Source organism: Telopea speciosissima, chromosome 9 (assembly GCF_018873765.1).
Source record: "Telopea speciosissima isolate NSW1024214 ecotype Mountain lineage chromosome 9, Tspe_v1, whole genome shotgun sequence".
In the NCBI taxonomy this organism is placed as follows: Eukaryota; Viridiplantae; Streptophyta; class Magnoliopsida; order Proteales; family Proteaceae; genus Telopea; species Telopea speciosissima.
In genome coordinates, this window is record NC_057924.1 from 46,638,311 (window position 1) to 46,710,399 (window position 72,089).

General features: G+C 40.2%; 2 protein-coding genes and 1 long non-coding RNA gene across 4 annotated transcripts; all 3 read left to right on the forward strand.

The window, feature by feature from the left end:
- Positions 1 to 36,497: 36,497 nt before the first annotated feature.
- On the forward strand, positions 36,498 to 38,753 carry LOC122638967. The gene is made up of 5 exons (XM_043831814.1): positions 36,498 to 36,687; positions 36,807 to 37,018; positions 37,607 to 37,693; positions 37,769 to 38,593; positions 38,643 to 38,753. Exons 1-5 carry the CDS (start codon positions 36,591 to 36,593, stop codon positions 38,751 to 38,753), a joined length of 1,332 nt encoding a protein of 443 aa, XP_043687749.1. The 5' UTR covers positions 36,498 to 36,590.
- A 114-nt stretch (positions 38,754 to 38,867) lies between these two features.
- LOC122638573 lies at positions 38,868 to 45,175 on the forward strand. Of its 2 annotated transcripts, none has more exons than XR_006329481.1 (4): positions 38,868 to 38,961; positions 44,039 to 44,108; positions 44,438 to 44,598; positions 45,006 to 45,175. It is a non-coding gene; the product is annotated as an uncharacterized LOC122638573 (long non-coding RNA). The 2 variants fall into 2 exon arrangements; XR_006329482.1 differs by lacking the exon at positions 45,006 to 45,175 and adding an exon at positions 44,868 to 44,888.
- Positions 45,176 to 69,838: 24,663 nt separating this feature from the next.
- Positions 69,839 to 72,033, forward strand: LOC122638968. The gene is made up of 2 exons (XM_043831815.1): positions 69,839 to 69,883; positions 71,224 to 72,033. The coding sequence occupies exons 1-2, from the start codon at positions 69,839 to 69,841 to the stop codon at positions 72,031 to 72,033; spliced, it is 855 nt and encodes a 284-aa protein (XP_043687750.1).
- Positions 72,034 to 72,089: the final 56 nt, after the last annotated feature.

Genomic DNA, 72,089 nt, shown 5'->3' on the forward strand with positions numbered 1-72,089 from the left:
AGTTAGAATATTTTCCCAATAATATGGATACATGGGACCCACAAATCAGTCCACATATGTGTGTGTCGGCTTGAAAAAAATCAATTCTTATAATTTAACCCACTAACTATTATAATAATCCATTAACTAACTATATATAGATAAAACCCTAATTCCTATTCATTTCTCTACAAACCTAACGATTGAAGCAGAGAAGAGAAGAAGAAAAAAAAGAAGAGACGAAGAAGAAGAAAAGAGAAGAGAACCTAGGGTTCTATATAGGTAAGATCATCTCACATTCCATCTCTCCTTTCTAATTCCTCTTTACTCCTACTCTCTTGCTAGATTATACCTTATAGTCCAAATTCTTTGATGTTTTGGGTGAAATCCGTAGTGGAATATATCCTACCATCTATGTAAAACCTAATCAAGACCAAAGCCCCAATTCCTAACCTTTTTCTATACAAAAAATTCATGAATTGAATTTTGAAATAAAGTTTACTCTGTTTCAGTTCATGTTTCTTATGAAATTGAGTTTTAGATCATTGAATTGGAACCCAAAACCCATATGCATGTTCAAATCCTAAACCCTAACCCTATGTTAGCCTTATTACTAACCTATTCACATCTCTGACGTTTCAATTAAAGCATTAGATTCTTGATTCAGCCATATGTGGTTGTTATATCAATTAAAATCAAAGAATTACACATATGACTGTACCCACCTTCAAAACCCCCAATTTCTTTTGTAAATTGATCATTATATGGTTCCAATTCATGGTAATGATCATGTGAATATCATCCCATGATCAATTGGGTGTAATTCAACCAAAACCCCCCATCAAAACCCTTGATTTTTGGCCCTGCCATGTTGCTGCAAAATCTCTGGTGGATGTTCTGGTCGATTACTTCATCCTCCAGAGAATGTAGTCTCAGTCATATTGATCACTACTATCTCAGGATGATGACCTGGTCGACTGTATCATCATCCTGAGTCGCTGTCAAACTTGGACATGAGTCTTGGACCTTACCCAACCTAACTTCATCCTCCAGAGAATGCAGTCTCAGTCATATTGATCATTGCTATCTCAGGATGATGACCTGGTCGACTGTATCATCATCCTGAGTCGCTGTCAAACTTGGACATGAGTCTTGGACCTTACCCAACCTAACTATAAAGCAACCCTAGGACCCCACAAGTACTTAGACACTTTCTAACACTTGTGTATGATTAAATAATCATAGGACTTAGCTTTTTGACCGTTGAATCGTACCGGCAATCGACTGGAAGAAAAACCCGACTTCACAACTGCAATCATAACAAAGTAAGTGGGGATAGACTTTGATTTATTTTGAGAATGTTTATTTCATTTAGAATGTTTGTTAGAAATCATGCATATGAATGAATGTTGTCTTTATTCGGAAATGATTTTTTGGCTGATGGTTATGGTTTATGGATATGGAAATGTGGAGTGATGTTGATACAATGGTTTGGAATGTGAATCTTTGTGTTAGAATAGATGCCGTAGTCGGCTTGAAAACTAGAGGTATGGTGTACCGTAGTATGGGATGCAGGAGCACTGTACACCTCATACTATGCCATTTAGATTGCATATGACTAGAAATGTCACTCCTTGGTGCTACACCCTTACCAACAGGGGTTTACGTGTTGGATAGTCCTCCCTGGGGAAACCGGAGTTACCAACGGAGGTACTGGCAACTGCGATTTTCGACTGAGGACGGGAACTGTGGTAGAGGACTAAATCTTGGGGGTTTACTGGGTAAACCGGCATTACCAATGGAGGTACTGGGACCGGCGATGTCCGATTGAGGATAGGGATCGGTAGGCTCATAGCGCAACTCGGGTTTGACATTGCCAACGGAGGGGATGCTACCTAGGTTGTTGTTGTAGCACAAGCTTAGAGAGTTAGACATTTTTGATAGGTGGAATTAAGATTAAAATTGAATCCATGCATCTAGAATTTTGTTTTGTGTGTGCATGTGCTTGTGTGTGGTTTATTCTTTACTTGCTGGGCTCGGTGGAGCTCACCCCTGTGAAATATTTTTTTTTAGATTACGTTGCAGGTGGATGTGATGGTAGCAGGAAGGATTACTTCGAGGGGGAGGCTGATGACTACTATGAACATGCTAGTGTAGACCCAGAGGGTTGTGACCTCAATCATGCGGATGATTAGGATGTCTTTGGAGGACAAGGACTGATGACGTGGTGTTATCTTTATGTTTTCTTGTGCTAAACACCATCATTTTTTGTGGAGGAGTTTTCACTGTTTACATTTTAGAATAGTTGTGTGTGGACCCGATAGTCGTGAACTTGGGAATATCGAGCTGTTGAAACTTTTAATGTAAATAATATATATAGGACTTGTAAATATTTACTTTCCATTCACTCTGATCAAGGAAACACTTGTTATCTCGATATTGTGTTGTGCTTGTGACGTGTAAATACTGCATTTGGATCCTGGCGGTCTTTGAATACTTCGGGTATTCGGGTCATCCATCGAATCCTCATGGGTTCGGGGTGTGACAAAATGGTATCAAAGCATGATGCTCTATTTACACTCATAAGCGACGGAAGTGAGACTAATAAGGTCTAGAGCAAAAGAAATTTAAAAAAAAAAAATCAAATAGCATAAATATAAATGGGGGTAGAAGAACACCATAAAAGACTAGCTAGGTACAAAAGCTGACAATATATCATAATCCAAGATCATAAGCTTTTACATTTGGATTTTCTTGCACATAATAAAAGAAAAAAGAAAATACAAGTAAAAGACATGAGAATAAAACACAAACATAAACTGAGAAGTCCTAAAATCCTAAAACCTAGATCTAGTCTTGAGCTGGATCTTGCGGAGGTTGATGCATATACTAGATATAACTTTGAAGTGTGCATCCCAAAAGTCCAATTTCCGTTCAATGGTACCCACTCTACCACCCAGATCTGAAAAGCCTTGTTGCTTCATGGTGGTTATCTCCCCCAGCTTGGTCCCCATGTTGTCAAAACAAGTCATCATCTCCTACCAATCAGAATCTCTAGTTGACGGGTGTGGTCCCGGTGATGATGAGGCCCAGTATAGCCTCCAGCGGTAGTATCAAATCTCAACACTCTAGCATCCATAGGCTCATCCTCCATGTCACTCCATGGGAGTTCATACATCTTCATCCTCTTGAGGGAAACTTTGTTAATTGACTCTAATCCCTCTCCACCTGTCGCCTTCCTAGTGAGATCAATCCTAAAGTGTTGGAAGATTTGAGAGAGAAGTCTCCCATAGGGCAAATTACCGTCACTTGAATTCTGGGCATGACACATCATAGTTTTCATGATAAAGAAGGGCAAACAAATCTAGGGCACTCCTATACCTGCTCGATACAAGTAATAAGTAATGTAAACCCTTTATATAGTGACACCACTCTTATCGACCAAAGACCGACAGAACTAAAATAAGACATGAGTAGACAAAGCATATACAAAAGAAATACATTCATGTTTGTAAAATTAGTGTATAATACTAAAATTAAAATTAAAAAAAAATATAGAATATAACAATGTAAGTAAAATATTAAGACTTAATGTTATAAGAAATGTTGGGTACGACAGCAGGAGTAGTAATACTATTGATATACATAGAGTGACATAACATAGATATATATAGGATGAGAACGGTGTAAATAAGACGGAATGTAAATAAAAATAATAAGAATAAATTGAATAAAAAAATCAAGGGTAAACATACAAAAGAAAATAGATATTGTTACTTGATAGACAATGCACATGCTACATTTTCACACTATACAAGATGGTGCTAGTAAAGACAAAATAAAATAAAAAAGACTTATAAATATAAGGTTCATGTGAATATATAAGTTTGATAATAAATAGAATAATAAATGAAAAAGTTGTCATATCGTAATCAATAATTATATGCTTAAACCCACACAGAAGACAATCATGGCTAGAACAAAGGGAGTGAGTGATAGCTCTTGAGGTTTAGGTTGATAATAAGTATTATAAGGGGTGTTAATGTAGTCAAGGACAACCGAGGACAGAACGGAACTAGAACTGAAGGATTTTTTACAAAACCTTGCTCAACAATAGGTATGAGTGGAGTAATGAGTCACCAAATGTCCCCTCCGTTATTGGGAGTGAACAGTAGAGATTTCATAAATATTCCAATTCATTCTAAAGTTGAGTCAGGTGTTGGATAATCAAAAGTGTAAGTCTTTATTAGGAAAGAGCCACGTAAGCAAGATAGTATAACTAATACTCCATGACCCAAAGCTATGAAAAACATAGATTAGTGGGTGAAATACGTGGGAGTAGTTTGATTAATTGATTTCTTGAAATATATGTGGGATTCGTTTTTCCTTTGGGCCTGTATATTAAGTAGAGCTTTAGGTCAACCAAACCCGGATGTACTATAGATCACTTGAGAATTGAATCTTGGCAGCCCAATCAAAACAAAAGAGTCATACCAATACGAGACAAAAAGATACTATGAGGTAATCGCATCAAAGCAAGGAATGTTTGAGTGATAAAAATATGAAAGACGGTCAAGATATCCTCACCTATATGGATCCCCGGACACGTCAAATTTAGAGGACGAAATTTTTGTAAGGTGGGGAAAATGTTAAAGCTTGGTTTATTTCGATCCGAACCCTAACCCGAATCCAAATGTAGATCCGGAACCCGAAGTTATAGCCTTGTATACATTATGGAGTATTGATTTGATGTTCGAGCGGGTAGAAGATGAAAAAGAAATCTTGGTGGTAACACGCCGCTTGTCGCCAAAACGACGCGTACTTCCCCTATACAATTTCAAAATTCACAATCTAATATATAAATCATGGTGACTCTAAACATGTGAGGGGTATTTTTGGTTTTATAAGTATTTCTGTGTGTGTGTTCGTACGCGAAAACACCGACACTCGGGTGTCCTGGTACAAAGACAACAAGGACAATAAACACTGGTTGATGGCACTGGTCGACTACTACATCGACCAGAGATTGCTGTCACAGCAAATTTTGGTCTCGGGAGCGTGGGGCCCAGTGTTTTGAGTCTGGGATCTCGCCATCGCAACACAATTATCTAGTTAGAATGTTTCCCCAATAATATGGATACGTGGGACCCACGAATCAGTCCACATATGTGTGTGTCGGCTTGGAAAAAATCAATTCTTACAATTTCACCCACTAACTATTATAATAATCCATTAACTAACTATATAGATAAAACCCTAATTCCTATTCATTTCTCTACAAACCTAACGATTGAAGTAGAGAAGAGAAGAAGAAAAAGAAGAAGAGACAAAGAAGAAGAAAAGAGAAGAGAACTTAGGGTTCTATATAGGTAAGATCATCTCACACTCCATCTCTACTTTCTAATTCCTCTTTACTCCTACTCTCTTGCTAGATTATACCTTATAGTCCAAATTCTTTGATGTTTTGGGTGAAATCCATAGTGGAATTTACCCTACCATCTATGTAGAACCTAATCAAGACCAAAGCCCCAATTCCTAACCTTTTTCTATACCAAAAATTCATGAATTAAATTCTGAAATAAAGTTTACTCTGTTTCAGTTCATGTTTCTTATGAAATTGAGTTTTAGATCATTGAATTGGAACCCAAAACCCACATGCATCTTCAAATCCTAAACCCTAACCCTATGTTAGCCTTATTACTAACCTATTCACATCTCTGATGTTTGAATTAAAGCATTAGATTCTTGATTCAGCTATATGTGGTTGTTATATCAATTAAAATCAAAGAATTACACATGTGGCTGTACCTACCTTCAAAACCCCCAATTTCTCTTGTAAATTGATCATTATATGGTTCCAATTCATGGTAATGATCATGTGAATATCATCCCATGATCAATTGGGTGTAATTCAACCAAAACCCCCCAACAAAACCCCTGATTTTTGGCCCTGCCATGTTGCTGCAAAATCTCTAGTGGAAGTTCTGGTCGATTACTTCATCCTCCAGAGAATGCAGTCTCAGTCATATTGATCACTGCTATCTCAGGATGATGACCTAGTCGACTGTATCATCATCCTGAGTCGCTGTCAAACTTGGACATGAGTCTTGGACCTTACCCAACCTAACTATAAAGCAACCCTAGGACCCCACAAGTACTTAGACACCTTCTAACACTTGTGTATGATTAAACAATCATGGGACTTAGCTTTTTGATCGTCGAATCGTACCGACAACCGACTGGAAGAAAAACCCAACTTTACAACTGCAATCATAATAAGGTAAGTGGGGATAGACTTTGATTTATTTTGGGAATGTTTATTTAATTTAGAATGTTTGTTAGAAATCATGTATATGAATGAATGTTGTCTTTATTCGAAAATGATCTTTTGGCTGATGGTTATGATTTATGGATATGGAAATATGAAGTGATGTTGATACGATGGTTTGAAATGTGAATCTCTGTGTTAGAATAGATGCCGTAGTCGGCTTGGAAATGGGAGGTATGGTGTACCGTAGTATGGGATGCGGGAGCATTGTACACCTCATATTATGCCATTTAGATTGCATATGGCTAGAAATGTCACTCCCTTATGCTAGAACCCTTACCAATACGGGTCTACGTGTTGGATAGTCCTCCCTGGGGAAACCAGCGTTACCAACGGAGGTACTGGGAACGACGATTTCTGACTGAGGACCGAAACTGTGTTAGAGGACTAAATCTTGAGGGTTTGCTGGGTAAACCGGCGTTACCAACGGAGGTACAGGGACCGGTGATGTTCGATTGAAGACCGGGACCGGCAGGCTCCTAGCGCAACTCGGGTTTGACATCGCCAACAGAGGGGATGCTACCTAGGGTGTTGCTGTAACACAAGCTTAGAGACTTAGATATTTTTTATAGGTGGAATTAAGATTAAAATTGAATCCATGCATCTAGAATTTTGTTTTGTGTGTGCATGTGCTTATCTGTGGTTTATCCTTTACTTGCTGGGCTCGGTGGAGCTCACCCCTGTGGAATATTTTCTTTTAGATTACCTTGCAGGTGGATGTGATGGTAGTAGGAAGGATTACTTTAAGGTGAAGGCTGATGACTACTATGAACGTGATGGTGTAGACCCAGAGGGTTGTGACCCCAATCATGCGGATGATTAGGGTGTCCTTGGAGGACAAGGACTGATGACGTGGTGTTATCTTTATGTTTTCTTTTGCTAAACACCATCCTTTTTGGTGGAGGAATTTCCACTGTTTATATTTTAGAATAGTTGTGTGTTAACCCGATGATCGTGAACTTGGGAATATCGAGCTGTTGGAACTTTTAATGTAAATAATATATATAGGACTTGAAAATATTTACTTTTCGTGCACTCTGATCAAGGAAACACTTGTTATCTCGATATTGTGTTGTGCTTATGATGTGTAAATACTGCATTTGGATCATGGCGGTCTTCGAATACTTTGGGTATTCGAGTCATCCATCGAATCCCCCTAGGGGGTGGGTTCGGGGTGTGATACTATCTCCACCTGATGCCTTAGTTTTGGGTTGGACTCCCAAGTGGTATTTAGATATCCCACTTTATTAACATTTGTTGGCTGAATGTCTATAGAGAAGCATTGATAGATAGATACATAGATTGATGAGGTGAGGCTATGATTAGTTTGTCCACGGTGTATTCGCGTTAAGACAAATACATGCGTGAACACCATAACCATCTCTTTAGTTGCTCATCCTAAAAAAGTATAAGTATTTGGCTTCTCAACAAAATACAAATATCTTACCACAAGAATTAGACTGGACAACCTTTGCTTTTGTTGGTTCATCTCCCATGAGAGATAAAGATAAAAGAGGTATATAGTGACTGTTATGATACCTTGTATAGGCCGGAAGGATTACCTAGAAATTCAAAAGCAAGTTCAAACACCAAACCATGGTTCCGTCCAGTTATAAGGAAAAGAAAGGGAGGAAAGAGAAATCAAATAAAAATTAAAGTGGAAACATTTGTAATCATTGCCACAATAAGAAAAGTACTCAGTGGATGTGCTTTCAGGTACTTTTAGCGGTGGTATTTTTTTACCGCCATTAAGAGTGTGTTTTAAAGGCGCTATAATTTTTTATTGCCGCTAAATAGTCACAACTTAGGTATTACCTAGTGGTTATATAATTCCCTTTTAAAAAAAAAATTAGCGATGGTAGTTTTTTAATTACCGCCACTAATAGTCTACCTTTAGAGTCGAGATCAACTGCCCACATGGGCAGAAAATTTAGCGATAATATAAAATCATGGATTGGGATAACCAATATCTATAGCAATTTTCATGAATAACACATTAATTAAGTCAATAAAAATAAACAATGCCTTAAGTAACTTTTTTTGGTGCATCGTATCAAGGACCCTTAGGCCGCTAGGTGGGTACCCAAGGGGGCAAACCGGGGTGGGGTTGTGCAGGGGGTGGGTGGGTGGGAACTGTTGCGTCAAGAAACCTCCAGCGGGTCCACCAAAGGTAAAGACCTGCGCAACACAACAAACGGGCTAAGGGAGGTGAGCGCCGGGTCATGGGGGGCCGGCGAGGGACTCTTCGATGCATAAGTTAGGTCTCTCTAGCAAATAGATGAAACAAGTGAGTGTTTCAAGAGTTCAGTAGTGTTTCTTATCTTTTTTTGTTGTCTCTCTCTCCTTGTGAGGGGGGTTACCTTCCCCTTTATAGGGCTTGATCCCCTTGGGGTGTAATGTCGATGAAGAGGTCCTGATGTGACCAATGGAGAAGCCTTCCTCTGATTAGGAGGTGGAGTGTTTCTCTGTTTCTAATGTGGAGAGTTCCGTATGTAGAGTTCTTCAGTGGGATGAGGTCCCCTATAGAACGTAGAGTTCCCTTTTGAAGCTCATAAATGTGATGGAGAGTTGGGGAGTGGTATCTTCTTTTGGAGTGGTATTGTACACTGGATTACTCTTTTTGGTGGCTGTTGATGTGCTTAGGCCTTCTGCAATACGGCTGCCCCTAGTGAGAGGTGATGTCTTAGGGTGTAAGGGGCGGCGCTGATGGGTTGATTGACTTGATGGGCACGTAAGCTTCTTCTTGCTTCCATGGAGAGACCCGTGGATCTTTTATCTATGGATCTTTGGGCGGGTAGGTTTTACTCGGCACGTCCATCTTAGATCTTTGGGTGGATGGTTCTTACCCGTCGTATCCGTCATGGGTATTCAGGTGGATAGTTCTTACCCGTCGACCCTCCTTAGCTGTCCTCCCTGGTGCCACGTGTTGTGGGTCTATTGGGTGGCCATTATATGGTATAATAGGAACCATGTGGCAATGGCTACTTGCAGTGCATAGTGTGGTGGGGAGGACTCAAACATGAGACCAAGGCCCTAGGCTTGCTTCGACAATACAGGCGCAAACCAACTTAGCAATGCAGTTGTCTACACCTTAAGTAATTAGTGGCAGTTTATTATATCCGCCTCTATTTATGGACCTTTTAACTGTGATAAGTTTTATTGCTACTAAAGGCCTATTGTTTGATTCACTAAAAAAACAAAACCTTAAGCAATTAGTGGCACTTTATTGAATCCACCTCTAACTATGGTCATTTAGTGGCATTATTTTTTTTATCACAAAAAATGACTATTATAACTTAAGCAATTAGTGACGCTGCAATATATTCACCTCGAATTATGGACCTTTATCGTTGGCAATTTCACTGTCATCAAAGGCTTATTATTTAATTCAGGGGGAAGAACAAAATCTTAAGGAATTAGTAGACTATAAGAAATTAGTGGCATTGTGTTATATCCACCTCTAACCATGGACCTTTAGCAGTGGTAATTATTACCACTATTAAGGACTATTAGTTAATTCAGTAAAAGAACAAAACCCTAAGCACTTGTGCGGGTGGCGGTTTGATATTTCTGCCTCTAAATATGGACTTTTAAAATGATAATTATTTACCGCCACTAAAGGATTATTATTTAATTCAGTGAAAGAACAAAACCTTAAGCAATTAGTGGTAGTTTATTATTTCCGCCACTAAATGTGATAGTATTTTAATTAAAAATAATATCCTAGTTGAAGTATACATATTTTTATCACCGCTAAAAGTACTATCCCAAATTTGAAATTCTCGTGCTCCATTTTCCCTTTTTGCTCCTCCGACCTACTCCCTTTTATCTTCCCTATTGTAGCTTCTTGTTGCACAAACACTTCTTGTCCATATTAGTTTTGGTGATTACAACCACTACCTACACCCCCAAAAGGAGGATTAGGCCCCATGAAATTCACCACCACTTCTAGGGGCTTATCTTCCTATTGGAAGTATGTGTAGTGGTTCACAATGGAGATCCAAAGGTGAGGGTGAGTTATAGTTCACAACTCCTTCTTGTTCTTGCACGTGTGGTGCAAGGGGGAAGGGAAGTGGTGGGAAGAGGCGAGGGGTTGGGGTTACAAGTGGTAGGTTCCTGAGGGCAGGGGAGATGGGAAAGGTTGGGGATGGGGAGGCAAGGGGAGGATGGGTGTCCAAGAGGGTGTAGGGAGGGGAGAGGGATTGGGGTTACAAGGGGTCGGAAAGGGGTTGCTATGATATAATAAGGTAGTTTTGTAGGGCATTGGTGGGGGGGGGGGGGGGGGCTTAGCAGATTTATTGTGCAATTGAGCTTTTGTAGAAGGGGTGTAGTGGGGACTTTTGTAGGGGTGCGCATATTGGGGGTTTCCAGAATGGGAGGGGGAGAGATAGAGAAGACAATGAAGGAAGAGGGGTATAAGATAGGAGTTGGGTTCAGTTGTAAAGGGGGTAGGGAGTTTCAAGGAGCTAGAGCAGAGGTGTGGAGAGAGAGAGAGAGAGAGGTTGGGGAGGGGAAGATAGAGGTGGGGAAGAAGTACAAGGTAGTGGATGGTAGCGATGAATTTCTGGTGGTGGGGGTGGGGAGAGTGGTAGTGGTGGTGTGGCAGGGCGGGGAGTTTTAGGGGGAGGGGGTGTGGGGAGTTTCAGGGGTAGCTAGTGGCGGGGTGGGGGTGGGGTGGGAGCAGGGTGATAAGGGCAAGGGCTACTAGAGGTGGGGGTGGGGTCGGTTTTCTTATTAATAAACTAACTACTTTTAGTAGTGGTATAATAACCACCACTAAAAGTAATTAATTAAAAAAAAACAATCTTTAGTAGCAATAAATAAACTACCACTAAAGTTATTTCTTTACTGCATTAAAGTTATTTCTTTACTGCATTTAAGAAAATAAATGCATTTAGTGGCAGTAATTACCGTCTCTAAAGACTTATTTTACTGGCGGCATAAAATCCACCTGTAAAGGTTATATATACGAGCGACAATGAGTTACTCTATTGGTTTAAATGGAAGGTGGGTCATTGGTCAACAAGGATAAACTAGTCCTTTCCTAGGAGATTTGATAAGATAGATTTTTATCAATTAAAAAATATTTTATTTTCTCTTTTCCTTGCTGAATTTTAGGAAAGAGATCTTATTCATAAGACTTTCTTTGCTCATTTGAAGAGACGACAGAGGAAAATAGTGTAGCATAGTGTTCGATATGACATGAATAGTTGATGGAAGAGGTGAATAGTATTGCATAGTGATGGATATAACATAACTAGTTGGAAGAGGGGAATAGTATTACTTGTCTTGAGAAATGGGGAGAGGGATAGTTGGAGTTAGTCTATGGTTTTGAATACTATGTTAGAAAAGATAAAGAGCGATACCTTGGTTAAAATAATAACATGAAAGTCTACTGGTTAATAGGAGAGGGAAGGTACTACCAAGAGGGGCATAAAGGAGATTTCAAGGGAGATAAAATCAAAGAAAGTAAGATGCAAAGTTAACTCTTTTATTTTCATACGTAGGATGCTTCTCCCATATTTGTTTCATTTCATTTGAGAGTAAGGAAGAAAAGGGGAGGAGAGAAGACAAAAAGAGAGGAATGAAAGTGTAAATCAATGAGCAATTTGGAAGGGATTCAAAATCTATTTGAAGGAGTAGAGCATAGATTATGACGGAGTGAAGGGCCAAAGCTAGGATCAAGACTTGGTATAGCACCCCCATATTCGGGTGAGGTATGGGTGTTGGCCCTTGCGGGCCGCCGTGTGCCTCACTTCAATCAAGGGATAAGACCGTAAATGTGGGAGACAAGGATACCTAAAACAAGTGACTCTATTGGTTTAAATGGGAGATGAGTCATTTGTCTGCATAGGTAAGCTAGTCCTTTCCTAGGAGATTTGATGAGATAGATTTTTACCAATTAAAAAATATTTTATTTTCTCTTTTACTTGCTGAATTTTAGGAGAGAGGGATCTTATTCATAAGATTTTCTTTGCTCATTTGAAAAGACAAGAGAGGGAAATATAGTGTAGCATAGTGATGGATATGACATCAATAGTTGATGGAAGAGGTGAATAGCATTGCATAGTAATGGATATGACATGAGTAGTTGTTGGAAGAGGGAAATAGTATTACTTGTCTTGAGAAATCGAGAGAGAGATAGTTGGAGTTAACTGATGATTTTGAATGCTATAATTGAAAAGATGAAGAGGAATACCTTGGTCAAAATAATAGCTTGAGAGTCTACTGGTTAATAGGAGAAGCAAGGCACTACCATGAGGGGCATAAAGGAGACTTCAAGAGAGATAAAATAAAAGAAAGTAAGATGCAAAGTGAACTCTTTTATTTCCATACGTAGGATGCTTCTCCTATATATGCTTGGTTTCATTTGAGAGCAAAGAAGAAAAGGGGAGGAGAGAAGAGAGAAAAGAGAGGGAAGAAAGTGCAAATCAGTGAGCAATTCAGAAGGGATTCAAGTTCTATTTGGAGGAGTGGAGCTTGGACTGTGATGGAGTTAAGGGCCAAAGCTAGGATCAAGATTTGGTATTCTTCAACAAGGTGGGTTCCTCATTCTTGAATTCTGATTTTTAGTCTCTTGAGAGAAAATTTCATAAATGAGGATGAAAGAATAGGACTCTGAAATGATATTGTAGCGCCCCCAAGTCTGGGTGAGATATGGATGTTGGCCCTCGCGGGCCGCCGTTATCAACCACTTCAAAATAATAGTGGAAAGAATAAAAATCAATCACAGTGATTCAATCAATTGGATTCCGTGTTTGAAACAATGAGTGGTACGTATTTGAATTGGAAGCTTCCTTAACAAGAAGCTTGCTAAAGAAAATTCAAACGATGACCTGAACTCGGAAATTCTAAATCCAAATGTTTCTCCAAAGGAGAATGTATCCAGTACCATGTGCACAAGGCTCCTGCGAGTCCAGGGAAGAAGTTTTCTAGGAAAAATTGTTTTATTGGATGCTTTTATGTTTTATTTATGCGATTTTCCTGCTTTTTTTTTGATGATTTTTCAGTTTCAAATCCTAAACTATTTGGGGAAGATGAGGGCAATTTGGTCACTTTACTCTTTAACTTTGGTGGGTTTTTATCACAAGGGCATTTTGGTTATTAGATTTGTTGAAACTAATGTCTAACGTCCCAGACTGTCGGACTGGACTAAAGTGTTACAATGTTTGGAAAGTAGAGGTGCATTTGGAAATAGTAAAGTTTTAGGGGTGCATTTGGACAAATGGGCAATTTGAGGGGGACATTTGGAAAAAACCCTTATATAAAACATGTAGCTACTTGCAAAGTGAGGAGAGACAAAGAGTGGCCATGGAAACTGTACCACCACTTGAGAGGTCTGCACTTTCCTCTAGCTCTCATAGAGATTGGCATGGTGGAGGAAGAGGCCAGGACCAAACCATGGGAATGACAAAGACAGACCCAAGCACACTAGGGAGAATTGCTGGGCACTTTATGGCCAACCTCCCTTCCAGACTTACTCTGTGATAGCTGAAATAGAACCCATGGGACACTCATCTGAACTACAAGGAGGCTAAAGCTCCCTCACTCCAGAAGATCTTACAGCCTTTCGATGGGTTATGTCACAGTTGAGTAGCTCTTCTTCCACGACTACAGTGCCAAATTCTTCAACCTCAGCCTCTACATCCGCCCCTTCCACTGCCTCTTCTTGGGTCATTGACTCTGGAGCCTCCGATCACATAAATATTATGTCTCAATGTTATGATTCATATTTTGTCTACTCTGGTAGGGATAAGGTTAGAGTTGCTAATGGTTCTCTTTCCTATATTTCTGGTAAAGGTAGCAATCATGTTACCTCTTCTATTTCCCTTGACTTTGTTTCATGTTTTTAACTTTGCCACTAAACTCCTATTTGTGAGTCATCCTAACCAAATCCTTAGATTGTTTTATCATCTTCTTTCTTTCTCATTGCCGTTTTAAGATTTGGTGACCAAGAGGATTATTGCCTTATCAAAAAAAAAAAAAAAAAAAGACCAAGAGGATTATTGGTAGTGGACATGATGAGAAAGGGTTTTACCTTCTTAAACCTAGAACACCATTTTTTACTACAACTCGATCTTATGTGTAAGGGCACCCCTCTTTTGGTGTCATTAAAAACAGTTGTCACACTTGTTTTTTTCTATTTCTACTTCCCATGTATTTCAATGTGAACCATGCTTGTTAGCTAAACATTTGCATTCCTATTATCCTTACAATGGTAATAATCTATTGTTCTTTGTACATTCTAATGTTTGGGGACCTACTCCCACCAATTCTTTATTTGGTAATTGCTATTTCGCCTCATTGCTCTCAAACCACCTGGATTTTTTGGATAAAACACATAAGTGATGTTTATGATGCTTTCAAAAATTTATATCAAATGATTTGTATTCGATTTGATACTAGAATTAGAATTTTTTGCTCTAATAGAGGTGGAGAGATTTGGAAACAACCTCTCTGTGAAAGCAGGGGTAAGGCTATGTACACCCTCCCTAGCGCCTGCAGTGACGAGGCTTCGTGCACTGGGTACGACTTTTTTTTTTTTTTTTTTTTTTGGCTTTAATAGAGGCGAAGAGTACATGAATGGTGGACTCCAAAACTTCTTTACTGATAATGGCATTGTCCATCAGCTGCTTATGTTGACACAACCCAATAGAATAGGGTAGTTGAATGGAAAAATCAACATTTATTGGCAGTCACTAGGAGTCTACTGTTTGGAATGCATGTCCTTAAGGCTTTTCTGATGCCCCTTTCTTATTGCTGCCTTTTTGATAAACTGTATGTCCTCTAGTATCCTTGGTTCCAAATCCCCTTTAGAAATTTGTCCCCTCAAATTTTTGCTTTCTCTTTTCCTCCCAAGGTGTTTAGGTGTGTGTAATATGTTCATATTAAAAAGTCCACTCGGACTAAACTTGATCTTAAGGCCCTCAAATGTCTTTTCCTTGGATATGGAGTTTTTTTTTCCCCCCTTCTCAAAACCAATTGTAATAGATCTATTTTGGTTGGATCTAAATTTAAAATCTTTTGGCCAATGGGCAAGGTTTAAAGTATCGGTATCGCGTATCCTATCGTTGGGGTGATTTTAAAAGACATATCGTATCGTATCAAAGATACATATTGTACGCTATAGATACTGTAGACACTGATTTTTGTCACCCCCTTTTGGCGATGATGACAACGGGACATGGACGATGGACGACGCACTTTCCCTCTTTCTGGACCCAAAATACCTTACGCATAAGCCCAAAACCATTCTGAACCCAAAATAGCCCATTTAAGGCCCAAAAACAAGAAAAAAGTGGTACTGCGCTCCCACGGCACTGTGGGGGCCCACCACAGCACCTATGTACTTTTTCCACGGTGCCATGAAGGGGTATGACATCAGCCTGCTGAAGTCACCCACGGCGCCATGGAAAAGTCCCCCACGGCACCGTGAACATATCCACGACACCGTGGAGGGCTTATCCGGCTAAGGGAGAGGGTCCCCCTCCCCCATTTCTCATGGTTTTTCGGGCTGGGGACCCTCCATGCATGATTCTGACCTCTCTTTCACCCTTTATCCATCTCTTTCTCCTACAAAGTAAGTGAGTGAGTGAAGGTTCTTCGGCGTGGATAGATCCTTTGATTATCTCTCCGAGCATAGAGCATTTCAGCTGCCAGGCGTTGTTATCCCGTCAGTGTACGGCTAATAATCAAAATCCCTTTATTATAGACATTATTCTGTCTGTTTGCTCCCCACCAAATCACTTGAAAGAGCCGTTGCTCTGCCCAGAAGGAATCGGCGTCAGTCCGTTCGTCCATCTCCCCTGAGCCAAGGGAATACAACCGTACAGGTATAATTACTGCATTCTTATCGTTTCAATGTAGTCCTTTCATATTCCACCATTTTAGTATATATTTTTCATATACGTAATGTAGTTTATTATGTTTTAATTCAATTTATAATATTTGAATGTAGTTCATAATAACCCCCATCCCCGTAATAAAAGAGAGATAACATTCGTCCTTATGTAGCATCTAGTACAGAGAGACCGGTTTCGGCCGGGCGAGGTGGGTGCCTAACACCTTCCCACACTAGTAACCTGACCCCTTACCCGAACCTCCGGTTAGACCATATGGAGTCACGTAGCCCGATTCCGTTCACAACGGTTAGGGCTACACTAATGGGTCCTAGGCCCTAACCCTAGGTGGCGACTTCACATTACTTTAATGCGTTATGCATGATCCCAATCCCCTGGTATCACTCTTAAACATTGACAATATTACCTAGCATTAATATGCCTGCATCCCACTAAGGTTGCGGAGGCCTCGTCAAAGATGCGAGGACCACGGTACTTACAGTGGTGACTTCACTAGGGAAATGGAGTGGACAAACGTCCACTCGAGGTCAAACTTTCTAAATAGATGCTACCTACAAATGACAAAATATTCTCTCCCAAACTTTTGTGTAAAAAAAAATAAAAATATATAAACATATAAAACAAAATACAAAAAAAAATTTTAAATATCATAATATGTTTGTCTAGCTAACCCCTGTGTGTATTAACCGCATCATGCATAGTGCTCGAAGTGAAATTACATGGCGAGGGTACTCCCTGTCGTGCCTTTACCCCCGGGGAGGTGAGGCACGTCATACTAAGTATTCTGAGATCGGGTGATAGCCGCTTCCTGTACCACTTTCTTGCACACACACACAGCATAGGAACTCCTTTTACCCCTGTAGCTAGTCGTTGGACCCCATGAGTAGTCATGGGTAATTTGCGGCGAAGCTAAAGCCCTTGATATTTATTGTACAAGTTTAGAATCACCAGCGAGGGTATTCACTAGTGTGTTGTGGAGTGCTTTCGCCACTCAAAAAAAGCACTAGCTCGATTACTCTGAGTTTGTGTGACCTATTCTCCAGGTATATCAAAAGAGCCACGTGTCTACAATTCACGACCACGAGCGATAGGTATATCGGTTTTGTCAGGGGTGACCATGTTCTGTCCTATGGAAGCCTACCTATTACATGCATCATGTAGAAAAATAGACCATACATGATTAGGATACGACACAAACTAACCCTTGTTAGCTGTAAGGAGGACCGAGTTTAGGGTTGCTCGATGATTAACCTGGGTTCAATATGAGACGCCACCCAAAGTAAGGGATTCCATAGTCCCACGATGGTCCCTCAAAGATAAAAATGGAAGCTCGCTTCCATACGATGGAATCTTACGTGTCCCTCGAAATAAGGGTGTCTCATGTTGACTCCAGGCATAATCATCAGTAACCCGACAACTAGGGTTTTTCTTTTGTTTGTTATTTCTGTTTGCAAAAATAAATAAATAAAAAAATGAAAATATATATACTTGGGCAATGACTACATTTAAAGCCCGCATTCAGAGAGGTCCAACTGAAGTTCTGATGACAGCTTCGATTACTTGAGCCAGACAAAACAAAACAAAAAAAAGAAGGGAAATGTTGTTAATAAGAAAATGATAATAACAAAAAAATAATATGATAAAATACAAAAATATATATATATAAAAAAGAAATAAAAAATTGTTGAATAAGATTTATTCCTTCTTAGGATCTGAACCAGATCTTCTTCTCTTTTTTGTAGAAGCACAATTTCTTCCTCCCCCATCTAGATCCGACGCGATGGAAGGCTGACTCGAGCCGGTCCATCATTCTCCCCAAGCTCTCCGTTCTCTTTTCATTCCTCTAGTTCATCGGTTGAGATATCACTTGTAAGCAACATGGATCCTATGGAGGACCACTTATCTGAAAGTCACGTCGAACATCGAGTAGATAGGCTGCAGGCAGACATGGCCGAAATGCGGCAACTCGTGGAACAACTAGTGCAGTCAGTCAACGAACTCTCTAAGGGCCGATCTATATCCGAGCCAATGGAGCAGGAGGTCCGGAAGACCAATTCTGCAACCCCCAAGACTCCAATCACCATACTGGTGGAGGAAGGGGATGATAGTCGTCCTACGGACCCTCCTGAAACGGAAAGAGAGAAGAAGATGAGAGAAAAGGTAGCCAAACTAGAAGTGGTTGTCAAAGGCAAAGTCAAGGAGAAAGATGAAGAGGACCTGGTGTTCTTTCCCGAAGGAAAAATTCCTGAAGATTTTAAGTGGAAGTTCGATAAGTTCGATGGGTCAGGAGATCCTAGAGCTCATCGCAAGATTTTCGCCACCATTGCCAGGTTATGGGGACTCTCTGAGAACCAAATGGGGCAGGTATTCCTGTATTCTTTGGCTGGATCTGCCTTAAGGTGGTTAACACAGCTCGATCACATTCAAACCCAAACATGGGCCTCTATGGTTAAAGCATTCATGAAACAGTATTCATACAATACCGAGATGGTTATTACTCAAAGAGAATTGGAGACCTTGAGGCAAAAACCAAGTGAAGAGTTTTCAAACTACATCATGAGGTTCAGAGAAAAGGCTGTGAAGATGTGGAACCGCCCCACTGAAGAGGAATAGGTCGAGATACTATTAGAAAACCTGTATGGGGAGTACCGTGAGAAGATATACTACCAGCATATCAAGACATTTGATGCCCTTATGACAATTGGGAAGAAGATTGAAGACAAGATCTTTAAAGAAAGGCAGAACCAGAGTATAACTCGCGAAACCACAGGAGGCTACTCGGCAAGGAAAAGTTCAAGAGAAAAAGGAGGAAATGCGGCGGAGATGGGCAACCAAGAGGCAGAAGTTCAGGTGGTAACCATAGGATCCACCCCTCTTGTGATCCAAACTGAACCTGAACCACCCAGAAGGACTTTTGACTTTGGAGGAATGACACCCTCGTTGTTATTCACCAAGCTCAAGAAGCAGGGAATGATCAATTCAGTTTCCCCTAGGCCTGTGGATTTGAGCAATCCACCTGCATGGTATAAGCCCAATCAGTACTGCCATTATCACGACCAGCAGGGCCATCATACTGATAGGTGCATATTCCTCAACCACTTGATCCAGGATTTAATCGACGAAGGCAAGATAGAGCTCCAAAAAAAATAGCAGTCAAATGTCACCACAAATCCTCTGCTCAATCATGGAGTGAACATGCTTCAAGAAGATGTCAAGCATGTAGATCCTACCGCTTTGATTCATCTAGTCGGGAAGAAGAGGAAGCTAATAAAGGCGCATGTCTATATAGCAATGTTGACCAAGAGACTTAATGAGGAAAAGAAACGAAAAACTCAACAGGAGATGTCTCAGGAAGTGAATCGACCCGATTCCCCTTTCTATCATCCAAAGTCAGAAGGTGCCGCTTGGGTGGAATACCCGATACCCGCATGGAAAGTCTCACAACCACTTATGAAGTGGACTTATTCTCTGGAGTCATCTATAGGGTCGGCAAACATGTTGCAAGGGGAAACACCAGTTTGAGACCCTGCTACATTAATCCAACCCATCCCATGGTATTTAGGGAAGGATGAACAGTCACGTCAAGTACGAGCAAAGAAGATGCAAGTCTGCATCTATTGCGCCAGAACTAACTGTGATGGGAATATCCAAATAGGTGGACAACCATGTGATTGCGGCAGGGGCATAGCATCCATCAGTCGGCTCCGAAAGTTGGATTTCTTGGAGTTTGGATTAGAAGGTCTCGAATCAATGACACCATTGCGCAAATATGGCTTCTCGCCATCCGAAGTATGTCACTTGGTCCCTGAAGAAGAAGAAGTAGAAGGGGATGAAATCACCAGAGTCACACCCTAGCTCCTCAAAGCAGTCTCAGCACTGGCGATTGGTCAAGTTCTGTCAGAAGAAGTCTCTCTTATCCATATAGGGGGAGACACTGATGATAGCTCAGATGAGGTGGACGATCAAGAAGTCCAAGAAGAATGGATGGAGTATGCCGAGCAGAGTCCGACGATGGATGATGAAGGAATTGGTGCGATGGATTGGGTAAACAACATCGAGAGCAATGATAATAGCGATCCAACCAATCTTATCCAACTCGTATCGTCAGATGAGGACGAAAGCAGGGATGACGAGGAGATATCCTCACCAAAAATCCCAAGAAGTAATTGGACTGTGTCCAGGGAAGACTTCGAGCGATGGAGCATGAGCGTGTTCTACCAAGTGGTAGATATACTGGATGTTTCCACCAATACTCAAGAGATCCTTTACAAGGCCACTTTGTTTCCAAATCTAGTGTTTAGCAACTTTGCAGCACGATGTGAGAAGTTGGAGATGCCAAATGAGAGTGATGTACTCGCTAGGACCCTCCATGAATTGCAAAACATGACTTGGTTAGCCAATGCCTTGGCTCAGGATCTATTCGGAACCCCTCTTGAAGATCTGGCCCTGTATTCAGATTCATTCTCCTATTTGGATCCGCCCCAAAGAAGTGAGACATGGGATGCGTGGATCAATGACATCAGTCTTGGAGAATTTCAGAATGACCCTACCAAAGGTATCTTTCCTATGGACATCGATGATGAAGGGGAGGAGGACTCAGAAGGAGAACAATCATCCGAAGAAGATGAAAGTGAGCAAGAGGTTAAATCAAAAGGATCGGAAGATGAAGAATCTAGACAAGAAACAGAGGATGAGGAACCTTGGCAACTAAGGATGCGTCTGGAAAAGTATGAGAACATCTGTGGACCAGCACCATGGGCCTTGTCATTCCAGGTGAACAAGAATCATCGGGATGTGGATAAAATCTAGGAAATGATTATGAGAACGGTGGTCTCAGATGATAAATACCAAGAGGAACTCCAACAGCTGGAACCCGTCAAGGAGCAGTGGTCACTCCCTCAAGCAATCCATCACTTGGAGAATTCTGTGAAACTGACTCAGGCTTTGGCACAAGACCTGTGTAGCACTCCTCCTCCGTCCCCACATCAAGGCAACAGAGAATACCATGCAGGGGCGAGAGCGCATGATGAGTTTCATATGTGTCATGTCAACGGAGAGGGAGCAGTTAATGATCCAACAGGGAACATCCACCCAGTCATTTCAAGCCCCAAAGAGAGTTTCAAAAGTTCAGGTTCTCAAGAGGAAGGGAAGGATTATAACTTCTACAAGTCATTGGCAGAAGCAAAAAAGATGTACTAAGCAGCCCTGGAAGCCTTTCAAGCCATTAGCCAATTGATACCAGAAAATTCTAATACGATCCAATAAGTTGCTATGAAGAAAGAAACTCTGTCGAAAATCCTAGATCAAGCCCAGAAGCCTATTGAGGCCTTGCCCGATGAAGGAGCTGAAATCTGAACTTGTCCCAAGGGTCCCCTTATCATCACTGATAGTGACGAAGAGGATGACAACCTTTGTCCAGTCCAGTTGGTCATCAAAGGAAGGGAGTCAGAAGTCACGGAAACCAGGATTGGCAGAAACTTCAAGAATAAAGATTTAACAGTGGAAAAATATCAGTCTAGCCAGTCAATGGCAATTGTGAGCCAGAAAACCGAGTATTGGACCAATTGAAGAAGGCCTAAGCCAATATCTTAATCTGGGGATTGTTAATGACATCGCCAACCCACCGAGAAGCTATTTTGAAAGCTCTCACCAAAGTACGAGTGCCCATAGAAATGGGACCTAAAGAATTATCTCACATAGTGGGGGTTACTTATGCCATTCAGTCACTCTTCTTCTCCAAAGAAGACTTACCCCCCGGAGGGAAAGAATCATAACAGGGCACTTTACATTACCGTGGAATATAACAAGAATCAGGTTCCCCAAGTCCTGATAGACAATGGGTCCGCTCTCAATGTGATGCCTCTCAAATTTGCAAGATGTATGGGTTTATCTCTGGACAAAATGAAGTCATCCAGTCAAACCATCAGAGCATACGACAATTCCAGGAGGGAGGTAATCGGGATTCTTACCACTAGTGTCAAAATCGGGCCAGCCTGTTTCACCATAGACTTCCAAGTCATCGACATTCAAGCATCCTTCAATATGTTGCTCAAGAGGCCATGGCTACATTCAACAGGAGCCCTAGCATCAAGTCTCCATCAGAAGCTGAAGTTCATACATAACCAGAAAGTGATTACCATCTTCGGAGATCTAGAAATGGTGCATACTTTGGCCAACATAGAAGTAGGTGGTTCACTCTCACAGGCAGTACAACTGGGAAGATTTGAAATCGGCCACATCGGCACTACCTCTGTAAATGAGGAAGATTTGAGTCTAGGGAAATTCCCAAAAATGTGGAGCAGGGCCTCCATAAAGATCATGAGAAAAATGAAATACTTCCCAGGACTGGGGTTAGGAAAGAACCAACAAGGAATACCAGCGTTCCCGGAAATACAATCCAATACTAATCGTCATGGTTTAGAATTTAATCCAAGGGACCTGAAGAAGAATGCCTCAGGATGGAGAAACAGTGCAGCAAATGGTACTCCGTACTTCAAGATTCTGAATGGGTACTTCATGAAAGAGGGAGAAGACTTTCCTTACTGTGGAAATCAGGAGCCATGGTTCAATCAAGAGCAGGGCAAACGTCTGCCAGGGCTTGAAATATTCTTCGAAAATGAAGTAGATTGGGTGGCCATGGAACTGGATCAAGAAAGCAAGAAGGAAGTCACTGGAGATCAAGGGATCGGAGAACTGTTCGAAGTAGCAGTGATCATCGAGGAGGAAGAAGAAGGACCAGCACCACATCTTCTCATACAACCTCTCCAAGGATCCATAGCAAATTGGGTAGGAATGATAAAAGATTTCCATGATAATGAGTCTGAGTTATAACCAGCTCTAGCATAGTCCTATCTAAGTCTGTCCCTGAGTCTGTATCTGAGTCCCTTAAAGAAAGTGGAGATGTCCAGTCTATTGGGTTTGTCTGTACTCTTCCCTTTATCATGAATGAAATTGCTGGTTCTGAGTAAGTTTCGTCTTCTTCTTCCTATTCTTCTGATGATGATAATGTCTTAGAACATCGTAACCTGTTAGAATAGTTGGAGCAAAGAAGAGCTCAACCCGTCCGAGAGGACACCCATCTCATAAATATAGGGACCGATCAATGCCCTCAAATGATCAAAATTGGTTCTTCTCTTAATAATGATGAAACATCCCAAATGATCTCTCTCCTTAAGGAATTTGAGGAAGTTCTCATCTAGTCCTACAAGGTTATGCCTGGCATCGATCCAAAGATTATACAACATGAATTACCGACATATCCGGATGCTCGCCCAGTTAAGCAGAAGTTAAGGAGGATGCGGCCGAAATGGAGTGAGAAGATCAGGGAAGAAGTCATTAAGTAGTGGAATGCATGATTTCTCCAAGTAACCCAATACCCTCAATGGTTATCCAATATTGTCCCAGTCCCTGAGAAAGATGGGAAGGTCAGAATGTGTGTGGATTTTCGTGACTGAATAGGGTCAGCCCTAAGGACGATTTCCCGTTACCCCACGTTGACATTTTGGTGGACAATACTGCAGGCCATGCTCTGCTATCCTTCATGGATGGTTTCTCAGGATATAACCAAATCAGTATGTGCCCGAAGGACAGGGAGAAGACTGCCTTCACCACACCATGGGGAACATTTTGTTACAAAGTGATGCCTTTTGGATTAAAAAATGTTGGGGCAACATATCAAAGAGTAGCCACGACTATCCTACATGACATGATACACAAAGAAGTAGAGGTGTATGTCAATGATATGATAGTCAAATCTGTTGATCGACAAGGCCATTTTGCAGCCCTTAGAAAGTTCTTTGAAAGAATAAAAAAATACAAGTTAAGGCTGAACCCTCAGAAGTGTGTGTTTGGGGGCAAAGCAGGAAAACTATTAGGGTTCCTTGTTAGCGAAAGAAGGATAGAAGTGGACCCCGACAAGATAAAGGCCATCACGGAAATGCCACCACCCCGGATAGAAAAAGAGGTACGAGGTTTCTTAGGCCACATTCAATACATCAGCAGGTTCATATCTCGGCTAACGTCCACTTGTGAACCTATCTTCAAACTTCTGAGGAAGAAAGAGCCGAAAGAGTGGAATGGGAAATGCCAAGATGCCTTTATGAAAATCAAGGAGTATCTACTTTCTCCTCCTATACTCGTTCCTCTAGTGTTCGGTGAACCTTTGTTCTTATATTTGTCAGTAGGAGAGACGACGATCGGATCAATGATGGCCCAAGTCGACAAGGTAGATGGAGAAGAGCATGCAATATACTGTGTGCGCAGGAAATTGTTAGAGTATGAAACTCGATATACTCCTATGGAGAAGACCTGCACGTCCCTGGTTTGGGTAACTAAATGTCTCAGGCATTACATGGTATCACATCCAATTAAATTGATCTCGCGAATGGATCCAATCAAATACCTTTTCGAGAAACCGGCATTGACTGGGAGGATGGCTAGGTGGTTGTTGCTATTATCAGAATTCGACATAGCTTATGTCAATCAAAAATCTGTGAAAGGGCGAGCAATTTCTGACCATTTGGCAGCATTCCCTGTAGAAGCTGATTCCCAACCAATAGAGGACTCTTTCCCAGATGAAGAATTGCACTCCATAGAAGCATAACTAAATGAAGGGTGGCAACTGTATTTAGATGGAGCCGCCAATCAAAAGGGGTTTGGTGCTGGGGTGTTACTGATAACCCCGGAGGATTTTTACTTACCGATGGCATTCCGGTTAGAATTCAATAACATAGCAGAGTATGATGGTTGTGCTATTGGGTTGGAAATGGCTTTGTCTGTAGGGGTGGACAAGATTAAAGTGTACGAAGATTCCTCCGTTGTGATCTGTCAAACACAAGGGAAGTGGAAGACTAGGGATGAAAAGCTACAGCCCTACCATGTTTATTTGGAGCAATTGACCCGATGCTTCAAAGAAGTCTCCTTTGAATATCTGCCCAGAGATAATAATCGGTTTGCCAATGCCTTGGCTACTCTGGCATCTATGGTAGAATGTGATACACAGGATAGGATCCTACCTTTTCTGATAGAAAGAAGGACCAGCCCAGCATATGGAGAACCAGTCAATGCATTCACCGAGGATGGAAGGCCTTGGTACGCTCCAGTGATTGATTATATTAAAGAAAGGAGGTACCCTGAATATTATTCAGAAAGGGAGAAGAGGCACTTGCGAAAATATGCTACTCAGTTCATCCTCCAAAGAAACTTGTTGTACAAGAGGTTTTATGATGGCATACAGCTGTTATGCGTAGATGAGGAAACAAATTATCATGAATGAAATCCACCAAGGAATATGTGGACCTCACATGAACGCGAGGATGCTGGCCAAGAAAATTCTCAGAATGGGGTATTATTGGTCAACAATGGAAACCGAGTGTGCTATCTTCGTAAGACGATGTCATAAATGCCAAATATTTGCTAATATCATTCATATTCCTCCAATAGAGTTGTACTCGTTAAATGCTCCTTGGCCATTTTCTACTTGGGGAATTGATGTAGTTGGTAAGATAACCCCAAAAGCTTCAAATGGTCATCAGTTTGTGCTAGTTGCCATCGACTACTTCACAAAATGGGAGGAAGCTCAATCTTACGTAGTCTTGACTTCCGCCAAGGTGGCAAAATTCATAAAGGAGAACATCATCTGCAGATACGGTGTACCTCAACAATTGATTTCAGATCAAGGCTTGCATTTTCGAGGGAAAGTAGAAGAGCTCTGTAACCGATTTGCCATCAAGAGGCATAAGTCTATTACTTACCGTCCGCAGACTAATGGGGTGGTTGAAGCGGCCAACAAAAATATAAAGGTCATACTGCAAAAGATGGCAGATACACACAATGACTGGGCAGAGAAGCTTCCGCTGGACTTGTGGGCATATCGGACATCTATCCGAACCTCTACCGGAGCCACCCCATATTCTCTAGTGTATGGAACGGAAGCTGTATTGCCCGTAGAAATTCAAGTCCCGTCCTTTCGAGTCTTACACGATAGTCAATTGCCAGAAGGGGAATGGGTCAGTGCTAGATATGAAGAGCTCAATCTCCTAGATGAGAAAAGGATGAAGGCCATGGGCAATCTCAAGGAATATCAACAAAGAATGGCTAGGGAATTCAATAAGGGTGTCCACACTTGAAGCATTAAAGAAGGAGATTTGGTCCTTAGAGAGCAGTGGGCTCCGATTCACGGCCCAAGCGGAAAATTCCGACCCAATTGGAGTGGACCTTACAAAGTCAAGACCATATTGTCAGGCCAGGCAGTCCAACTCTCTGACCTTGACAGAGAAGATCTTTGGGGATTGGTCAACATGGACTAGTTAAAGAAGTATTTCGTCTGATATGTTTGAAGTAATTTGAACTACGTTCGACCTGATTCCTCCCAAGGGATATGTAGGCAACTTGATGTATTCGGGTACGCTCTAAAAAAAAAAACAAAAAAAAAAATAAGAATACAAAAAAAAGAGGGGGCATTATGATGATTTCCTTCCACAATTCTACCAGCCGGCATCCCTTGCACATATGGGTAAATCTCACCGTTTGACCATTAATCCATTTTCTGGACTTAGCTTAGGTGTGTAGTTGTCTAGAGCTAGTTACTAACAAAGGATTTATTCATTTTATGGCACAAAATGCTAATCCATCCTTGATGCAGGTAGCATGAGAGGACCAAAGAAAGAAGGGTTGGACGAACAACTGCGCCAGTGGACTCTCCGGATGAATGTGGATGACCCTATACTTGTAGAAGATCTCCATCTGACAATACTGGGAAGAATCGATTGTTTCAAGCTTCATCATGACTTACTTAGAGAAGCTTCAAAATGCTAGAATCCCCAGTTACACGCATTTCGCTTCGAAAAAGTCTGGTTGGCCCCAACCATGGAAGAATTTTGGGCTTGTATGTTAGCACCTCCTCAAGGAAAATTGTTCCTCCCAACCATGAAGAAAGAACACCTTTTCAAAGGGCTGGAAGATTTCTTCGTCATGGGTAAGAAGGAGATAAAGCAGGTTCTCAATTATGACAAGGTGGATGCGTTAAAAGTGGTGAAGATCTTCAACAACCACAAACTTGTAGAAGAATGTCAGATCCGGTGCAGAAAATGGGCATACTTATTCTGTATCATTGGGAAGTACCTGTTAACGTCTCCGGGAAAAGGCATGCCCCCAATAATTGCGGAAGTAGTCAAACAGGTTGAAGAAGGATGCGACATTGTCCCCACCATTTTGGCAGAGACTTTCAAAGGATTTGATATCATGAGTCAGACTCAGAAACATGGAACGGATTTCTTTCATGGATCTCCGACGGTGTTCCAAATGTGGTTGATGGAAAAATTGGAGTTGGTAGCACCAATTCCATGCCCTCATCTCCAACCAATACACTATCAAATGAAATGAGAAAAGCCAGAATTCCACAAGATCCAAGATTGGAAGAAGTATTTAGAGGGAAGAGATGTTCAAGAAATCCAATGGAACTGCCTTTGGATGAAGGCTGAGACGGAAGAGCCAGAAACTCCCGGAGGAAATCATGTGAGATTCATGGGTTTGACTCACACTTGTTTTTACATTCCTTCCTTGGTGTCTCCAAAGCAAGAACAGCCTGAGCTAAAGAACTTTAGAGCCCCAGAGATGTTGACTCAAGAAGTGGTGATTCTGTTATCCCAAGCATGGAGAAAATGTTGTAAATGAGTGATATCAATCCAATGTTCTTGTTTTGTTTGTTTTGTTGGTTTTTTTCCTTTCTCATGTAATGGAACCACCTATCAATAGAATTTGTGCTTCTAAGAAAAGGGATTGAGTATGTGGGCAATCACAGAGAAGGAAATATACAATGAATTTTTACAAACAATTTTCTTGCAAATACAAAAAAAAATAAAAAAATAATGATGAATAAAAAATGTGTGTGTATATACAAGTAATCATAATAGTACCTGTACAAGGAATAAACAAAACAAAAAAATACATAATTGTGACAATGTTACTAAAAAGCAAAAAAAAAAAAAAAAAAAAAAAAGAGAGGAAGAGAAGGAGGGAGAATCACTCCTCGGGGGAGTAGTCATCCATAGAGACATCCAAGCCCCCACCCTCACCACTCTAAGACATCCTCAGAGCGTCTCTCTCTACCTCCACTCGGGCCAGATTGCCCTGTAGCTGCTCATTCGCAAGCCTCAATCTCGGTCTCCCTCCGATAATGGTCGAGCTTGGTCCTCTGCAAAAGAAATCAAAGAGTCAAACATCAAGAAATAAAAAAATATATGAAGGTAGAAGAAAGAAGGGAAGCATTACCAGATGGTGGGTCGCCTCCACACGAGTCATGATGACCTCGTCTAGACTCGCCATCATACGCCTCATGTCGGCCTATCGACTCGCCTTCCACCTAGACACAGTATCCATCATAATAAGGACATTTGAATAAGCAATAAATAAGTGCAACATTAGGAAAGTTGGATCTGCTTGCCCCATCATAAGGTAGAGGGAAGCCTAGATCCGCGTCCTCAGAACGGGGAGGCTGCAGGATGACCTCAACCCTCCCAGGCTCGTGATGACGGATGAACCACGGGCGATATCCCGGGATGTGATCGTCGGGACCCGCGATTCGTAAAGTCGGGATCCTACCAGAAGGCTTGGGTCCCCACTCGACCTCCATCCCCCGAGAAGCACGGGAAGAACTCTCGCCACCAAAGACCCCCGTACATATGGGGCGATCTGGGAACTGTCAAAAGAAGAAGCAGGGAAAGGCAAGAGTTAGTCTAGCAGTCTAAGAGGAAAAAATAATTAAAAGAGAGAAGGATAAGAGAAATCTTACCCGAGGCCCCTCTCGATTAAGGGGGACGCAGACCATCTCCCGATGAAGGAAGGTGGTGTAGTCCGTGTCGACTAACACCAACCCAATCTCGGGCTCGCCCACCCTCCAATGTTCGATCTCCTCCCGATCCATCAAGGCTGGCTCATGGACTCGAGCATGGGGAGGCCAGGGTACCAGTCACGCCTCGGACCACTGCAAGGACACTTGCTCTCCCATGTAAAAAGAGAACCCCCACGGACCCTCAAAGAGGATCCGATAGGAGGAGAGAGCCGAGGCCCTCACAAATAGGTCCGGCTCTAAGATAATCTCCCCCAAATAAGGGCGGAGAGAAGCCTACCAAATAAAGTTAGGTCAACACATTTGGAGTAAAAAAAAGAAGAAAAAAAAAGGGGGGGGGGGATAAACAATCAGTTTAGATGTACCTCATCGAGTTACAGCTCGTTCAGGAGGCCGCAAATGGACTCAAGGTCCTTATGGCGGCCACTCCTGAGCAAATGGGTTTTACGCCATCACGTAGACCTAGGAAATGTGGTCCCAGGATCATCCCCAGCTCTGAAAGTTGGGACCCAAAACTGGAGAACCTCATAACTCCATGTCTGCAACAAACAAATAGGAGTCAATGAAACAAAAACAAACAAAAAAAAAAAAAAAAAAAAAAAACAACAAAAGAGAAATGAGCAGCAAAGATAAGAGAAGCTTACCCAAAGGACATAGCAGCATCCAATGAGGTTCGGCGACCCCACAACCAGAAAGTCCATCATATAGAGGAAGTGGGCATACGTCGAACCACCCCAATTGTAGCCCGCGGCTAGATCGAAGTCCTAAAAGTAGCGGACGTATGCGGCGTCGGCCATCACCGTCCCCGTCATATCACTAAATATGACCTCCGCCAGTAGATAGAGGACGAAGCATCTAGCTTGCTAGTCCTGAAGCCCGGAGGGTGACTGGTCTATCACGACCCTCTCGTCCCAAGCACTCCTCAGGGCCGCCACGGGAATCTCCTTCTCGGTGACCTCAATCCCCAAGAGCTGCCTATAATACTCCAGGCGCTCTGCTAGCTCCGTCGAAGCCACGACCCTCTCCACTAGGGTCAGAGTCATGGGCACCCCTCCAAAGGGAAGTCCGGTAATCACATAGAAGTCTAGAGGGGTGACCGTCACCTCACCAAAAGGAAGGTGGAAGGTGTGGGTGCTCGGCCACCACCTCTCTATCAAAGCCCTCACTGTCGGCCTATCTAGCTCTCGGGCTAAGGATGCGACAATATGCCCCAGCCCGGCCTGGCTCACTCTCGACTGCACTGCAGGGCAGAGTGCTCTGTACCACTCTAAAACAGCCTCTAGCCCATAATACTTCTTGGGCGAAGGAAGGGACTGGCCCTGTAAGGAAAAATAAGATGAAACGTTAGTCAAGGAAGTAATCAATGAGTTGAATAATGAAAATAACAACGAAAAAAGGAAATTTTTTGTGTGTCACTGGGTGCCTAAGGTGGTATCTAGGGGCATTGCCTCGATTTACGTACCAAAAGACACTTAGGGTAGTGTTTGATGGCCTTCCCTTGATTTACGTGCCACTAGGTGCCTAAGGTGGTATCTAGTGGAATCGCCTCGATCTGCATGCCAAGAGACACTTAGGGTAGTGTCTAATGGCTTTGCCTTGATTTACGTGTCACTAGATGCCTAAGGTGGTATCTAGGGGCATCGCCTCGATCTACGTGCCAATAGACACTTAGGGTAGTGTCTAATGGCCTTGCCTATCTAGGGGTATCACCTCGATCTATGTGCCAAGAGACACTTAGGGTAGTGTCTAATGGCCTCGCCTTGATTTATGTGTCACTAGGTGCCTAAGGTGGTATCTAGGGACATCGCCCCGATTTGCATGCCAAAAGACACTTATGGTAGTGTCTGAGGGCCTTGCCAAGATTTGCATGTCACTAGGTGCCTAAGGTGGTATCTAGAGGCATTGCCTCAATTTGTGCGTCAAGAGACGCTTAGGGAGATACTTAATGGTCTCACCTCAATTGGACGACCCTAAGTCATGTCTAAAGGTGTTTACGCTACAAAATAAATAATGGTAATAAAAAACTGAAGCAAAGGTAGAATGACTGACTTGGCCCCAGATGGAGCAGCAGCCGTGGCGGGCAGTGTCGACCAGTGTTATGCTCGGTGGTGCCAAGAAGTGGGCCCTTCAAGGGCTAGCGTGCACATCGGCGGAAAGACATAGTATGAATAAGGACAAAAAAGGGAGTCAAAAACAAAAATGACAGAGCTTCGTAGCAGAAAAGGAGAGTGAAGAAATGAGGGGAGGACCCTCTACTTATAGAAAATCCCATCGTGTCCACGGCGCCGTGGGAGACTCCCCACGGAGCCGTGAACCCTGGCACGGTGCCGTATGCACGGAGCTGTGCCAAAATGGTGCCGTGCGGACTCCCACACGGCGTAGTGGACCAAAAAGAAAAGAAGAAAAAAAGAAAAAAAGAAAGAAATAATAATAAATAAATAAATAAATAATAAATTGTACCTGCCAACACAAATGGACCATTTGGCCTCTAATGGTGTACATTTTGGATTGCTTTTGTCTTAATCATGTACCATTCAAATTCTCATCATGGCAGAGTTGGTCCGGTCTCTGATCAGTCAGTTCTATCAAATCCTCATGCGATCATTTCTATATTCACATGCGAATGGATTATCTAATCACCGTTGAGGCCACATGCAACCCAAATCATGGGGCCCCCTGTACGGTTAGGCCGAGGTCTTAATCACTCCTGCACTCATGAGCAGTTGATCTTTCCAGGGTCACGTACAGTTCCACATCCTCAGTGGTCTTCTTTACAGGATTGATCCGCTATCTGACTTTCCCTTACATCTGTGGACAATCATTCTGATCCCCAGGGAAGGGCATCTAATATGATTTTCACCCTATCACGGGACCATCATTTACCTGTATCTCCGGGGGAATGCGTCTAATATGATCCCCAATGGAGTTGCCAAAACTTGATCCTCGGTCGAGCGTTGCCTTATCACCCTCAAACCTAATTCTTGGTCGAGCGATGTGATGAGCACATTTATGTGTGAAATCTTAGGGCATAAAGCATACATTTTACCACATTGGACGGAGTTACTTTGGTGTTTTCTTGTGCTTTTCAAGTTTTGGGCTATTTTGGGCTATTCTAGACTATCGGGAGCTGCATGTCCCAAGTTACACGTAAAGTTGCCCTTTTTCTTTCCATGGCTGTAAAGAGGATTAAATTTGGAGCAAGATGGACGTGACAGAACGTAAGTACGCATTTGTTTAGGCCTCCATGTAGTTGATTATTCTTTTCAGCCCAAGAAAGGATAATGGGTCAGAAAGGAGCTGTAGTGCAAGCCCATAGTCATTCTACCACTGCCCAATGACATTTTTGACATTATAGAAGATATTTCTAAGCAATGGTGGAGATCTACTGCAAGTACAGGACCGTTACGGTAATTTCTCATTTTTTAAAAGAGAGACGGACTGTTACCCACATACAGGGACCCACACTGCCACTAGATTCCATTATTTTTGAAGGCCCATTACTGTCCATGATTTTTATTGGGCTGCACCCCGTGCTCCACGATTTTACTTGAGGACATGATGGGCATTGTGTTATTTGATTGAGTGAAAATCCTAGTCATCACCCTTTCTCTCTCTCTCCTCTAACTTTCCAAGGGCACTTTTGGAATTCTACTTGGGATAGATTTATTTTGAAAGATATTCTCTCACCTATGGAAAGTTGAAAAGTCAAAGATGCCTTGATCTCATTGCTTGGAGAAGATATCTACAAAGAAAAGGAAGCACAAGTTAGAATTAGAAAGTTACTTTTTAATAAATAGAAGGTTTATGTATCTAGGATTCTTTTTTCTCCCTCTTTCTATTGTTTTCTTTTTTCTTGGGATTCAAGGCAATGTAAAGGAGGAAGAAGAAGAGAATATTCTCTTTTCTTAGGGAATATTTCTCCTACACTTCCCTCTTCTCTCTTCTCCTCTCTTCCCCCTATAAATACCCCTTGCCCTTTGGGTTGTAAGAAGTGAGTTTTTAGTTCAGTTTTCAGTTAAGTTTCTAGTTCAATTTTAATTCAGTTTTTAATGTAGTTTTTAGCTCATTCACTTAGTGAAATTTCTTCTCTTCTTTTCTTTCTAAATTGTGATTTTTGGCGTTCTAGTTTTTAGTTTTGATTTCATAAGACTAGTTTCTTTCAAGTTCTTAGTTTTGATTTTAAGTTCTTAGTTTTGATTTTATAAGTCTAGTTTAATGGTTGTAATAGTTTTAGTTTAAAGCTTCCTAGTCTAAGTTCCTATGTTGATGACAAGACATGGAGATTTAGAAGAGGAAGCCATGGTAAGTTTATTCAAGTATTCAAGCACATCAAGGTATCTCATTCTCTAAACCCTTAATCTCATTCTCCCTCTCCTCTCTCTCTCTCTATCTTCTTCTTCTCCCTCTATTTCTTTTATTTTTTTTTATATGGTTGTGGTTTGTGGATGCACTTTTATTCCCTTATTTCTTTTTATGTGGTTATTATGTGTGGCTGCATTTTTATTCCTTTCAATTCGCTTTAGTTTGATAGGTTAGATGCTCATGTTCTAGGATGCCAATTTAATCCCTTAATTTTATTAGATGCTTATGAGTTAGGATGCATTAATTTTCATTAGTTTAATTTAACACTTTAATTTGGTTCACTTTGCATTACTTTTAAGTTAGTTAAATAGAGTGGCATATATCTCCTCGTGTTCGACCCGTAGCTACGATTGACCCGTACGCTTGCGGTATTATTTTAAACTCAAACACGGTGCCTTATCACCCTCAAACCTAATTATCGGTCGAGCGGTGCCTTATCACCCTCAAACCTAATCCTCGGTAGAGCAGTGCCTTATCACCCTCAAACCTAATCCTCGGTCGAGCGGTGCCTTATCACCCTCAAAACCAATCCTCGGTCAAGCGGTGCCTTATCACCCTCAAACCTAATCCTCGATCTAGCGGTGCCTTATCACCCTCAGAACCAATCCTCGGTCGAGCGGTGCCTTATCACCCTCAAACCTAATCCTCGGTCGAGCGGTGCCTTATCACCCTCACAACCTGATCTTCGGTCAAGCGGTGCCTTATCACCCTCAAAACTTTATCCCCAGTGAAACCCTCAAAACTTAATTTTCTGTCGAGGGGTGCCCTATCACCCTTAGAATTTGATTTTATGGTCCAACGGTGCCTTATCACCCTCAAAATTTGATTGAGCGATGCTTACATAATGAAGATTTGGTTCTTTCGAGTTTTTCTTTTAAGGTTTATCGAAAGATTTCATCATGATTAACCGTCTATTTTTAGCAACTCTGTCAACTTTGAGTAAAGCGCCAGCAGTACATGCTCCTGGTGACAAAATTAGTTGGTCTTTTGTCTTTATCCTTCGGCCGTTGGCACAGGCCTCGCCCAAAGAGGGGCGAACTGTAGACACTGATTTTTGTCATCCCCTTTTGGCGATGATGACAACGGGACATGGACGATGGATGACACACTTTCCCTCTTTCTGGACCCAAAATACCTGATCCATAAGCCCAAAACCATTCTGAACCCAAAATAGCCCATTTCAGGCCCAAAAACAAGGAAAAAGTGGTACTGCGCTCCCACGGCACCGTGGACTTTTCCACGGAACCGTGGGGGCCCACCACGGCACCTATGTACTTTTTCCACGGCGCCATGAAGGGGTATGACATCAACCTGCTGACATCACCCACGGCGCCGTGGAGGGCTTATCCGGACAAGGGAGAGGTTCCCCCCCTCCCTATAAATAGGAGGGTCCCCCTCCCCCATTTCTCATGGTTTTTCAGGCTGGGGACCCTCCATGCATGATTCTGACCTCTCTTTCACCCTTTTTCCATCCCTTTCTCCTACAAAGTAAGTGAGTGAGTGAAGGTTCTTCGGCGTGGATAGATCCTTTGATTATCCCTCCGAGTATAGAGCATTTTCGCTCTCAGGCGTTGTTATCCCGTCACTGTATGACTAACAATCAAAACCCCTTTATTACAGAAGTTATTCTGTCTGTTTGCTCCCCACCAAATCACTTGAAAGAGCCGTTGGTCTGCCCAGAAGGAATCGATGTCAGTCCATTCGTCCATCTCCCCTAAGCCAAGGGAATACAATCGTACAGGTATAATTACTGCATTCTTATCATTTCAATGTAGTCCTTTCGTATTCCATCGTTTTAATATATATTTTTCATATACGTAATGTAGTTTTTTATGTTTTAATTCAATTTATAACGTCTGAATGTAGTTCATAATATCCCCCATCCTCGCAATAAAAGTGAGAGAACATTCGTCCTTATGTAGCATCTAGTACAGATAGACCGGTTTTGGCCGGACGAGGTGGGTGCCTAACACCTTCCCACACTCGTAACCTGACCCCTTACCCGAACCTCCGGTCAGACCATATGGAGTCACGTAGCCCGATTCCGTTCACAACGGTTAGGGCTACACTTAATGGGTCCTAGGCCCTAACCCTAGGTGGCGACTTCACATTACTTTAGTGCGTTATGCATGATCCCAATCCCCTGGTATCACTCTTGAATATTGACAATATTACCCAGCATTAATATGCCTGCATCCCACTAAGGCTGCGGAGGCCTCGTCAAAGACGCGAGGACCACGGTACTTACAAATACACATGGAAATGATCAAGATAAACATAAAAATACACTTTTGGGGTAAAAAACAATATAAATAAACAATATTTTTAGTTTGTTTTTTTTATTTGATTTGTATTTTAGTAAGGAATCAATGCCCCAAGCATGAAATTTGAAAGATGTCACAAAATTGAAGTTTTGGATGAAAATTTGTCTGTGGTACTGTTGATGCTTTTTAGAATCATGATTCTAAAGTCACATGTGCCTTTTAATATGTGTATAGCAATATATCGATTGATACAATGCAATACGTATTGATACTTTAAATTTTTTTTCAACCCCTAAATCAATCGTATCAAGAATATTGGTATGTATCAATACGATTGATACATATCAATCGTATCATATCGCACCATATCGGCTGATACAATGCGATACTAATCTATACCAAAAAAAGGAAAGAAAAAAAGAATATCTCATTGTATCATATTGATACCTAGCAATACCGATAGGTATAGGCCTTTACGAAACAATACGATAGGTATAGGCCTTTACGAAACAATGGGTTTTGATTAAAGTTGAAAATTGAACAAACTCCTGCAAGTTCTCTCTCTCTCTCTCTCCTAAACTAGATTCGAAGCTTTTTTCTCAAAATTCCATCTACTGTTCACGAATTCTGTGATTCCAAGTATATTAGATACGTCTTGGTGAAACGGACCTGTACCTAAAAATTTGAGTGCGATTGATAATTATTTGATCCGATTTTCAAACTCCCCTGAATCGGTTATGTTAGGTCTTGATTCTGGTTCAAACTCTTATAACTGAAGAAAGGGTTTTCCTATCAGTTTGGTTATTTGCCGTCTGCTCCTGCACGATTCCATAACCCATTTTTTTGCTGCACCTGAACTTACTATGTATATGGTAAGAAATTGAAGTACGGAGCCAAACATGAAAAAGGTCACGAATAGGGTTTCTGAACCTACTATTTGATATCCTTCGATGGCCTCCTTGTCTTCTTCTTCTTCGAAGCTTGCATGGCTTTGGTGCTTGGAAGCTCTTGCAGACTTTAAACCCGTGGACACAGCTCTTCTTCGCGGTACGCAGTGATGAAAAATATCTTTTTAATGTTTGCTTGTCTCATTTCTTCCCTTTCCCGTCTTTCAAAGTTTTGTACCTGAAGGTAGAAGTTTGAGATTCACTGCTTACTTTGTGCAGATTTGACGAGTAGAGTTCCAGACTTGTCCAACAAATCGAGTGAAACTTCTCGGGAAAGAGTTGCTTTGAGATGCTTGGAGCAGTGGCTTAGTCTGAATGGTGCGTCAGATGCAAGAGTTGCATCTTTGACATCGGGGTCTGGTTTCGAGGCCATTGATGGTGTGGCCGAGAGAAGAAGCTGCGAAGAGGTTCTCCGTCTTGTTCTGAACAAGGTATCGAAGTCGCATCAGTCTCCGAGTTCTCTGTCTTGTTCTGAATGGCGTAAATTCCATCGCCCTCTTTTACGAAATTTGGTTGGAAAGAATTTATATTTGATCATTTGAATTGCATGGCGTTATGAAATGTCAGACAATTTGAACCTTTTGTCAAAATTTTAAGGGTGTTTTTGAGTCTCCTCCATTCAATGGAATTAAGTAGAGAAATTGTCTGATGGTTAGAAAATTTCTGGGGAATAAAAAAAAAATCCCAAACCAATGAGAATGTGATGCTAAATGTATGACAATTTGGTGTTTAGATCAAGTTTTTATGGGTGTATTTGAGTTTCCTCCATTCAATGGAACTATGTAGAAAAACGTGTTGAGAGTAAGAATATCCACTTGGGACAAAAATTTTTGGGGAAGAAACCCAAATTATTTAGAATGCAATGTTATCAATTCTTTATTTGATTCTTTGCACAATACTGTTTTGTCCATCAAAATGATTTTTTGCGTTAATGTCTTGGAGAAGTGGTTCTCTATTTTTGACAATGTCAGAAAGGATTCAATTGTACACATTGATATTTTTTTAATCATTTCTATCAGACAAAAGTGTCAGAAATGTTGAAGCAGGAGGTTCAGCAGTTTATTCTCCATAAAAGAGAGAGCTTGCCTAGATGTGCTTTAAGACAGGTATGTGTCCTTTTTCGCTTATGTATTTTTGATCAAATGAGTTTATCTTACACAATGTTTCTTCTTTATAATCAGCTGAAGGATGCAATCCTTGATGGAACTCGTCCAATTTCAACATCCATGTGGAAAAGGAGATGTTTGACCAAGGGAAATCAAAATTGGAGTATAATTCATGCCGGCGAGGGTGATCCCACTGAACCTGCAAGGATATGTGACACTGGTGATACTGAAATTCAGACACCAGCAGAAAAATCATATCATCCACTTTCTCAAAAGAATGGGAAAGAGCTCTTGCTAGAGGGACAGGAGTGGAACAAGAGTGAGTTGGACCAAGAAAATCAAAACAAGAGTATAATTCCTACTGATGGGAGTCAATCTTTTGAACCTGTGATGATCCACAAGACTACTGGTGATAATGAAATCCAGGCACCACAAGAAAGATTAGTCTATATAGTTTCTGGTGGAAATGGGAAAGGGCTCTTGCAAGGACAGCTTCTGGGTGGCAATACCGAATCTGCTCAGTGGGGTATGACAAATGAAAAGCCAATTAAAAGGCATCTTTCTCTTGATGATGATCTTCATGTGGATGAGAGCCATATGAGTTTTCTGGAGGATTGGGGACAGCAACCGTCAGATCCTAAGTCGGAAACTGTGATCCATGAAACTGGGAATGAAATCTTGAAAGGAGATCCATCTGGTAGTGTTATGAAATCTACTAAAAGGGGAAGGAGTGGCCTCCTTAAGGAAGCACAATTAAATTGTTTGGGCAAAAGCAGAATACTTACAGAAAATACTGATCACCTTGCAGATGTCAAGATAGCCAAACATGAACAAGAGGATCCTCTTGGAAGGATATGTTGCAAGTGTAGTAATGGAGGTGGCCAATTGTTAATTTGCAGTGTAAGTTGCTGCCAGTTGGTGGTTCATGACAGTTGCTTGGGATCCCCAGCTGGTTTTGATGATAAAGGGAACTTCCAGTGTCCATTTTGTTCAAGGGATCGGGCAATCACTGTCTATCTTGATTCAAAGAAGAAGGCTGCCCAAGCAAGGAAATGTTTAGCTACATTCATTGGTGCATGGAAGAGTAAATCTCGGAGTACCAGTCCAGAACCCCAGTCCAGAAAAACTACTGATGAGCCTGAAAAGCCTCAGCCCATCAGTGGGGAAGAAGAGGAAAAGAAACAACAGACACATTCGGGGAATGAAAATGACAATGTTAATGTTTCCTCTGATGACTCTAGTAGATCCCAAAGGCCAGCTATTAGACGGTATGTTGTTGATTCCTAAAGGCACTTCAAGAACATCAATATACTTCTTATATACTCTGTCTATCAATTCCAAACTGCTCATGATTTCTTAATGTAGTCCTAGGTTTGATGTAATCAAACTAGAGACCAAAACTAGAATCCGTCTCAAAGGATGAATCAATTTAGGGTCTAAATCAGAGAAAGTCTAAATTAGGTTTAGAGTTTTATGGGATTTAGGGTATGGAGGTTAGGGTTAATGTTAGGCTTTAAATTTACTAAGGTCAGTGAAGTAATGAACTGAAATTAGCAAACCAGTGGGCTGTGACATAATCGGCAACAAGGGAATTGAGAAAAGAGGGAAATTAGGGTTATGGTTTGAGAGGGGAAGAATGGGATTTCTAGGGTTTGGCTGGGCAGGAGTGAACCAAACTTGGATCGAGTTTCCCAAAGCGGCAGGGGAGCACTTGACCTGAATTTGGGAGGATTCCCACCGCCGGAATGAGCTCGGCTGTATGTAGAACTTGGGGGAAAAAAAAAGAGAAAAGGGGAATCTAGGGTTTGGGGATTTTGGACTTACTTGTTGGTGATGAAAAAACTTCAGTACTTGTTGATGTTGAATTAACCTTGAGATCAGAACTTGAAAATGTAGAAACAGTAATGGAGATGCAAAACTTAACCAAACGAACCACCCAGGCTTCCCACCGCAAGGTGTCAATCGGATTAAACACCGATTCCGTCAGCCTTGATCAAACACAAGACAAGTATCTTCAACTAGAAGACAAGTTGCAGAGCAGTAGCTTTGAGAGTTTGCTTTCAACATAGTTGTCAAGGCGTCGCCTAGGCGTCCAGGTGGATCTCTAGGGGCCTAGGCGTCCAGGCGGATCTTTAGGGCGCCTTGCACTAGTTTAAATGGTATCGGACCAGGTTTTAGCACTTATTAATGCCAAATATCATTTAAGTAATTCATTTACTTAAGATATTATTCATAAATAAGCAAATCCCCCCCTATTTGAAAACAAAAAAAATAGTTAAAAAATCAAATTCCAAAAAGATAAAAAGTCAAACCCCCTAGTTCAAGAACAAAAACTGGATTTTTTACGCTTGGTGAAATTTTCAACTTTCTAATGCTAAGTTTTTTGTCAAATCTAAAAATTCCATAATTCTTAATATGGTAAAACATTACTAAAAACCCAAAGTGCAGTAAAATAATCATTTATTTTGATATTTAAAAAAATATTTTCATTCAGAGCGATTTTGACAGCATTCGCGCACACCAAATAAGGTTTGACCGGAACATAACTCCTTTAATATAAATCAGATTTAAGCAATCTTGGATTTGTTGAAAATCTGGTTTTGTGTTCTACCTAGTATAAAAAGTCTCATGTAAAAACAAAATCATTTTATCAGTCAAACTTCTTAGGCTCTCTTTGGTATTATTTTTCATTTTCATTTTTTGACAATTTTTCATTTTTTCATGTGTTTGGTATAAATTTTGAAACTTGTTTTTATTTAAAATAAATGAAAGCACCCCCAAAATGATAATACTCGAGAGTCTATTATGGATTATGGCCAAAAACATTTTTTCCTTTATTTTTTCGCTCTTTAATGAGCACGTGCTCATGAGACCCAAATATGAGGGTAAAATAGACATTTGGTCGTTAAAATAGAAAGGCAAGTCCCTTCTTCTTCTACCTGCAACGAGGACCTGGGTAGCTAGTAGCTCCGCCCAAGGGACTTAGGGTTACGATTGGTGGTGGTAGTCGTTGGGTTCCGACAGCCTTGTGCGGCTCAGGAGTTAATAGGTCAATAGCTTCAGAGATTCTAATCAAATAGGTCTGAAATGTTGTTGATGGGTTAATTTACCAAGTAGATTAGGCCTGCAAAGTTGATCAAAATCTGGTGGCTGGATTGCGAGATCTGGAACAATCCTACTGCAAGTAGCAAACTTTAAAGCAAGAATAGAACTGATAAATCGATTAGGGCATTCAGAAATTCAGAACATAACTTCAAAGAGATAAATCTGGGATTAATGAAATAAACTGAAATGAGAACTAGTAACATATAGCAGAAACAAGTAAACAAAACAGATCTGAATGATTGAACAGAAACAGTCACAACTCACAAAGTCACAAGGGATGTGAGTGTTCAGATCTGACCTCTAAAGACGACATCAAAGTAATTATTCACTAATTTAGTGATTTTATTCTCCAGAATTCTCTTCATTTTTACTGTTTAGATTTGATTTGGGAAAGAAGATAGGCGATGAGAGAATTTCTTCACCCATTTGTTCAAAAAGGTAATAAAAACTATTTACACATAGGTAGTTACCAAACTTATTTTTCATTCTACAATCTATTGTGTTTAGTAGTTATCAAACAGTTTTTATTTTTGGGCAAATTTCACGGACACCCCCTGTAAGTATATGAAATATCACGGACATACCAAACTTTGGAAAAATATCAGAGACTACCCTTACTTTATGATTGTATTTCAGCTTAGTCCACTCCGTTAGGTCTGTGCAGTTAAGTCACTGTTTACTCTTTTATAATGGCGAAATTACCCTTACCACAGGGTGAACTTCCCATAATACCCTTGAGGGTAAAGCCCCAAATTAAAACCATTCTCTTCATCTTCTTCGTTGGTCCGAAGGCGGAAGAAGGGTTAATGCTATCAATTGCCGCCTCTGGTGCGCCACGAATCCAGCGGCCTACACCCAAAAAAAAATCCGGCAAGTGTTTGAAAACCCCTACGGGCATCTCATGCCGCCGCTGCAACTCCTAGCGGTGAGAGGAAACGACGGTTTTAGAAAGAGTTTGAAAACCCAAAGCAAATCTCTGATTTCCGTTCTGAAACGGCAGGGGTTTGTGTTTTTCTTTTGTTGATTTGTGGGAACAGTTTATTCTCGGGCTTTTTTTCCGAAAATCGAAACTATGGATGATATTTGCAGGTTTAATTTAGTAGAGCATCGGAAATAACACACAACAAAATCAAATTCTCATGTGAATGTTACTTATTATTAAATCAATCTTAAATCTGAAATGTAACAGCTCTCAGTGACCAAACCAGAGAGAACGTTTAGAAAATATAAAACAAAATTGTGTCAAGAAAGACACATAGACAAGTACACCGATCCTCCTACTCCTCCTCACCACCAGTCATCTTCTTCGTCCCCTTTCCCTGCATCTTCAATTGATCTGTCTTCGACAACCTCTCTGTTTGGAAGCCCTCCTCCGAGTCCCATCCCTACTCTTGTTCTTTTGGTCCCACCACCACCACCTCCTTCGTTTCAGACGATAACGACAATTCTGGTGTTGTTGTTCTTGTACCATTCTTCTGCTCTGCCATCTAACTACAGGGAGATCCTAGAAGAAGAAAAACAAATGAAAATGAATACACCCAGATAACAAAAAGTGAAAATGATGAAGAGAACCTAGATAGAGAAGATTCAGGATGCTATGACAAAGAAACAATTGTTGTATGGGTCTTCTTCCTAAGAAGCCAAAAAATTCAGGTTGAAATTTGCAGGAGTAAAAAGGAGGGAGAAGGAAGAGAACCCAAATCTGAGAAATTGAGAAATCAGAAACACAAGTCAAGAGAAAACCAAAATCCCCATTTTTGAGAACCAAAATCTCACAGGTTCTGGAGTGAAAATCGGCTGCTTATGGGAAAAATTCTTCCGTTCATCCTTCTTCCCTCACCTCCTCCCCAGACTTTGCCCAACCCACCGCCAGATTTCCTCTACCTATCGTCTCTCACTACCAGCACCCGAACCCATCGTCTCTCACTTTCTGCAGATGGATGATGATGAGTTGCGGCAAGTAATCGTCGTCGGAGAAGAAATCGACGGACTTGATTGTCGACAGAGCTGGAGCTGGCACAGCTGATCATCGCCGGAGAAGAAATCGCCGGAAGAATATGGAAGATGATGGATTCTTGCCTAAAAATTACTAAGAGGGTAAAATTGACATTTTAACTTTGGGTGGTAACCTTGCTTAACGTAAGGGGGAAGGTTGCCATTTTGACCAAGTTTGGGAAGTCCGTGACATATTGAATACTTAGAGGGGGTGTCCGTGAAATTTGCCCTTTATTTTTTGATCAAAATGGTTTTTAGTAATGATTATTTTTAAATAGGCCAAAATGAAAATGAAAAATGATACCAAAGAGGGCCTTAGAGAACAAGTACATTTCTCTAAATCAAGAGCAGTTTAATTACTTATTGATAAGATCATATTTTCTAAGAACAGTAAAAACCAAATGTTTGTTTTGATTGTTTCAGATTTCCAATAGCTTGCTTCTTCAGTTATGCTGTATTCTAGTTCTATGTTGATTTTTGATGACTTTGTGTGGCTTAATATTGATTTTTGATTACTTAATGTGACTTAATGTTGATTTTTGATGACTTGATGTTGCTTATTATTGATTTTTGATGACTTGATGTGGCTTAATGTTGATTTTTTTTATTATAAAAGGTACATATTGTATCATAATAAATATAGTTAGAAAAGAGGGGAAATAAAAATAACACTTGGGCGCCTAGGCAACGCTTAGGCAGGTGCCATGTCGCCTAAGCGCTTAGGCACCCCTCAAGCGCCTTAGATCGCCTTGCCGCCTTGACAACTATGGTTTTCAATATTCGATGAGTAAAAAGGAGCCCACGAATAGCTTTTATTTATAAGGCCTAAAGGCCATTGTCCTATTCAGACGACGATGGGAAAAGCCCCCCTAGCCGACTATAACACATCCTTTCTAAAACTGTGGAGAGGAGTGGACCGAACTATGCATAAAAAAAAAAAAACTTAACTAAAATCTACTAAAATCACTTAAATTGAACCACTGGTTGAACCGGTTCCATTTAAAACACAAATACATCAAAATATGTTCAACCATTTAAAACACAAATACATCAAAATAAACTAAGTGTAGAAAACTACTAAAAGACCACAACTACTTGGACTTCTTCTTCTTCTTACGAATTTAATTCTTCAGATCTTCATCATTTCTCCTCCCTCTCATGACCCAATAAACACAGCCATTCACAGAAGCTAAAGAAATTGACTATATTTCTTGAAAGTTGGTTTAATCTTTTTGCTGACTGCAGGTCATTTCCTGTACTATCTCGAAGGAGAAGGAATATTCCTTGGACAGATGAAGAGGAGAAAATTCTAGTGGTACAAGTTTCTCAACATAGTTCTGCTCATTTTCATTATCACTGGTTTTAGTTCCAAGTAGCTCCAATTGGAACTATTATTTTTTCAGTATTCTTAAGTTTATCATTTTTTCGTTTTTGATGGGTCTGCTTATCGCTTTTCATCTTCTTATGAAATTAAAGTTGGGATTTAAGGTTAAGAATTAGGGTTTGGCAGGCTGATCTATTATATAATAGAGTACCATTTTGTTTGTGCCAACCCCAAGAACTTGGGATAAGGCTTTCTGTGTTGAGTTGTTGAGTACTGTTATAACTGATTTGTGGGTTATTTGTTATTTACTATCTTTGCAGGAAGGAGTACGGAGATTTTCAAGTACTTATTCTAAAAATTTACCATGGAAGCAGATCCTGGAATTTGGTTGCCATGTATTTCATAAAAGCCGTAACCCAGTTGACCTTAAGGATAAATGGAGGAACATTTGCACCAAAGGAGATCCAAGAGCTAGGTGAAAGTAAGCCGACTTTTTTTCGTATATGATGTGCTGGTGTGAAAACTCTTATCCCTAAGCTTTGCTTAAAGATGTTCTTTTTGGCAAGTTCATCTTTGTTGAATTTATGTGTGTTTTAAATTTACTTATCCATTGTGGTAGCATTGCTGTTAAATATCCAAGTAACATAGGTTGGTATTTTTGGGTATCCAACCTATGCTTCTCATTCACTGAGCAATATTTGAGAACTGAAGTAAGTGGTTCAGTGGCTTTCGCTCGACGATGACTTACAGAATGAAGATATGCAATTGAAGAAAATAGTCTGTGATGCAGCTTATTATTGGATGGTGCCTCAAGATGAAGGATTTGGTCATTTTACTGCATTGGTGAGACTTAATCCAGTGTTGTGGACTTTTTTTTTTTTTAAATAGATGAAGACCTGATGTTGGATGCTTGAGATTGGAGAGCTCTACATGTTCTCAGACGACATCTCTAGACTTTATCATTTATCTTCACTTTTGAGGGAAGGGGACTTTTGCTTCTTGACAAGGCACAAGCAGGTGGTTTTCTAGTGGAAATTGCCTTCTCCAATGGAGATTAGATTCTGCCCTGGAAAGATTAACTCAAGCTCTTAGAAGGTGAAATTTTCACTATTATTATACTGCTGTATAAAAGTTTGAACCATTTTTTACATGTTTAGTAAGAATTTTCACTATGGAAACCATTTCTCAATTTTTAGAAATATTAATTTATTTCGAAATCTTAAAGCTGTCTTGTTCTTTTAGCAATTTCAATGTCAATAAATCTATTTAAAAAGTAAGATACATGCCCAAACATTTGATTGGCACTTTTTGTGTTTTAATTAAATTAAAGTAACACCTATCATAAAAAAAAGCAAGTTAAAGTAATTAAAGAAAGAAGCAAAATACATATGTACTGAGAAAATTAGAAATTCTCAAGTAGTATAAAAAATAGTTCCTTTTTCCTATTTTTGACTGTTCATAGTTTCTTACGAAGTTCATCAGGTTTAGGCTATTTCCTATCGTTTAATATAAACATTTCTTTCTTCATTTTTCTTTTTAAATATAATTTTTTTTTGTTTTCTTTTTTCCCCACTTCTTGGTATTTTTTCAAATCTGTTGCTTGGATCATCTCTTTCTTATTCACTCAATGCTAGATTTCTCCTTTTTCTTCTTTAAGGTCTTGGTTGTAAAACTTTCCCTCTCTTATATCTTTCCCTATTTTTGGCTTGTGATTTTACAATTGTTTGGTCTTGTTAGATGCTCATGAGCACCATCACCATTGCGTGACTAGTGATATGATAATTCTTTTTTTTTTTTGGGGGGGGGGGGGGAATAGAGTGGTGAGATAAAAGTCTTTGCTTTTTTCCCAACGGGTTGAATTCTTTCACTATTATTATAATAGTATATATAAGTTTGTATTATTTTTTGCATGTTTAGTAAGAATTTTCACTATGGAAATACCATTTCTCAATTTTAAGAAACACGAATTTATTTTGAAACCCTTAATTTCTTGTTCTTTTAGCAATTTCAATGTCAATAAATCTATTTAAAAAGTAAAATACATGACCCAGACATTTGATTGGCACTTTTAGTGTTTTAATTAAATTAAAGTAACTCTTATAGAAAAAATTAAATTAAAGTAATTAAATAAACAAGCAAAATATTTGCCCTTATGTTTTTACATTTACAGGGAAACTTTGTGGGCAACGAAGCAAAAGAGCTCGACTTTTGGGGGAGCAAGGACGCTGTACTTGTGAAGGTGAGTTGGGTTCTGTCCATGAGTTCTCCTCTGTTGGATGTGTGACTCTGCGTGTAAAGGAAGTGTAGAATTTGGTGGTGCTGGTGTCCTTTCCGTATCTTGTACATTCAGAATAAACATATAGGAGTATGACTCTGTTTTGGTTTCTGCCCTTGGGGGGAGAAAGGGGTGGACTCTGAACTCTAAACACCTGCATGTCCGGCAAAAGCAAAGTTAAACTGCATAGCTTACTAGTTTAGTTTTATCCCGGGTATATAATCATCAAAACAAGAGTTGGTAGGTTTCTATCTCAATAACTAATGTGAATCTTGTACACTAACTAAAGTTGTTCTTGGACACTATGATGTGGTGGGTAATTCTGTTACTAGTAGTTGATGGCTAACAAAATTATCCCTCAGCATTTTGAGGTTATGAGTGATTTTTCTCCTTAAAATTTAATTGAAGTCTGAGAACTGTACTTGTTTGTTCTGTACTCGATTTAGTTTGAGACAGCTCTTGGTTCATTAAATCTGTCTAACAGGAACTGAGAATTCCCTGAAAAACGGTGGGCAGTTCATGCATATGTATTTGGTATTGTATTAGTAGATAAAAACTATTGCCAGAAAGAGGTCACTGGTTCATCACCTATTTTTACATGGCTAATGGCTTAGAATGCTGAGAAGAAGTTGGGCAGTACTTGCATAAGCATTTAGTCATTCTTAGATTTCTGGCTTTCAAAATTTTTATGATATAGAAAAAATTGTTTATTCTCCCAAAAAAAAAGATAAAATTGTTCATCACATATGTCTAGCTTGCTTAAACTACTTAGGAGATCGTAAGGAATTTAAATGATGTGAGTACCACCATTTGGAAGAGAAAAATTAAGGGGTCAAATGAAAAGAAAAGGGCTGAAAATACGACAGACCTGTTAGTGTTTGTCTTTGTCTGATCAGCTCTGTTCTTCTCTGGCTTCTGTTAAAGAGCTAAGAGGGAATATGGATGTGTGTGTGTGTGTGTGTGTGTTGGGGGGGGGGGGGGGAAGGAGAGGAGAGAGGGAGGGAGAATTTTGAAGTTGACATTACTCCAAAATTCCTTCACTAACTGTGCTTTTGTTTTGCGCTTTTGGGGGGGGGGGTCCAGAAATGTTGCAATAAGTTGTAGAATGCACAGTAACACATCAATTGAGTTCTTTTCACCTTCTTTTAGGTCAATATATCATGTTCAGTTATCAAGCCATGAATATTAATCATACCATTTTGGCAATTTTGATGGGCTTGCCTGTGTATAATCTGGTATAGAGAACTGGGGGATGAGGGCAATCAAGTCCATCTCGTGGATAACATGTTGTGCTCACATGATCATGGCTTGATAAAAGTCAAGATAGGATGAAAATTATCAGTAGAGAATGTTGTATAGTTGTAGTTGATTGTCTTCTTGCTCAATTTACTTTTATCAACTGGTATTATACTTGCCATGATTGCTAGATGTCACGGAGCCGGTGGTTGCTAGACTACCATTTTGGGTGTGCTTTTTTTACAATCTAAGGGTTTCACTATGTTTCAAGGGATTAATAGGGTGTCCTACAAGTTTCATGACCTAATTTGGCCTCTGTATCGAACATTGAAATTCCCCCAGAAAAAAAAAAAAAATTTCGGCAAAAATTTTGGTTTCGATTGAAACATTGCTCGAAACTGAAACCTTGAACCTTGATCTTGTACACTGACAAAAATTTGTTCCTAGTCACCATGATGTGGTCGGTAATTTAGTTACTTGTAGTTGGCTAAAAAAATTGGCCCTCAAGAAGAGGCATCTTTAGGCTGCATTTGGAAGTCAAGAAAAGAAAAGAAAAGATTCTCTAAATTTTCTTGGCTTTCATATTTCTGGTTGTTTGGTTGATAAATTTAATAACGAAAATTCTGTTTAAAAAAAAATAAAAAAAGTTAGAAAACTTTCCATTGGACCCTAAAACTAATCTCGTCCTCCATACGAGGAATGGTGAGAAAAGTTTGGTCGAGTAGTCCTCCACTTCTCCCCGAAGCAAGCTCGATCACGATCTCGATCTCCCTCATCTCTCCCACGGTAAGCATCTCTCCATCAATCTCTCTCTCTCTCTCTCTCACTCCCTCATCTCTCTAATCTAATCTATCCTTCTGATATTATCTCTTTTAATGTGGATTGATCGATTAAGATTTAAGGGGTTCGTCTTCACTCTCAGCGGAGGAAGTCCTAAGGTTTCTTTGTAATCAGTAATGTCTTGTGGAAGGAATGTGTAGTTGTTGGGGGTTGAGTGTTGAATGTGAATCTTCTGCTATGCTTTTAGGGTTTGTAATCTTCTTCTTTTAATTATCTATGAAATTATAAAGGAGAGGGAACTAACTGGGGAGGGTCTATTCTCAGTTTATCCCCTTATATTAGCTTATAAGTTATAAGTTATACTGGGTTCAGCATTAGATTTTGTAATGTTTTCTTTTGATATCTGGATTCTGGAAAGAGGTGAAGCTGTAGAACAAATGTTTTAGATTTTCGCGGCTGTAATAGCATAGATTGAAATCAAACTGTAGATTTTAGCGGCTGTAATATCGGCTGTAATGGGTAGGGTTCTGCTCCTTGAGATTGGAAGGGGAGGTGTATCATCTCTAATGTCTGTGAATTGAGAACTCCTTACTGCTTCTGCTTTTCTGTTTTCCTCTTTTTCCTGAAGCCAGTTAGCCAGGACAAAAATTGATACGGCTTCTCTTTTTTGCTTGCCAAGTCTGTGAAAGAGCCACCCTTAATAGCCATCCTCAATTTGCTCCATAGCTGGACTACAGACCACAGACAGTCTTTTAATCTTAGTTTCTATTAATATTAAGAACAGGGGACATGCAATCCCATGTTTGTTTAGTTCACTTGCAAACAAGAGATAATTACTGCAGCCTTGACTCTTCTTTTTGTTGAATATGCATCTACATCCACATCCAGTAGTATGTTGTTCTTATTTTCTGTTGCTTTGATCATTTAGCTGGTTTCTGTTGCCTTTTGAAATAATTTTCTCATCTCTAACATTTTCTTTTTTAGAATCAAGTAAGATAACAGATCCTGAGGCTCAAATTGATTTTGTTTGTAAGCTGAGGTTTCTTACAATGACATACCAATACAAATCAAAGATTCTCAATTGCACGGTTTACTGAATAAACTATCTTTAGATACATATTTGTACTTGGATGTATGTGAAACATGTAGATCTTTGGATGGACTGATTAAAATTCAAGGATAATAGATGTTTCAATAGTCTTGTAAGGTTTTCGTTTTTAGTTTGTAGTCTACTAAGGGGAATCAAAGACCCTGTTAAGCCCAAAATAAAGCTGTACAACAAAAACATCATATAAAGCTACAGGCAGAAACTTTGATAATATTTGCTTAAGATTAAGCTTTTTACTGGTACCCACTTCACAATTTCTCCGCTCTCTTCTTTTGGTTTTTCGTATTCACTTCAACAGCAGTGGTAAAAAAAAAGAAAACCAATTTCCTTTTCTTGAGAGATTTTCATGGATGATTGTTAGCTTCTACTTTGTCAAAAAAATTTTTGTGACTTTGTTCCAATTGTTGGGCACCCACTTACCCAGTTTTAGATCTGTTCTCACTTTTCAGTAATTACTCATTTACTTAATTACTTCAGTTATCTTCTCTCATTTTAGGACTCAAACGATGTGGCAAGAGCTGCCGTTTGAGATGGCTTAATTATCTCAGACCAAACATCAAGCATGGAGGTTTTACTGAAGAAGGCAACATTATCTGTAGCCTCTACAATTGCATAGGGAGCTGGTAAGCTAATTTCATTTCTCTTGATTACTCCATCTCCTTACCCTCTTAATTTTTTGTTAAAATTATTGATCTATTAATTTACTTATTATCTCAGGTGGTCTATCATTGCTTCTCATCTACCAGGAAGAACTGATAATGATGTGAAGAATTACTGGAATACCAAGCTGAAGAAGAAACTATTGGCAGAGGTACAAACATGATTTTTTGGCTAGTTTCAACACAAGCTTCACAACATTGCCATTGTCCAATGAAGTTGGGCTAGGACAAAACTTGAACCCAAACACACTTGTTTCAGACCCAGCTCATTTCTCATCATCTCAAGAAACTTCACCAGACATTTCAATTGCTTCATCTTCTTCTCTTGCCATGGACAATTCTTATGTCTCATGGCCCAGCAATGGAGGTGGCGAAGACGATTATGGGTTCTTCATGGATTTAGGTTTTGGATCTCCATATGATATCCTCAATGGCTTTGGTTTTCAGGGGAAGAACACTGAAGTTGCTCCAAATTTGGCTGACCCTCCTTGCCCTAATTTGTTTGTTAATGACACAGACTAAACACAAGGGTTGTTGTATCAGACTCAAAGTTACACTCTAGTTCAGAAATCAGAATTTCCCATCTGGAAACAGAAAAAAGAGAGATAGTAACTTTTATTTTAGATTCTGGCTTTACTTGTGGGTCTTGAACCCTTGATCATGTTGATGAGTGTGGGAGGGAAAAAAAAAAATACAGGTTCCATGTAAATGAAATTTTATTAAGTAATGGAAATTACAGTAGAAGATTTTTAGATATTCTATATAATTTGGATTTAGCTTGTTTATAATCTTCCATGGAACTTGTCAGTACTTGGTCTTTGGTTTGGTTTTTGTTTTTAAGAGAGAATTGTTCGTAAGATGTGAGGGGATGCCTTCAACAGCAAAGACTTACTGTTAATGTGATAATTCAATCTAGTCATTCATCTATTAGACTATTAATGTAATATATATTCCTTAGCAATGGATAATTCAATCTTGTCATTACCATTGGAATGTTGTTGTGGTCTTCCAAGAGCAGAAGAGCAGAAGCTGGGCTATGGAGGCTGGCTTTCCATTTGAGGCATTCATCGTTACGGAATTTTATCAAGCGGGCATTTGGTGTTTGAAGAAGAGTTTCATTATATGATGCACAAAGCCAACATACCCATATGAGAGGCAGATTGATATTGTCTTAGCTTGCTGTATGATGCATAATCACATTAGAAGAGTGATGTCAGATGATGATTTATTGGAGGACGTGGATGTTTTTCTGAATAAAGAAACTCATGAAGTTGATGATCTTATTGAAGCTCTATCTAATAGAGCCGAAGATGGTCGGGAAGGTAGTAGGTTAAGAAATGAAATTACCGACCTCTTGCGGAATGATTATCAACTTCGACATCGTAGAATATAGATCTTTTTTTAAGGGAAATTATTAGCGACACCCCCTCCGATAGCCCGTTAAATTAATGCCACCCTACTAAGCACCAAAATATCAATTTTGGCCCAAAAACTAACGAAAAAGCCTATTAATTGTTAATTCGTGAGGTCAGCAGGTTAGATTTTTTAATAGACTATTTTACCCTTCTTAGTGTATGAACTACCTATTCTACCCTTCAAATTAAAGAACAAAACTCATCCTTTCTTCTTCCCACCCCTCTCCCCCACACACCCCCCCCCCTCTTCTGTACCTTAGCCTTTTCCAACTCCACCATGCCCTCCCGCCCCTTTCTTCACTAACAGTTCTATCTCACTTATACTGGGGCTGCAAAACTGCAGATATCCCATTTTGAAGAAGTGGAGCAACAACCAGTTAACAGATCACACTCGCAGGAACGGACCAGCAAGCACAAATCAACCTTAATTGGTCAATGTAAAGAAGAAAAAGAAGAAGAACCCCCTTGGCTAGTTTGTTATTATCCAAATCTTGGAATTTTCGGCCATAGAACTGGGGACAAAATGCTCTTGCTCTGGTTGGAAACCTGTTTTAGTGTCTTTGTATTTGAGCATTCACACAGAAATGCAAGCAGACTAAAATCCGCAAAAAACCCTATAATCTCTTCTTAAGTTCATTGTCTACTATGACCAGTCTTTTTTCTTATGATAATTTGACGTCTTTCTTTATTTTGCTAATTGGCTCAAACGTAAGAGGAAGATTTCCAAGTTCATTTCAACAGAAATGTTGAATGAGGGAGAAAGGGTTATAAAGAAAAAATAGAAACTTTGTAGAACCACAAATTCTATGTTTATATAAGAAATCTTTCAATCTCCATAGTTTGTACTTTGTAGACAAAACTAAAGCCACAATTTTACAATACCAGTGATAATAACAAGAACAAAACCAAGACCAACAAATTAAGGTTGGTTTCATATGGATTAGGGTTTGAAGAAACTTTTGGTGTAGGAGGTTGAGGTGGAGGAGGACGAGCATCGGCTGGTTCTTGATGATGAAATGATGATGAATTAGGGTTAGGGTCTAATGGCTTGTGTGTTCTTGGATCTATTCCTTGGCTAATCAACTTCTTTCTGAGATGTGAGTTCCAGTAGTTCTTGATTTCGTTATTTGTACGTCCAGGGATTCTTCCAGCAATCAAAGATCACCAGCATGTACACATCAAATTTAACAAGATTAGATGGAAAGAGTGGAAGTGTACTTAGCAGAAGAAGTACTGAAGGGTAGGGTTTACCCGTTACCGGTTGCCGAGAAGACGGTAAAGACGAAGGATGAGATCTTCTTCATCGGGAGCGGTCTATCCACACTTGAAGGTAGTTCATCCAGCGGAGCAGCCCAACTCGTTTCGGCAGCATCCGCCACCGCCTTTCTCCCTCTCTTGATGTAATTGACAAAGGGGCTTCATCGCCCCTCAGCCTTTCTATGGTGAGGGTGAGGGTGAGGGTGATGATGTTGAAAGAATCTGATTTTTTAGGTTTTAGTTTAGAGGGTATTTTAGTCATTTGTATTTCACACTGTTAACCCCTTAGTTTTTGACCCAAAATTGATATTTTGGTGCTTAGGTGACATTAATTTAATGGGCTATCGGAGGGGGTATCGCTGATAATTTTCCTTTTTTATATGATGTAGAAGTTGTGAACACAAAATCTATTTGATATGGTGTAATCAATATAGTTTTGGGCAATATTCGCATAAACATTTAGTCATTCTTAGAATTTTGGCTTTCAAAGTTTCTATGATAAAGATAAAATTGTTCGTTATATATGTTTAGTTTGCTTATACTGCTTAGAAAATTTTAAGAAATTTAGATGATGTTAGTATTAGTACCATTCATTTGAAAGAGGAAAAATTAAGGGGTCAAATTAAAAAGAAAGGACGAAAAAGAAGACAGAGTTGTTAGTGTCACACCTCTATCCCGATATAATATATATTGCCACATAGGGGGATAACTGGAACAATCACACATCATCCCAACACCTACTAGGGTCGTAGATACAGTGTCCCGAGCCACAGTCCACCCTGTCATCACATTATGACGACAGAAAGGAACGTACCGAAAGGAATAAATCGTTCCAATCACAGAATTAACGGAAACGAAATTAAAGTCAAATATGTGAAATTATAGAGCATCGGTTCTCCAATGATAACACATAATACCATAACAGTGTTCGTAACCATTCAATCTCTCCTAATAATTAAACATACAGTTTATACATGGTTGTGGAATGAATACAGAACTTAAATAAATAAACAATTGCCCCAAGGGCACAAATTCTTGGGTGTACATCTACATCCAAGTGACGGTCATCAATTCCACTTGATTCGCATCCAATGGTGTTCGTCAAGAGGCTATCCGCATATAAACTAAAAAGTGGTTGTACAATGGGGTTAGCTACACTAGCTAGTGAGGGAGCAAAGGGGAATGCACATACATCACACAATCAATATCAAACAGAATGATGCATACTAGTGTTAAATTCATTTTCCACCTAACACACAATTCTATTGGTCAAGTATATGCTACTATGATAACTCGGGAGACACTGAGGGTCACTTATCCTATCGTCCCAGTGAAACCTCAATTATCACGAAGGGACCTCCGCCGGTAGAAGCCATCATGACCACCCAGTGGCAAACCCCGATAACCATCACTACCCTTGTCCTGGCCTCTCCTACCTCCACAGACCACAGGTGCTCAGACTATCCAACACATAAACCCCTATTGGCAAGGTTCGTAGCATAAGGGAACAAGCATCCTAGCCGCAGATATACTATATGCAAATCCTATCATCCCGAGGTATTCCGGGTGCATCAACGTCCCATTCCATCTAGTACCCGGGTAACAGCACGGCACAGCACATACAGATCAGGATGACATACAATAGTTTTCATAATTAAATACATTGGGGTTCCGGTACTGGCACACCCGGCACCGTAGCCCGTTACAATGGTGAGCATAATATCACATTCATAACAGTTCACATATGAATAAAATGCAATGCGCACCATGCTTATAAATATACCATAGTATGCTTAATATTAACAATTATATAATATTCAAACCCAACAAAGTCACCCAAAATCCACTCACCTAACTCGGGTGTCACTCGGCGTGATTGACATGAATCTCCCAGAGCATCGAGTGTCATTCGACGTGGTTCACATGAATCTCACCGGTGCACCGACCTAACATACAAAAGAAATCATTAAAACAGGTATAGAGGGGTCCTATGCTAGGCCCTCAAGGTTAAAATCAAGTTTCAACCAAGACAGCACGAGCGGACTCACTGGCGGTCTCAGATGAGGTGAAGCCGCTCCTGACTCCGTTCAGGCCAACAGGTAAAATCAGAGCGAGCGGACCCACAAACGGAACTTCTTAGTTGAATCTGGTCGTTGATCTATTCGACACCTGAGACACACTTAAAAGGGAGCGGATGTGCTTCTTGGGTCTGCCCCTGCATCCGTTTGATTTCCTTAGACAGACCCGAGAGCAACAGGCCCCGGGCGGAGGCAAACAAAGTGAATCCGTGCCTTTGTCCGCTCAGGCTAACATACAGGGTTTATACTGGGTGGATTGACGAGCGGTACCACGATAGATGGATCTGATAGTTCGTCCGCCGACAGTCTCTTTCGAGATTTCAAGGAGTTTCAGCTCCAAGTCGCTTGGAGCTCCTCAGCACCTCAGAAACAGGGGAGGGGTGTCTAAGCCTTCCTAGGGTCATTAGAACCTAGGCTTAACCCCATGGATTCAAGATCCTACAAGGTTTGGTCTCAATTAGGGTCCAAGGGTTGGGTTTCAAGTTCAAAACCAGGGGTTCTACAGCCATGGCTGCAAATGCAGCACCAAGGGGTTCAAACCATACTTAGGTCAGCTCCATTAGAGCTCCAATTAGGGACCGAGCTTCACCTTGAGTCCCAAATGGAACTCTAGGTCAGTCCAAGCTCAAGGAATCTACCAAAATCAAAGGGAAAATGGGGGAGAGCTAGGTTTGGGAGGCTTACCTTGGTGAGATCCTCCAATGAAGAAGTGGAGTCCAAGGCTAGGTGAGCCCCCTTGGCCTCTTCCCTTCCTTTCCATCTCTTCTCCTTCACCTTCTTCTTCCTTCTTTGTCCGGTCATCAAGAGAAGGAGATGTGCGGCAAGCAACCATTTTGGCATAGCTCCCATCTTCTTCCCTTCCCCTCTCATTCCTCTTCCACTTCTACTTCTTCCCTCTTTCTTCCTCCTCCTCCTTCTCTTGTCTCTTCTCCTCCATGATTTTGGGGAGGGGGAGAGATAAGTGAATCGGAGGGATTCTTTTAGCTTTAAGGGGGTAGAAGGGTCCTTAGGGTGTGTTTGGTTAGGAGTCTTAGAATGTAGTTGGGTCCTTAGGCTTAAAATGTGTTTTGGGTTAGGCATTAGGCCATGTTTGGTCCAAGTCATGGCCCTTAGGTCCATTTAGTTAATTAGGGTCTGTTTGGGTTGGGTCCAAGCCTCACTTAGACTTATTGGCCCTTAGGTCTTATTTGGTTTTAGCTAGGTTATTAAAACCCATTATTTCCCTAAGTTAGGCTTTGTGTGCCCCACTTGACCAATAAATGGTAGGGGTAGGGGTCCACAGGGTCTAAGAGTTAAATTAAGGTGTCCGAGACACGGGTATGTGGGTCCCACAGGAAAACTAGCCAAGAAGACTGATGACAGCAAGGGTGGATCCTTGAGCGAATTTAGTAAGAGTGAGTCCATTCGTGACTCCGGTGCTACTGTGATGGCCCAAACTTCAAGGAAAGTGGCGGGGCTTTGGCCCACACTTCCAAAACTTCGAGGGGCTTCTTTTTATGGTATTTCCAGTTCAAGGTCATCAATGTTGGTCATAGCCATAAGGCATTATCTATTGGGTAAGGTCTGGATTGCCCCGGGGTATAATGGGATATTTGGGGTGCGGGTGTAACATCCCCCCAACCTTATTAAAAAATTTATCCTCAAAATTTGAGGCAACCCGGGTCTCCAGGGCGAAGGCTTGTTGAACAACAATACCTCTAAATGCCCATTAACTCAAGGTCGAGTCAAGATAAGGTAGTGTCTAGTTGACACAACAGGTCACAGACTCACAGGGTCACATTACCACAGGGATGTGGTCCACAGTAACCTAGGCTCCGTTTAATCTTTTAGAGCCGGTGGTCATAATATACCAGTAGGTCATAGGGATATCACTTAGTTTAGAAACCCAAGGAACTTCCTGTTCTAGGTGGCTTAGTCTAGTGTGTAGGGTACCACTCTGATCTTCATAACTCTGGTCACACTTGGGTTACAGGACTCAACCTGTCCAGTTCTCATTATAGGGTTCACACTCTGAATGCTGTCACTTCTGGCTATCTCACTACCTCGCCCAACTTTAGAATGATTTGGAATATTGATCGAATCTCCTACTATTCACTCCCAATACGGAGGGAACGCATTTGGTGACCCATTACTCCATTCATATCTGTCGTTGGAGAAGGTCTTATTACCTCCTTCAGTTTCAGCCTTCAAAGTTTTTAAACCCATCTCATGGTGACTTTACATGGAAAAATTCCTTTATGGTTTTCTTTTGAGAGCCAAACAACCTCCTATGGTAGGTCTAAGTCAACTCATGCTAATTAATTTACCCAGCCATTATTAAGTTCATTAACTATTAACCCATGATCAACATGACCAAGGGTCAGGGCTTAACTAAGTGATCACAGTAAGGCCTAGGTAAGGTCATACTTGTAGTACCAGAGGATCACTCTAGTCACATAAGTCAAAGGTCTTAAGGGGTATACCTATATACATATCACATCAATACATAGGCAAAAATTCAAGAATTACATTCATATCCCTATGGATATATCTGTCATCTAGGTCAAATCACAAGAACCAAAAGTTCTCGAGTACGGTTTGCTAAGTCTTTTAGAAGAATCACTCACGGTGTAGGACTCCCTCTATGAGTCTAAACATGGTTTGGAAAACCAAGTAAAGTACAAATAGAGTCATCACTAACTTAAGGTGTCATGAATGGCCTCCAATTACACATGGCCTCTGTGGCTCATTCAAAGGAACCAGTCCAAGTCAGCCCATTACTTTTCTTTACTTAATATCTACCCACAGGGTTAGGCTTCCTATTCATAAAGCTTGAGTCCATCAATCCACGGGGTCTAAGGGTCTTCATCCCCAAGAGTTACTCTTCTCCCTTTTAGGTAAGAGGGGAGTCACATCGCACATTATTGCCTGTCATTCCTTATTGGCTGGTCTGGCCGATGTAGGCCCAAGAACATAGACATCATGGTTTGCATCTAAGGCAAGCAATTAACTATGCATGGCCAAGTAAAATGGGTGTCCAACCTAGGGCATAGGCATTGAATCATCACACAAGGGGGTGGTCAAAAGGTCTCAAAAGTCTAGGGATTAAATTCTAAAAGAACAGCGAGAGGACTCACGAGCGGTATCAGTGCTCTGGTTCCGTTCATGTTTTCCTGGCAAGACAAGGAGAGCGGACTAATGGGCAGATGCGGAATGTGAATCCGTTCGTTCGTCCGTTCTCAGAAGCCAAAAGTTCAAGAGAATATGAATCAATCGGATCTACGGGCAGACTCATGGCAGTGGATCCGTTTGTTGTTCCGATCAGTTATAAAGTCATAATTTTTCAAATTTTGTATGTGGCGGATTGACGAGCGGAGTCACGATAACTGATTCCGTTCGTTCGTCCGTTCGAGGAATTTAAAAAAAAAATAGAACCGTGAGTTTCAAAACTCACTTTGGCTCCAAGAGAAAACACAACCACAGGGAGAGGGGAAAAGGCTCTACAGATTTCTTAAGGAGTTCTCTTGCAAGTTCAAGCCTCAAAGATCACTTCTCAATCGATCAAGGTAAAATTTCTCTTCTCCATTTTCCTTTCAATCCTCTATTCTTCTCATTGAGAGATTTTGCTTGTGTCTCTTCATCTTCTCCTTCATTTCTCCTTGGATTTGTGATAACTCATCCCAAGTATGATCATGTCTTGACTTTGCTTGCATTTTTATGGCCATATATACCATGTTCATGCCAAAATCGATTGAGACTAAGGCCTTGGGTTTGATTCAAGCTCTAACTATCAATGGCACTATAGGGATGGCTTCTTACTTGTTCATTGTGTCTTTTCAAACATTTTAGAGATTGCTTAACTTGCTTAGTTAGTTATCTTGGATTGGTCCTAGGCCTTGATTTGGATAACTCTTCAGCTCCTTCATGCTTGAGAAATCTTTCAAGATCGTATTTATCCATTACATGTATCTAGGCTTTGTCAAATCATTCTATTGATACACCATCAAGTACACATTTTTTTTTTATACATTGCATAACAATAGGTAAATTCCTTGGAGTCTATCTTCTTCTCTTGATAGTTCATCCTCTTAAGGTATTTCCCAAATGCATTTTATATTCTTAGGATTATTTACACAATTCTTAGTATTCATTTTCTTTCCTCAACAATTGTTCTTGCCTCAAGTTGGGATATTCCATTCCATAACTTGTTTGTTTGACATATAATGGGGTGTAAGAAATTCAACATATGCTCATTGCTTACTTCAATCCCATCCTTCACATCCACACATAAGGGTTACACATGGAGCTTGTTTGCATGTAAATCTTGTCTCTTCTTCTGTCTCTATACACATCTTCAATGATTTGCTCACGCTCCCATTATATATTATTACTTTATATCACATTTATATGCACTCCTCCTTTGATTTTCCTCTCACATATGGTCTTCCCTCCAAATCATCTTCACATTACTTAGGCATTTTACTTTTTCAAACTCATTTATCAATCTCATACCTCATTATTCCATTTTGACTTACCTTCTTGCTATTCTACTTGGTGTTGCCTCATGTATGCAGGTGACCTCATGACTCCAAAAAGAAAGAGGGATAATGCTATCGTGCCTGCTATCCCTATCACCCACCGGGTGTCTCAGTTGACCATTGAAGGAGCCGAGGGACACTCCCGGGGACGTTTTTTGAGCAGGAGAATCCTCATGGAAAGGGATATAACCATGGAGGAAATGATAGCGTACTAGGTGGAGACTAGATTTGAGAGGTTGGAATGGTCCAACATGCTAGTTTTGCCTGAGTTCTACTACCCTGCTCTGATCAGAGAGTTCTACTCAAAATTGCTGCTGTCAGAGGGAGATGATGGTGATCTCAGACTGACTACTTTAGTAAAGGGAGTCGCCATTAGCTTTACCACTGAAGAATTGGGAATCATCCTTGATGTTTTGGCAGAAGGGAAAAAGGTTTACTATTCTTCGGACAGCCACCCAGACCAAAGCCTGTGCCCGGAAGAGAGTAAGGAGTTGTTTCAAGTTCTAACAAACAATAGGTACAAAAAGAATAAAGATCTCTCCAAATTTCCTCCTTCCCAGCGGGTCCTTATTTTCATTGCCAAAACAAATCTGGTTCCCTCTAAGGCGCGCAACACACACCCTTCTCTGATGTTCGCGGTATTGGCTCACTCCCTATATACTGGCCAACTTGTTTGTCTTCCTTATATAACCATGAAACACATGGCTTGTACTGTTATGGATTCCACTCGAAGGCATGTACTGCCCTACGGTCGATTACTCACTTGGGTTTTCCTCTGCTTTGAGGTTGATCTTGATCAGGAACCCAAGAAGTCAAGCACTCGGGAGCCTATTGGGTTAGACACCCTGCGAGAGATGAACCTATACCCTATTTATGATAGTGCAGGGGGACAGATTCAGCATGGTAAGGGAAAAGAAATCAAAGATGATGAGGAAAATGACAGTGATACCGATTTTGAACTCAGGGGTCCCAAACCATTTGCAGCAGGTACCTCAAGGGTCACAGGGGGAGGTAATGACTTATCAATGGCCATCAAGCGGTTGGACGTACAAGTAGCAGACGGCTTCAATAGGATCGGGAAACAACTAAATGCCCAGGCTTGGCGTATGGCGGATATAGAGCGAGGGATAGACGACATCAATTCTTCCTCGATCGTGGTGGTGACACCAATGCCGATGACTAACTTTGCTCTTCCTCCGAATTTCTTAGAAATTATCTTATCAGTTCTCTTAGTCTCTTGCCCTTGATGGGTACTCTGTGGAACTATCTTCATTTTATTTCCCTTTAGCTTCTTGCATTTCTTTTCTCTCTTCCTTTTTCTTTTGATCAAAATTGTGAGAATTCTGGGAACCTTCAGAATTAATAGATGCATACAATGATCTTGCGTAGCCACTAACAGGTGTTTTGAGTCAGAAAGGTGAAATCTAATATTTAAACTGCAGAGGGCACAGATATGCCCAAACAGGAATTGATGCAATCATGGTTGGGTTTAAAATCTGGGTTAAGCAGAATAGAGTCACAGGCGTCAAATGGTGAAGAACATTAGTTGCCTCCAGGGAAGTTAAATTCTTTGGAATAGTTGTATTTAGCGTTATATATATATATATAAAAAATTAATTTCCACTTTTAGATCATTGTGGATTATTATGGTTGGTTAAGTTTAATCCGTTACTGATAATAAATTATAACATATATATATACCCATCTAGTATCTATCTAAGACTCAACCCGACAATCACACAATTGTAGCTTAACAGCCTACGTTTCAAGTTCTAGGTTCCAGGTTGTTTATTGTCATCTAGGTTCTTATTTCATCACAATCAATCTTCTCCCTATGTCTGCACACAATCATTTATGTTCTTGAGATTTTTAATTCAGAACCTAAATTGTGGAGAGTAAATCAAGTGATTACGTCTAGACTGTGATCGGTGCAGAGCATCATTGCTCTGATACCACATAAGGGTATGACTAGGATAATCACACATCATCCCAACACCTACCAGGATCGCAGATACAGTGTCCCAAGCCACAGTCTACCCTGTCATCACATTATGATGACAGAAAGGAACGTATCGAAAGGAATAAATCGTTCCAATCACAGAGTTAGCGGAAGCGAAATTAAAGTCAAATATGTGAAATTATAGAGCATCGATTCTCTAATGATAGCACATAGTACCATAACAGTGTTCGTAACCATTCAATCTCTCCTAATAATTAAACATACAGTTTATACATGGTTGTGGAATGAATACAGAACTTAAATAAATAAACAATTGCCCCAAGGGCACAAATTCTTGGGTGATCTACATCCAAGTCACGGTCATCAACTCCACTTGATTCACATCCAACGGTGCTCTTCAAGAGGCTATCTGCATATAAACTAAAAAGTGGTTGTACAACGGGGTTAGCTACACTAGCTAGTGAGGGAGCAAAGGAGAATACGCACACATCACACAATCAATATCAAACAGAATGATGCATGCTAATGTTAGATTTATTTTTCACCTAACACACAATTCTACTGGTCAAGTATATGTTACTGTCATAACTCGGGAGACACTGAGGGTCACTTATCTTATCACCCCAGTGAAACCTCAATTATCACGAAAGGACCTCTGCCGATAGAAGCCATCATGACCACCCAGTGGCAAACCCCGATAGCCATCACTACCCCTATCCTAGCCTCTCCCATCTCCACAAACCACAGGTGCTCAGACTATCCAACACATAAATCCCTGTTGGCAAGGATCGTAACATAAGGGAACAAGCATCCTAGCCGCAGATATACTATATGCAAGTCCTATCGTCCCGAGAGGTATTTCGGGTGCATCAACGTCCCATTCCATCTAGTACCTGGGTACCAGCATGGCATGGCACATACAGATTAGAATAACATACAACAATTTTCATAATTAAATAAATTGGGGTTCCGATACCGGCACACCCGACACTATAGCCCGTTACAATGGTGAGCATAATATCACATTCATAACAGTTCACATATGAATAAAATGCAATGTGCACCATGCTTATAAATATACCATAGCATACTTAATATTAACAATTATATAATATTCAAACCCAACAAAGTCACCCAAAATCCACTCACCTAACTCGGGTGTCACTCGGCGTGATTGACATGAATCTCGCAGAACATCTAGTGTCATCCGACGTGGTTCACATGAATCTCACCGGTGTACCGACCAAACATACAAAAGAAATCATTAAAACAGGTATAGAGGGGTCCTATGCTAGGCCCTCAAGGTTAAAATCAAGTTTCAACCAAGACAGCACGAGCGGACTCACGGGCGGTCTCAGCAGAGGTGAAGCCGCCCCTGACTTGGTTCAAGCCAACAGGTAAAATTAGAGCGAGCGGACCCACGAACAGAACTTCGTAGTTGAATCCAATCGTTGATCCTTTCAACACCTGAGACACACTTAAAAGGGAGCAGATCCACGAGCGGATGTGCTTCTTGGGTCCACCCCTGTATTCGTTCGATTTCTTAAGACATACCCGAGAGCAACAGGCCCCGGGCGGAGGCAAACAGAGTGAATCCATGCCTTCGTCCGCTCAGGCTAACATACAGGGTTTATACTGGGTGTACTGACGGGCGGTACCATTATAGATGGATCCGATCGCTCATTCGTCGGCAGTCTCTTTTGAGATTTCAAGGAGTTTCAGCTCCAGCTTGGAGCTTGGAGCTCCTCAGCACCTCAGAACCTCAGAAACAGGGGAGGGGTGTCTTAGCCTTCCTAGGGTCACTAGAACCTAGGCTTAACCCCATGGATTCAAGATCCTACAAGGTTTGGTCTCAATTAGGGTCCAAGGGTTGGGTTTCAAGTTCAAAACCAGGGGTTCTACAGCCATGGCTGCAAATGCAGCACCAAGGGGTTCAAACCATACCTAGGTCTGCTCCATTAGAGCTCCAATTAGGGACCGAGCTTCATCTTGAGTCCTAAATGGAACTCTAGGTCAATCCAAGCTCATGGGATCTACCAAAATCAAAGGAGAAATGGGGGAGAGCTAGGTTTGGGAGGCTTACCTTGGTGAGATCCTCCAATGGAGGAGTGGAGTCCAAGGCTAGGTGAGCCCCCTTGGTCTCTTCCCTTCCTTTCCATCTCTTCTCCTTCACCTCCTTCTTCCTTCTTGGTCCGGTCAGCAAGAGAAGGAGATGTGGGGTAGCCAGCCATTTTGGCATAGCTCCCATCTTCTTCCCTTCCCCTCTCATTCATCTTCCACTTCTACTTCTTCCCTCTTTCTTCCTCCTCCTCCTCCTTCTCTTGTCTCTTCTCCTCCACGGTTTTGGGGAGGGGGAGAGATAAGTGAATGGGAGGGATTCTTTTAGCTTTAAGGGGGTAGAAGGGTCCTTAGGGTGTGTTTGGTTAGGGGTCTTAGAATGTAGTTGGGTCTTTATGCTTAAAATATGTTTTGGGTTAGGCATTGGACCATGTTTGGTCCAAGTCATGGCCCTTAGGTCCATTTAGTTAATTAGGGTCTGTTTGGGTTGGGTCCAAGCCTCACTTACACTTATTGGCCCTTAGGTTTTGTTTGGTTTTAGCTAGGTTATTAAAATCTATTATTTTCCTAAGTTAGGCTTTGTGGGTCCCACTTGACCAATAAATGGTAGGGGTAGGGGTCCATAGGGTCCAAGAGTTAAATTAAGATGTCCGGGACACGGGCATGTGGGTCCCACAGGAAAACTAGCCAAGAAGACTGATGACAGCACGGGCGGATCCTCGAGCAGATTCAATAAGAGTGAGTCCATTCGTGACTCCGGTGCTGCTGTCATGGCCCAAACTTCAAGAAAAGTGGCGGGGCTTTGGCCCACACTTCCAAAACTTTGAGTGGCTTCTTTTTATGGTATTTCTAGTTCAAGGTCATCAGTGTTGGTCATAGCCATAATACATTATCCATTGTGTAAGGTCTGGATTGCCCAGGGGTATAAGGGGATATTTGGGGTGCGGGTGTAACAGTTAGTGTTTGATTAACTCTGTTCTTTTCTGGCTTTCTGTTAAGAGAATTAAGAGGGAATATGAAATGTGTTTATTGTGCTTCTGTTTCGTGTTTTGTGGGAGTCCAGAAATGTTGTAATAGGTTGTAGAATGCGCAACAAAACATCAGTTGAGTTCTTTTCACCTTCTTTTAGGACAATATATCATGTTCAGTTATCAAGCCATGAATATTAGTGATATCCTTTTGGCAATTTTGAGGGGTTTGTCTATGTTTTAACTTATAATTTGAGGACAATCAAATCCATCTTGTGTATAAAATGTTGTGGTCACGTGATCATGGCATAATAAGTGTCAAGCAGGATGAAAAATATCACTAGAGAATGTTATATAGTTTTAGTTGATTGTCTTCTTCAATTTACTTTTATCAACTGTATTATACTTGCAGTGATTGCTAGATCTCATGGTGCCATTGGTTGCTAGATCCTCCCAAGTTTTACTGTTGGATGGATCATGAAGAAAATATATGGTTCCTATTTAATCAGGCATAGTTGTCAAGGCAGCCCAAGGCAATGGAGGGTGCCTTAGTGCTTAGGTGACAAGGCGCTTAAGAGTTATTTTTTATTTCTCCTTTTTTCTAACATTATTTAGTATACTATAATATATACCTTATATAATAAAAAAATCAACATTATGCCATATCAAGTCATCAAAATCAATATTATGCCACATCGCGTTATAAAAAATCAACATTAAGTCATCAAAACTCAATATTAAGCTACATCAACCATAAAAATCAACATATAACTAGAAGACAACAAAACTGAAGAAGCAAGCTATTGAAAGTTTGAAACATTCAAAACATACTATTGGTTTATGGGCCAACAAATGTAACTTGCAGTTTCGGACCAACTAATTTTTTATTGGGGATTTGTGTTGGGCATTTTGGTGCATGATGTATTGGGCTCCACAGAAATTGATTCTTAGAACAAACACAATTTAGAATGTTGTTTATTTATAGAAATGCCATTTGAATCTTACTTTTTCTCTACTGAGAGTTAGTGGAAAGTAAATTAAAGTTAAATTGGGACGTGAAGGATTGCATTCATATTTAAATAATTAGATTGAACATGGTTATGAGATTCTAAATTAAATAAAAATTTATGAGATGCATGTTGTGGATGTATGATATTTTCTCTCCCCCTTCGATTCAAAATTATGTATTCCCCTTAGGCAAACCTTATTGGAACTTTGTTTTTTCCAAAGTTTCTTTAACTAGAATGTGATTTTTAATATTAATTATTGATAATGTGATGATCAATGTGGCAGAGGCGCAGAGCGAAAGTATAATGGATATGGGAACCAATGATTGCTATATTCGAATTTATCAAGTAGGAGTATTAATTGTTAATATTCATCGTTTTTTATCAACTCAATTTCATCGTTTCTGTTCAAGTCAATTTGACGGACACCGTAGTTGAATTGGAACAGTCCCATAACCATGACAACTTTAATTTAAGAGTTAAATTATTTTACAAGAGATGTATTTATTCATGTGATGGATATGAGATGTGATGTGAATTTTACATATGATGTATAACATATGTGATGTGTTTGTGTAATTATTCCGTTTTATCCCTCATCTGTGAAAACAAACGATACGAAAGCTTTTAACCGATAAGATTATGCGGCATCCTATCAGTGGTGGGTGTGAGAATCTCCTTCACAAGCTCTTGTATAACTCCCAAAGGATAATACTTGAGTTCTGATTGGAGGCCATTCACATCCATCTCACATGTGATAAGGGCCACACAATGAGTGAGAGCGCCATGTCAAAATAGGAGGACATTTTGCATTATGTGATTCATCCAGAACGGATAGGTATGCACTTGGCTTGAGTGTGTGTCAGCTTAAAGGAATGGACAAAACTCAGGTGGCCGAAAATATTAGAGGTAAAATCCCTCACGAAGGGAAATGACGAACAACATAGTCCTAATAAAAACATGTACAATAAACTCCCAAAAGTTAAGTTTTGTTTGTTAAGGATTAATTGACTCTGAATCACATTTATGGTTATGAGGAAAGCTTAAAGTGCATAGTACCATTGAATATTGTTGTACTTACACTCTGCATTTTGTTTATGTTCAACGATTATTTTCAGTAGATAATGCCACAAAGGAAAGGTGTTTTTAACAAGGGATCAGAATAAGGACACAAAGGGAGGATCAACCTAAGTCTTACCATGAGGTCCCTTGTTAATGTATTATTTTTCCAAAAGGACTAAACCAAATATTATTCATAGTACCTTATGTGTCTAGCTAGGCTGATCCTCCAACGATTAAGGAATGAGGTATTCAGAATAAAACCACAAACGGAAAGTGTTTTCACTTAACAAATAAGATCATTCAAAATGAAATTGTCACATTTACCTGGTTAGCTTAAAAAATAACAAGCCGGATGAAGCTACAAACGGAGCCTTAGTCTTAACTAACTATCATTTGTTGGTTAGACCAACTGATATGTGGTGTGTGGACTCCGGATCCACTGTCCATGTTTGAAATATGTTGTAAGGATTCAAGGTGATGTGAAAGGTTCTAAGAAATGAGATACAGCTAACCGTCAGGATGGGAGACGATGCCAATGTTGTTTTAGTTGTCACATGTTATATTCACTATAGTAATGATGGAACTTTTGTACGTACTTAATAATGTTAGGGAAAGGGATGGGTATGCTAACACCCTTTGTGTCTATCTCTTTCTTTTTCTTTTTGAAATGACTCCCTTACCCCTTAGGGAGGAAGAGAGAGATAAACACATAAGGTACTAGCATACAATATACCGTTAGCATATCGAGCTTTTCTGTTATTATGTTCTAGTTTTAAGAAAAAATTGATTTTTTTTTCTAGACTAATCGATTTTGGTTATACATTCAATTTTAACTCTGATTTGATCATTAAATAAGAAGGCAAGTTTGTTGCTTTTGGTTTTCATCAAAATGGTTTGTATTTTCTCAAATTGGTTGATAGAATCTAAAAGTTCCAACATGGTTACTAACGTTTCAAAGAGGAAGCACTATCATGAAAAACTTACATACTTATGACATCTTAGATTAGGCCATATTGGAGCAGATAAGATTAACATGTTAGTAGGGGATGGACCTTTAGATTGTCTAAGGTTCAATCCTATCCAACCTGTGAATCTTGTTTGCAAGGGAAAAATGACCAAGAAGCCCTTTCCTAAGAAGGGAGGAAGAGTTGATGATGTGTTAGATTTGATTCACTTTGACGTGTGTAGACCCATGAATATTCAAGTTGGTTATAAATTTGAATACTTTGTTACTTTTACTGATGATTACTCTTGATATAGATATGTTTATCTAATGCATTAGAAATTGGAAACCTTTGAAAAGTTGAAAGAATTCTGAGCAATGTTTGTGAACCAATTAAGGAAACGTATAAAGTGCCTTAGAATGATATTGTATCTCGAGGGGGAGAGTATTCATCTAATCAGTTTGTGGATCATATACATAAGAATGATATTGAATCTCAGTTGAGTGGAACGCTATAACAAATTGGTGTTTCAGAGAGAAGGAACCGAACCTTGTTGAACATGGTTTGTTCCATGCTCATATATAATGTTCCCTGTATCTTTTTGGGGTCTTACGTTAGAGACAACTCTACATTTTGAATAGAGTTTCGAATAAGTCTATGCAAAAAACTCCCTATGAGTTGTAGACTAGACACAAGTCAACTATAACATCTTAGGGTTTGGGGCTACATTGCACACTTGAACAAACAATTAACAGACGGACTGGTTCTGGAACTGATAGATGTCACTTTCTTCGATACCCTAAGACCACTAAGGGGTATTACTTTTATAAACCCAAAGATCAAAACATAATAGTTAACATACTCCGTGAGCTTGCTAACTACTTTGCGACCACCTTGCAGTTGAGCTGGTCTACAACCACCGTTGCTTGCTTGTTCTGGTGATCAAAAACCACCCTAAACGAGTTTTGGTTTTCTTTACACCTTGATTAACAATTAGCCTGATCATAGATGACCCTGCGGTCGAGTTGGTCTCCTATACATGACATTTAAGGATGTAAACGGATTGAATTCGATCAGATAGTAGCATTATCATATTCGTTTCCGATTATATTTGGACAGATTCAAATAATATCCTATTAGTTTTCAGACGGGTTCAGATAGTTTTCGGAAAATATTTTTTTTAATACGGATTCTCCTAAATGGATATGAACGCAAATCGAATATGAATTTTTGACTATCCATTGACATCTTTACCATTTTTTTGATGAGGGTTAGGTTTGAGACTTGAGAGCTCAGTAACTACTTGAGAGTTCAGTAACTACCCTTTCTTCTACTCTTCTTAGTCTTTGATTTTCTAACGTTTTTTACTTTTGATTTTATTTTGTATTTATTTTAATATATATGTGATTCCATGTATCACAGTGCATAACACAATATATATAAACCAATAGAAAATCTAGAAAAAGAATCAAATTATCTTAACTTATAAAATTATAAAAATAAGAAAACAAAATCCAATAAGGTAATAATTGGATAGACAGAGACAAAGATATATTTTAGATATTTTATTACCGTTGGATTGCTAAACGAATAGGCTAATAATTGATCGGATAGAGGAATTATCATATTATATCCGATTAGTTTTCAGACGGATTCGAAATCTCCTAAACGGGTATAGACACGGATCGAATAATGATTTCAAATATCTGTTGACATCCTTAAGGACATTTCTTGAGGAGGATATGATCACTCCCAAATCTAAGCTAGTGGTCATCTATCAGTGATGATACTTTGCCAGTACCGACTAAAATTTATCACTAAGATTCCACATACTATGGAACCACCTAGTGAGCCTCGACGTAATGGGAGGACTGTTAAACTTTTAGTTCGATAAACCTTACTCATTGAGGATGATGAAAAATTAGAAGAATTCCACATGATTTCTGATTCTTCGGATTCTAATTCCAATAACTATAGTGAAAAATTAGGTGATATAGACACACACCATTAGATTGATGCGATGAGTTCTAAGATTGATTCTATTGATTCTAATCATGTCTAGACTCCTATGGATCCACTAGAAGGTTGTTGGTCCATTGGCAGTAGTGGTAATTGTGTTGTTATTGTTGGCAACCAAGTGCAAACAAATTAGGAGATGTTTTTTGTTGGAAGTGTTCAGGGGCATTTTAGTTCTCTTACATTTCTCAGGGGCAAAATGATAATTTGGCACAGCTAATAAGCAAGTGATAGTACTCATTACGATGATGGTAGTGTGTTGGCAAGTGTTTATGTGCTTATTCCTCCTTATTTTGAGGAGAGAGAAAGTAGAGAGAGAAAAAGGAGAGAGAAAATTGAGGTGGGCCCCACACACTGTGGACCCCACAAAGAGTGTCTAACATGACTGAGGTGGCAATCAAATGGTCAGACAGTGATAAGGTTGAGGTGATATGGCCGGGTATTGGTGTAGACAAAAGGAGATGCAAAATGGAGTATTTGCAACACTTTGAAAAGTATAGCATAAAAGTCTCTCCCATACTTAGCTAAAATTGGGCCAAGTTTTCCAAATGAGCAGGGGTTTTATTTGCAATTCATTAAGAATTTGATCTACAGGGACATGTATAGTTGAAGAGAATGACTTATTTATAAATGACATAAAGTTGAAAAGGGTTTATGTGAAATTTTTGAGAGTTTGGATTGCTAAGGGCATCAATTTATATTGAAGGTATTTGAATATACAAAGATTTCATTTCAAAGGATTCGATTGAGAGCAAAAGCTGGCACATCATATGTGACTCTTCCTTTTTTTGGAAAGTCACAAAGCTGAGCATTAAATGAAGGCTTCAATGCCTTTTTGGAGATCCTATATAATGAAATCACATTGGTTCTTGGATAAAGTGAAGAGATTTGAATTGTACCACCCTCTAGGAATCCGAAACGTGGCATCACCTTTTTCATGCTTGATTTTTTGTGAAGCTTTAAAAGCTTGGAATGCGTTCAACATGCTCTTGAGATTCTGATCTTTAAGCATTCATTGGCTCATGTCTCAGTGAAAGTGACAAGTCTAATGACCCATCTGACCCCATCTCTACGGCCATCAATGCACCTCATTGTCTTACTCCAATCTGACGGTCTACATTTAATATAATCTATGCTCCTCCATGGTCCCTCGATTCCATGCTTAGCCAGAACTTGGTACACGTGCATAAAAGATTCCAAATAAAATTTTATCATTTGCCGATCTTTGAAGCTCCATATCTTAGCCGTCCGATGTCCGTTTTGGGTGAATCACCTATCAAAAATTTTAGTAAAATACCCTCTTCATCCCTGCATCAAAAGAACTTGAAGAAAAGACTCAATATTTGGAGAAAAAAAATGTGGGAGAACTTTGAGAAAGCTTAGGTGATGAGTTGAAGAAGCTTGAACATGATTTTAATGGAGATTTTGATTGGGGTTTGATGCTCTTCGTCACTTGGAAGTCAGATTGACAACGTTTATGCATCGGTTGTTCAAAGTTTAACCTTCCAAGAGCATTGGTGGAGTACTTCAAGTGGCTTAGTCCACTTTGTGTCAGCTTGAGAACTTCAAGTGGTATCAGATCAGCAGGTTCCCCAGGGAGTTAAGCTTTACCGCTTTAGGTGTTTGACACAGAGATTGACAGTATGGTTTCACATGACAGTCACAGTGGACATGGTAGTAGGATTCCGTACTTTGATGGCATTAGTTACAACTTTTGGAAAATCAATATGAAAGTATATTTAAAGTCTCTTGGTTATGGTGTGTAGCTAGCAGTGAAGAATGGCTATACTCCACCTACCACAGACATTTTTGTTGAGTCTGAAATGAAGAAGTTGGAAAATGATGCCAAGGCACCGAATGCTCTCCATAGTTCTCTATCTATAAATGAGTTTACAAGGGTTGTAGGTTGTGCTACATCTAAGAAAATATGGGACAAGTTGCAGAGTATATATGAAGGTGATGAAAGAATTAAAGAAGCAAAGCTACAACACTACATGGCTCAATTTGAAGGTCTAAAGATGACTGAAGAAGAGACAATTGATGTATTTATGAACAGGGTGAATGAAATTGTCAACTCTATCAGAGGCCTAGGTGAGCAGATTACAGATGTAGTTGTAGTAAAGAAAATCCTTCGATCTGTACCTGAAATATACAATGCCAAGGTATCGGCCATTGAGGAATCAAAGAATCTAAATCAATTGAGTTTGAATGACTTACATGCAAATTTGACAGCCTATGAGATGAGGATGGTTAAGCCCAAGACCACAAGTAAAGAAGCAGCTTTCAAGACTATAAGCAAGATGAAGAGTTTGAAAATAACTGAAGGAAGTGATTCTGAAGACTCAAATGATGAGTTGATTGCCTACCTTGCTAAGAGGTTGAAGAAGGGACATGGTAAGTACAAGGAAAAACTTCCCTTGAAATGTTTCAATTGCGGTGGTATAGGACATTTTGCTTCAAAATGTCCTAAGAAAAGCAAAATCAACCTCTCTGATTATGAAGAAGAAAGTGAGCCAAAGAAGGGAAAGAAGAAGTATGTTACAAGGAAGAAAAACTACTTTAAGAAAAAAGTTTGATGACAAAGAAAGACAATAGCACTTCTGAGGAAGAATCAGATGAAGAAGAATCTGAA

Coding starts and splice junctions, on each gene's coding strand:
- LOC122638967 (XM_043831814.1), top strand. CDS start 36,591: ATGGCCTCCTTGTCTTCTTCTTCTTCGAAGCTTGCATGGCTTTGGTGC. Junction 36,688..36,806: donor GGACACAGCTCTTCTTCGCG/GTACGCAGTGAT, acceptor TACTTTGTGCAG/ATTTGACGAGTAGAGTTCCA. Junction 37,019..37,606: donor TCCGTCTTGTTCTGAACAAG/GTATCGAAGTCG, acceptor CATTTCTATCAG/ACAAAAGTGTCAGAAATGTT.
- LOC122638968 (XM_043831815.1), top strand. CDS start 69,839: ATGACTGAGGTGGCAATCAAATGGTCAGACAGTGATAAGGTTGAG. Junction 69,884..71,223: donor CAGACAGTGATAAGGTTGAG/GTGATATGGCCG, acceptor TATGGTGTGTAG/CTAGCAGTGAAGAATGGCTA.